The following is a 70,022-nucleotide window of genomic DNA, read 5'->3' as shown; positions in this document are numbered from 1 at the left end:
CCGTACTCCAGACTGCCAGAGGCCCGAGGCGAACGGCCGGCCGGCAATCTTATTCTCACACTTCTTATCAAACTGTCTGTACTGGGCTATCTTGATTATCACTTCAAAAGTTTTTTTTCTCTTACTTAATTGGCCTCTCAGAGTTGGTAAGACAACTCCCACCTGTTTATGCTCTCTGTATGTGTGTATATATATCTCCTCAATATATGTTCCATTCTATATGCATCCGAAGAAGTGGGCTGTAGTCCACGAAAGCTTATGCTCTAATAAATTTGTTAGTCTCTAAGGTGCCACAAGTACTCCTGTTCTTTTTATAGATAGCTGGGTTTGTGATGACCGAGAGAACTGTATGGTGACTTGCCTGCCTGGTGCGAAGGTTGCGGATCTCTCGAGGCATCTAGATAGACTTATGTGTAGTGCTGCGGAGGAGCGACGGTCGTGGTACATGTAGGTACCAATGACATAAGGAAGGGTAAGAGAGACATCTTAGAGGCCAAATTTAGGTTGCTAGGAAAGAGACTGAAATCCAGGACCTCTATGGAGGCATTCTCAGAAATGCTTCCAGTTCCATGTGCAGGGCCAGGTAGGCAGGCAGAGCTTCAGAGTCTCAATGCATGGATGAGACAATGGTGTAGGGAGGAGGGGTTTAGATTTATTAGGAACTGGGGAAACTTTTGGGAAAGGGGGAGGCTATAGAGGAAGGATGGGCTCCACCTAAACCAAAGTGGATCCAGAGTGCTGGCACTAACATTAAAAAGGTTGTAGAGCAGTTTTTAAACTAAGAGATGGGGGAAAGCCGATTTCTGCAGAGGAGCACGTGGATCAGACGGAGACTTCTCTTAGAGGAGAGTCTATTGATAGAGAATCTCTAGGTTTTAGTCAGTCTAGGAGAGGATGGAAGAGGATAAAGTATAGGCCAGATGAGACGAGAAACATTCACATAAAAAAAATCTGACACATCAGACAAATAAACAGTGACAAGTTTTTAAAGTGCTTGTACACAAATGCTAGAAGTCTAAATAATAAGATGGGTGAACTAGAGTGTCTCATGTTAAAGGAGGATATTGACATCACAGAAACCTGGTGGAGTGAGGACAATCATTCCAGGGTACAAAATATATCGGAAGGACAGAACAGGTCCTCCAGGGTGGGAGGGGAGGGAATGGCACTATATGTGAAAGAAAATGTAGAATCAAATGAAGTAAAAATTTTAAATTAATCCACCATGTTCCATAGAATCTCTATGGATAGTAATTTCATGCTCTAATAAGAATATAACATTAGGGATCTATTATCGACCACCTGACCAAGACAGTGATAGTGACTATGAAATGCTAAGGAAGATTAGAGAGGCTATCAAAATAAAGAACTCAATAGACTCATAGACTCATAGACACTAAGGTCAGAAGGGACCATTATGATCATCTGGTCCGACCCCCTGCATGCTGCAGGCCGCAAGACCCTTCCCTGTACTCTACCGTTGAAGTCCCCAGTCCTGTGTTTTAGTGACTTCAATCGGCTGAGACCCTCCTGCTAGTGATCCCTGCCCCATGCTGCGGAGGAAGGCGAAAAACCTCCAGAGGCTCGGCCAATCTACCCTGGAGGAAAATTCCTTCCCGACCCCAAATATGGCGATCAGTAATACCCCGAGCATATAGGCAAGAGTCTCTAGCCTGACCCTTGTTGGCCATTATGTTGTTCATGTACCATTGCTTGGTTTTCCTTGACTACTATGTTTTATCATTAAACCATTCCCTCCATAAACTTATCCAACTTAATCTTAAAACCAGACAGGTCCGTCGCCCCCACCGTTTCCCTCGGAAGGCCGTTCCAATATTTCACCCCTCTGATGGTCAGAAACCTTCGTCTAATTTCTAGCCTAAACTTCCCCCCGGCCAGTTTGTATCCATTCGTTCTCGTGTCCACATTAGTACTAAACTGGAATAATTCCTCTCCCTCCCTTGTATTAACCCCTCTGATATATTTAAAGATAGCAATCATATCCCCCCTCAGCCTTCGCTTTGTCAGACTAAACAACCCAAGCTCCTCTAATCTCTTTTCATACGACAGGTTTTCCATTCCTCTGATCATCTTAGTCGCCCTTCTCTGCACCCGTTCCAGTTTGAGTTCATCTTTTTTAAACATTGGAGACCAGAACTGCACACAGTACTCCAAATGAGGTCTCACCAGTGCCTTATACAACGGAAGCAGGACCTCCCTATCTCTACTAGATATACCTCGCCTAATACATCCCAAGACCACATTGGCTTTTTTCACCGCCACGTCACATTGCCGACTCATAGTCATCCTGCGGTCCACAAGGACCCCTAGGTCCTTCTCCTCTTCCGTTACTTCTAACCAATGCGTCCCCATCTTGTAACTAAAATTGTTATTATTCGTCCCCAAGTGCATAACCTTACACTTTTTACTATTAAATTTCATCCTATTTCTAATACTCCAATTCACAAGCTCATTCAAGTCTCCCTGCAGAGTATCCCTATCCTCCTCCGAGTTTGCAACTCCTCCCACCTTCGTATCATCCGCAAACTTTATCAGCCCACTCTTGCAATCTGTCCCGAGGTCAGTTATAAATAGATTAAATAAGATGGGTCCCAAAACCGAACCTTGAGGCACTCCACTAGTAACCTCCCTCCAACCCGACAATTCACCCTTTAATACGACCCGCTGCATTCTCCCCATTAACCAATTCCCTACCCACCTCTGGATTTTCATATCGATCCCCAAGTTTTTCATTTTAACCAATAGTTCCTCATGGGGTACTGTATCAAACGCTTTACTGAAATCCAGGTAAATTAGGTCCACCGCATTTCCCTTATCTAATAAGTCCGTTACTTTCTCAAAGAAGGAGATCAGATTCGTTTGGCACGATCTGCCCTTCGTAAAACCATGCTGTAATTTATCGCATTTGCCATTAACCTCAAGGTCCTCAACTAGTTTCTCTTTCAGAATCTTCTCCAGCACCTTGCACACTACTGATGTTAAACTAACAGGCCTATAGTTACCCGGGTCACTTTTTTTCCCTTTCTTGAAAATAGGAACCACATTGGCTATTCTCCAGTCTAACGGGACTACCGTTATCCCATATTGACAGGGTACGTGTCACCTCAGGACGAAAGGAAGAGACAAAATCTCTCGATACTTTAAATGACTGCTTCTTGGAGCAGCTGGTACAGGCAGGGCCGGCTTTAGGAAGTGCGGGGCCCGATTCGAACAGTTTTGACGGGGCCCCGTCTAAACTAAAAAAAAAAAAACACGTAAAAAAAACACGTGGGGGTTGTACTCACAGGGTGGCGCTCCTAGTCTTCAGCAGTGGGTCCTTCACTTGCTCCGGGTCTTCGACGGCACTGAAGGACCTGCCGCCGAAAACCCAGAGTGAGTGAAAGACCCGCCGCCAAAGTGCTGCCGAAGACCCGGAGCGCCACCAGGTGAGTAAAAATTAAAAAGGAGCCTCTAGCCAGGAAAGGGATTCTCGGCCACTTTCCCCCACCCCGGCGGCCCTACCACTGGGCGTGGGGCCCTCTTAGGCGCGGGGCCCGATTTGGGGGAATTGGTGGAATTGGCCTAAAGCCGGCCCTGGGTACAGGAACCCACAAGGGGAGAGGCAATTCTCGATTTAGTCCTGAGTGGAGCGCAGGATCTGGTCCAAGAGGTAACTATAACAGGACCACTTGGAAATAGTGACCATAATATAATAACATTTAACACCTCAGCAGCCCAACACTGTGGCATTTAATTTCAGAAAGGGGAACTATGCAAAAATGAGGAGGTTAATTAAACAGAAATTAAAAGGTACAGTGACTAGAGTGAAATCCCTGCAAACTGCGTGGACACTTTTCAAAGATACCATAATAGAGGCCCAACTTAAATGTAGACCCCCAAATTAAAAAAACCCAGTAAAACAACTGAAAAAGAGCCACCATGGCTTAACAACCATGAGAGATAAAAAGGTATCTTTTAAAAAGTGGAAGTCAAATCCTAGTGAGGTAAATAGAAAGGAGCATAAACACTGCCAAATTAAGTGTAAAAGTGTAATAAGAAAAGCCAAAAAGGAGTTTGAAGAACAGCTAGCCAAAATCTCAAAAGGTAATAACAAAATGTTTTTAAGTACATCAGAAGCAGGAAGCTTGCTAAACAACCAGTGGGGCCCCTGGATGATCGAGATAAAAAAGGAGCACTTAAAGACGATAAAATCATTGCAGAGAAACTAAATGAATTCTTTGCTTCAGTCTTCACAGCTGAGGATGTTAGGGAGATTCCCAAACCTGAGCCGTCCTTTGTAGGTGACAAATCTAAGGAATTGTCACAGATTGAAGTGTCATTAGAGTAGGTTTGGGAATTAATTGATAAATTTAACAGTAACAAGTCACCGGGACCAGATGGCATTCACCCAAGAGGTCTGAAAGAACTCAAATTTGAAATTGTGGAACTATAAACTATGGTTTGTAACCTGTCCTTTAAATCAGCTTCTGTACCCAATGACTGGAAGATAGCTAATGTAAAACCAATATTTAAAAAGGGCTCTAGAGGTGATCCCGGCAATTATAGACCAGTAAGTCTAACATCAGTACTGGGCAAATTAGTAAAGAATAAACAATAGTAAAGAATAAAATTGTCAGACACATAGAAGAACATAAATTGTTGGGCAAAAGTCAAAAAAGCAAACAGGATGTTTGGAATCATTAAAAAAGGGATAGAGAATAAGATGGAGAATATTTTATTGCCCTTATATAAATCCTTGGTACGCCCACATCTTGAATACTGCATACAGATGTGGTCTCCTCATCTCAAAAAAGATATACTGGCATTAGAAAAGGTTCAGAGAAGGGCAACTAAAATGATTAGGGGTTTGGAACAGGCCCCGTCTGAGGAGAGATTGAAGAAGCTAGGATTTTTCAGCTTGGAAAAGAGAAGACTAAGGGGGGATATGATAGAGGTATATAAAATCTTGAGTGGTATGGAGAAAGTGAATAAGGAAAAATTATTTATTACTCCCATAATATAAGAACTAGGGGCCACCAAATGAAATTAATGGGCAGCAGGTTTAAAACAAATAAAAGGAAGTTCTTTTTCACACAGTGCACAGTCAACCTGTGGAACGCCTTGCCTGACGAGGTTGTGAAGGCTAGGACTATAATAGGGTTTAAAAGAGAACTGGATAAATTCATGGAGTTAAGTCCATTAATGGCTATTAGCCAGGATGGGTAAGGAATGGTGTCCCTAGCCTCTGTTTGTCAGAGGGTGGAGATGGATGGCAGGAGAGAGATCACGTGATCATTACCTGTTAGGTTCACTCCCTCTGGGGCACATGGCATTGGCCACTATCAGCAGACAGTATACTGGGCTGGATGGACCTTTGGTCTGACCCAGTATGGCCGTTCTTATGTTCTTATGTTGGCTAGGTGCTGCAATTACACCTTTCGCCTACCAGGGGCTGCTGTGGCACGAGAAGAGAGGACAGCCGGCTCATGAGCCAGAGCAGCCAGCTAGGAGAGGGAGAGAGCAGCAGCTGCTTTTCTCGCAGCAACATGCCTGTGGGGCCAGGTGAAGGGAGTCGGGATATCGGGGGGAGGAGTGGAGGATGGACAGAGAGGGGCACACAGGGCTGCTAGGGAGGTGCCACATAGACTGGGGTTTGGAAGGGCTGGTGTGGGGGGGACAGACTGGGGTAGGGGCACATGAGTTAGTGGGGTTACCCCATTGAGCCAGGGGCTGAATGACAGTGGGGATGCAGGGACACAGGAGGATGGGGGGAAAGGGGTCAGAGACACATTGGGACAGAAGGAAAAGGTGGTTTAGGGAAAGACAGGGATGGGGCAGATGTGCCTGAATGAATGGGAGAGCTAGTGGGGTGACACCACTGAGCCAGGGTCTGCATGAGGGAGGCTTCCTAACTCTCTGACAATCTCTCCCCATCCCACAATAAAACCTTATATTTCTCCATCCTCACACTCAACAACCCTCCAGGTTCAGTCCCAGGCTCCCAGAAATTACTTCCCTCACCCTCAGCTCCTCCATTATCCCTGACGCCTCCAAGCCTTTGCACTGCTTCTGAGGGATGCGGGAAATACTTTTCTGAGTTGTAGTTTAAATGAATTATTACTCAGAGTTCTGTATTAATATGCCTAGTAAGGAATCTGTTTGTCAAAAAACATTTCCTGAATCTTTTTGTTGTCTTTATTGTTACAGACATACTTGCTGACAGGTATTTTTAAATAAATCACCAACATTAATTGAAACTGGCGTGATTATTTTGTGTTATTTTGACAAATAAAATATGCAGAATTTTGTAGCATTTTTATTTTTTTGGCGCAGAATTCCCCCAGGAATATTAATTGTATAAAATTGTTATATAATTAAGAATATGAATGCCAACATCAGCACAAAGGGATATATATGGAACTGTGGCACCAATCAATGATCATGCTAATCTATATATGCTGCTTTGCATCACTGGCAGCTATGATATTTTTTCATTTAATAAGCAATCCAAGCATAATTCACTGTGCCCGTAGGAGTATTGCAATGCCAGAGGGCAAGAGGCTCACTGGTATCAGGTAGTGACTTTCAGCTGGCCTGACCAATTCAGTGTACTCAAATTCACTTACGTCATCATCTGTATTCAATGGGTGTTGTGCAGGGTACCACTGGAAAACCAGTAACACACTGATCTTTGATGTTCTTGCACAGTGCGGGTACAGTACATGTTCAAAGGACTGCACAAATATGAAGGAAACATGGGACTAAAATGTGTTTGAACCAGGTAAGTCTGGGGAGTGGGTAAACAGGCTTTTTCCAGACAAAGGAGAGGCCAACGCCTCCAACCAGGTGGAAACACAGTCAAGTGGCTATTCACTGGCACATCGGAGGCTGCGGGAACAGATCAGTTTGCATTGTAGAAAGCACCAGTGGAGAAGAAATCTTCTTCATCAAACTCCAGGGCACCTTGCCTCACAGCAGAGGCACTGAATGCTGAGAAGGATATATTCCAAAAGTTCACTGGACTATAACAGAAAGGAGCAAAGAACCCCAAGTAATCTTTCACCTACGAAGACAAAGGAACTGAGCTCTTTGGACTTTGTGGGAGATCCTGACCAAGGGAGAGGTCAGCCATCTTGCTGGAAGGAGGTGTGGTAAGAATCTTACCTTGAACCAAGACCATAGCATTGTTAAGTCTTAGTCATTAGACAGCATTTTGGTTTTTTAACTATTTCTAATGTTATTCCTTATATTTGGCCTCACTTAAAACCGTCCTCTTATTGATTAAATAAACGTGTGTTATTTTTATTCTAAATCAATCAACCCAGTACTGTGTTGACTTCAGATGATTATTAACTCCAGTTAAAGCAACAAGCTGCTGTGCTTTTGCCTCTTTGAAGGAACAAAGGACCTTATTACTCTGCTGAATGTTCCAGAAGAGGCCCCAGGCCATTTCAGGGCAGATGGTTTTGGGGGAATTTGGGACTGGAGGGTGTGCTGGGCTCTTTTGGCTATTAGTAACCAAGGTTGACAGAGGCTACAATGTGGCTGTGGTGTAACAATCAGGCTGCTGGATCTGGAGTTACTGGATCTGAGCTGCTCAACACAGAGACACTCAGTGCATGCTTATAAGCTGGCTGGGAGCCTCCATACAGGGATCTACTGCAGCAGCGTGCATATTAAGGCACTCAGGTTACTGGACAAGCTGCGACACAAACTCTCACTTGTCAGAACTGCATCCCAAATTGTGACAGTCCCTAATACGTTGCCATGGCACTGAAAGATTATTAGACGTGTGTGTGTGTTCTTTTCTTAGGAGGGCAAATGAGAGGACAGAGCCATAACATTAATGAATCATTGTAATTCACCAATGATTATTCACAAATATATTATGGACACAGTGGTGGTGACTGAAATCCATACATTTCAGGATTGTGCAGAGTTTAAAAGTCAAAGATATCATTTCTCCTTGGACAAGTCAAAATGTCTCCTTCCAGCACAACCCAGATATGTCTCTGTCCAGCTCACCTTGGTCATCCCCCCCCCCCACACACACACACCATGGTAACCTTCGGTTCACAACCTTCGGTTCACAACCCAAAGACTTTTACTAAATATGAGGTGAAAGCTGCTGAGTGTCCTCAACCCGCATTAACCAGGGCTCAAGCCCATGATTGTTACCAATATTAGCCACAAAGCATATTCAATATAGAGAAGTTTTACAGTTACAGAGCCCAGGTTCCCTCACGAGGATGTAAATCATGAGTAAGGACTCTGAACTCCATGCAGTAACACTGCTGTAAAACCAGTTTGTGAGAGGTTTCACAGGGTTAAAGAGCCTATTTTCTCTTACTGCTTATTGGAAAATGAATAGGATATAATGCACATTTAAAAACTGGGCAGTGCATGACACTATGTAAAGACCTACATACTGGGCCTAATTCTGATCTCACAGTGGTTTAACTCCTTTGACTTGACTAGAGTTATTCCTGATTTATGCTGCCTGAAGTAGGATCAGATCCAGGCTCAGTGGAGTTAGACCCATAGAAAACTAGTTTCAATAAATGTAGAAACAGACGCAACAGCTTGTATGGTGGCAGACAGTGATATCATGACAAAGATGAGAGAGAGCCACAAATATATAATGCAAATAGACATCCTTTTAATATGCTAAATCATTACAAAACAGGTTTACATGTTATTTCATTAAATAAGACAGAAATATGATAGTACTCAGACATTAGCAGCTATGCAAAAAATATATCTAATGCATATGGAAGGTATGTACGAGAATTTGCTGTTAAGTAGAGTAGTGGTTAATGTTTACAATAATCCACTCTTACAGTATAAAATAGCAACATGGTTTTCTAGTATGAATAGTAAGACTATTCTTTCATACGTGCATTATTGTTTAAAATTGCAGATAGATGCTTATATAATCCTTTTACTTTTTAACACTGTGTATGTGTGAGTTTGTATGTAAGTCGTGTTATACTTATTTTAATCTATTATTTCATATGGCATTCTTTTTCATGTTTGGTAATGTGGTAAAAGAACAGAATAGCTTCCTGACTCAATCTGTTTGCATCTAGATTTGCACTGTGCAAGTCTGCATATTTTAAGCATTAGCAGCTGTTTTTATGAAATAGAAGCATTATAAAGCAAAGGAATTAAAGTCCAGTGCTTAGTTCAGTTTTATCAGACTATATCATCTTACTACTCTGTGCTAAACAGTCATAAAAAAATACTGTAATACACTGACTACTTCTGGCCCTTTTGAGTAAACAGACCATAAAGCTGTGCCTGGCTGAAGTTTCCCACAGTGCAGGGTTGTTACAGGGCATGGGTGGGAAGACGGGGTTCATTACTGGAGTGCTGTTGTGCTCCAGCCGTCCCTGGCTAATGTAATAGCCTCTCAGGGGCTGTGACTAGCCAGTGCAAGTTAGAGCAGCCATGCAGCTTGGAGTCACAGTTTCTATCCCTGTGGTTCTGTGCTAAGCATGACTCACCCAGACCAAAAGGTTCTAGCCCATTTACTTCCATGGAATTATCTTGATTTGTATTGGAAGAAAAGCGGAATCAGGACCATCAGGTCAAATTAAACATAAATGTCTAGAATCTGGCATCACTGGAGTGGAACAATAACCGCTTTTCTTTTTCTTTAATTTAATCTGAGAAAAAGATAAAAGGCAGATTTTTGTTTAGTCCTTCCCATGGTATTTAATATTTAAAAAGTAAAAGCCTGAAGAGGTTACTTATTATTGCACTAATCAGACCATCATTCCCGAAAGGGGAATTTAAAGCAGCTAGAGGATATGATACCTCACAAAGGGGCAAACCTTTAGCCTAGAGCACAGCAAAGCAGCTTTTCTCTCTTCAGGCCATATTCCTTGGCTGTCATGCAATCATGAGGCTGTAGCAGCTTCTGCAACTCCCATGTGCACCTGGTCCCCAATGGGTAATGGCCAGGTCAGTGGAACTACATTGTGGATCAACCATCCCTTGGTGACAGAATATAAGGAACCCCATGGAGCTGTGGAGTAAGAAGAGGGGGCGGGGCAAGGTTTCCCCTTAGTGGAGAAAGCTGAGCACTCCTCTGACATTGTTACTGGGCAATTTACAAGAAAATGGATCTTACAGTGGTACCAGCTTTGCAAAGTAGTCAGGAAAATTTGCCAGCCCAGGCACAAAATCTATTGACTCACTCTTACCCACAATGACTGGTGATAATGAAAAAATAAGGATATGTCAGGTACCCAGGACAAAACGAATGCCCTGGGAAATACTCAAAGGCCACACTAATGTATGCATGAGAAGGCAGAGAAAAAAGGTGTCACGCATGTCACCTATGCACCTCAAGGGAGCTATGCCTATTTATACCAGCTGAGGATCTGGCCCCACATTTTAATGTACAATCAATGCTGATCAACATAAACATAGCTGAGAATCACCCCTTTAATATCTTGCCATGTGTTTTGCTTAATGCTGTATTTGTACTACTCTGTTTTTTCATGTATTTTTCTGTTTAGATTGTTAAAAAATAGGACAGTGACTTGGTTGCGCTGAAATGCTGCATCTTTTGTAGTTGTGTTTTAATTGGCCCTAGGGACCAGATCCCCAGGTACCTTTTTATCTCCTAGGCATGGAGCAATAAGCCACACCCTCAGCGGGTGCAAATCAGCATTGATCCTTGGAAGTTAACAGAGCTAAGCCAATTTACACTAGCTGCAGATTTGGCCCATTGTTTTGTCCAATAAAAACTGTTGATGCAGTAGTAATGAAGACAGAAAATACAGCAAACTGGCATCTGGGCCTGAGTTGCTAAATTTGGCTCTGGGTCTGAACTTTCCCAGTGTCCAGGGGAGGTTGTTGGGGTCCCATCCCTACATAAAACCACTATGAGACTGTTTACATTTGTTGGCCCTGGTTCCCTCCGGCCTTCTGCTTCCACCTTCTATCCTCTTACACACACAAGCTGCAGGCTTAGCTGATCTATTTGCAGCCTTTGAGCACCAAGACATCTATTTTTACTCATTATTGTACACAGTCTCACATGCCGTGCATCAGCACAGCCCTTGCTGTGGTAGGATGGGTGCTGCTATCTTGGGAGTGTATCAGCACTCATTAGCAGGAGATGCTGTGTGAGCACTCTTTCCCCTGGGAGTTGAGTGCTTGGTGGGGAATGAGTTACCAGTCTCAGATCCTGAATCCCAAACTAATACAAGCTGATTCTGATCTCACTTATTCTGTTTTTTAACACCTGGTATAGTGCCACTAACTTCAGCCAAGTTACTCCGGATTCATTCACCCCAGTTTAAGTGAGATCAGAATCTACTTAACCTATCTAGACTTTGCAGCCATGTTTCATGATAGGGATTTTATGATCATTAACAAAATCTGTAGCTGTGTAAACTGAGATGGCGATAGGAGCGTTAACGAATCTGAAGCACTCGCCGATGCTTGGATAGAGGGCAGTAGAGAAATGCAATTTAATAGTTTGTTATTGTTATAGGTTAATTACCACCCATGATTAAGGTCTTAAACCGATTGAACTAAATTTGTTTTCAGTTACACTGGATTTACTCCACATTGGCACTGATGTAATTGAGAATGGAATTTGGTCCACTGTCCTTGGAGGCCAAGAAAAATCCATCCCCATTGATTACAGCATTGCAAAATGGGGATAGGTACATTATCACTGAATTTATTATTCACTGAATCAACCAGCAAGAGGCAGGAGACCCAAACAAGAAGGACCAATAGTCTGCTCTGTTACAGCAAATCCTATGTTCCTATGGTTTTTGAGGTTTACTGATTTTTGCAAAAGCTGGACATTGTGACATATGCTTCGTCTTTATTTGATGACCTAATTCCATTATTGGGCTGTATTAGGGACACTGTGTTGGTATTTAGGGGTCCTGATCTGGGCTGAACAGTGGGGTCCTCTGAAGAGCTGGAATGGGTCATAGGACCACAATTATATAGTTGTGTACCATTGCTACTGCACACTTTATAGGGGATGCCATTGCTGGATTCATTTAACATGGAAAGGTGAGTCTCACATAAGTGCCCATTCAACGTGTCAGATGGCCAAATTCCTCCATAAGTCACAGGAAGCTTTAGGATGCTTTTGTCTACAGCAGAGAGGCTCGTCTTCATATCTGATCCATTGCAAACTTTTTCTGAAACATCTGCATCTAGAGGAGCTGATGGCTGTAGAAAACATTCCACTTCTGCTTTGGCTTGAATGCCATCCACTTTATGAATATGAACATACCCAAAACTTTCCGGGTTAAAGCTTATATCAAAATTCTGTGTGAGAAAGAGGATAATATGTTCAGTTAACTACAGGTACTAAGTTACGGGAAGACACTCCCATAAGTCATCAGATTTTAGAAGAATTTTTATTTCTGTACTTTAAAATTTTCATAAAGAAAAAAGAGAACTAACATCTTTCCTCCTAATAAACAACCAACCAACGCAACAAATGATCTTGAATCAAAATCAGTCCCAGGTGCAATTCTGGGAACTAACACATAACAGACTGACTAGCCTTTATGAGAGATTCATCTAGGTCAGTGACTCTGAACCTTTCACACACCCAGCCCCTTCTCAACTAGCCAGAATCGTCAAGGCCCCCTTCCACTTTAGCAACAAGGAAATAGCAGGCTAGTCATGACCCCCTGACATCTGTTTGTGACCCCAGGTTGAGCAGTTATGACCTAGGGTAAATATGAGATGTGAGGCCAAAGGCTAAATGCCTCAGACTTTTGAGTACTTTCAAACAATGCACTATCTGGAGCATGTTATTTCACTTACAAAACAGCACTACTAACTTTCTCAGTGAGGAAAAATAGTATAGATAATTGTAAATCAATGAGCTAATTCCATACCTTACAGCTGGAACTGTAGCCTGTTAGGCCTCAGTCTGCCAAAGGATAATGTACATGCTTAACTTTACACACTTTGAGTAACCGTATTGACTACATAAAAGTGGAAGGATATCATGGTACAATTTTTCAAAGGGATCCCAACTCATTGCCATCAAGGGCCATCATTGTTTTGCGCAAGCAAAATCTCAATTTGCCAGTCGAATAGTTAGATGGCTGACTACTTCATTTGCATATGCAAATACCATTTACACATGCAAATGGTAGTTTTTGTGAATCAAATTTAGAAGGCCCTTTGAAAACATGGCCCAGTACATACAGCAAATATACTATAATTAGGGCCCTACCAAATTCGCAGCTATGAAAAACACATCACGGATCATGAAATCTGGTCTCCCCCCGTGAAATCTGTGTGCTTTTACCCTTTACTATACAGATTTCACAGGGGAGACTAGTGTTTCCCAAACTGGGGGTCCTGACCCAAAAGGGCATTGCAGGGGGGCTGCAAGGTTATTTTGGGGGGGGTCGTGGTATTGCCACTCTTACTTCTGCGCTGCCTTCAGAACCGGACGGCCGGAGAGCAGCGGCTGCTGATGGAGGGCCCAACTCTGCAGGCAGCAGCGCAAAAAGTAAGGGTGGCAATACCATACTATGCCATCCTTACTTCTGTTCTGCTGCTGGCAGAAGCTCTACCTTCAGAGCGGGGCTCCTGGCCTGCAGCCGCCTCTCTCCAGCTGCCCAGCTCTGAAGACAGCGCCTCTGCCAGCAGCAGCGCAGAAGTAAGGGTAGCAGTACCGCAACCCCGCCTACAATACCCTTGTGACCACTTCACAACTCCTCTTTGTGTCAGGATCCCTACAATTACAACACTGTGAAATTTCAGATTTAAATAGCTGAAATCATGAAATTTACAATTTTTAAAATCTTATATCTGCAAAATTGACCAAAATGGACCATGAATTTGGTAGGGTCCCAACTCTAATGTATGAGTATTATTTATGTTTTCTGAACACAGACTCAGGAAATCACAGCAGAGGCAGCACATACCTTTTTTGGCTTCTTGCACAGTTGCTCCAAAGTTTTTTTATGATCCGGAAGTTTTGGCCACAAAACTGGCTTGATTCTGAAATGAGATACGTAGCAACAATAAAAGTATTCAAGAAGGGATTATAGCAACAGCCATAATCGAAGGCACTATATTAGTAGTGTTAGAGTAGCAATAATAGATTTTATATCATCATACTAGTTCTTGTCAACCATCTGGGTGTTTTGCATTATCCCGCATGAGATATTTGTTCTAAGACGGCCATTTCTGAACTCTTATTCCAACGGTGAAGGTAGAGGTAGGACATGAGTGGTGTGGAATATATGTCTTATCCCACTGCCTCCGAATGATAATAATATTCTACTGTTATGTGGATAGAACTTTTCATCCACAATGTACTTCACAAACCATTGGCTAATTAACCCACAAAACACCATAGTAAGAGATAATTAGGTACATATTATTCGTATTTTCCAATAGGGATTTGAGGCAGAGAGCCTAAACTCCCTCTTTGTCAATGTGACCATGAATTTTGGATGCCTCTTTTATGAGGTGTTTAACTTGTGACATCTAAGACCTGTTTTTCCAAAGATGCTCAGTTGCTGGAATTTCAGCTGAAGTTAATGAGAGACACAGGTGTGCAGCACCACAGAAAATCAGGCGCTCAAGTTGGGCAACCAAAAGTTTGAGGCAACCAAAATTAGTGCCACTTTTGAACAGTTTGATCTACAAGCTCCAGCTTGACCACTTCTGTTGATTTCAACTGTGGCAATATATCATGAGAAGAGAGGTAATCTCACTGGTAACCTGCTCCCAAACCTGACTTTATAGGTTAAAACCTACACCATGATTTCCTCTCAGAAGCTTATTGGAAGCCAGGCCAGACCACAGAGTACTGGTCTAATGCACTCCCATTACTCAATAAACAGCCTGCAGCATTTTGCACCAGCTTCAGCTTCTGAATGATCCCAGGATGTAGACCATGTGACAGCAATCTAATCTTGAGGTGACAAAGGCACTAGGCAGTCTCCTTTTGCCTACCTCCTCTCTTGCCTTTCTCCCGTTCTCAATTCTTCTATGATTTGTACATGTTCATGTTGCGGGAGAGGCCAGGGAATGGGGTGAGAATTGTTGGATAGTATAAAAGGATGAGATGGGCTTGCCACAGTATGATTGGCTTAATATTCTTTTGATGAAAAGAGATTAAAATTACCTGGTTTTCCAAAACATTAGGATCAGAACAAGCGTGACAAAGAGCAAAATGAAGCCCACAGTAGTTATAACCACAACCATGTCAGTGCCTAACAAAAAAGTAAAGAATAAATACCATATTAGGTTTGTTTCTATATGCATTATTATTGTCCGCGATCATGACATACTCTTTTAAGAAAAAAACAACCTATTATTACTGGGGAATATTGACAAATTTTATACAGTTTGGAGTGATGTATTGATTCAACTGCCTTGTTTCTTCCATCTGTCTGAAGGTGGGAAAAGGTGGCTTTGCAGTCCCTTCATCCTTGACTAAACACCAGATTAGTCTCCTAGTCCAGATTAGAATAGCCTGAGGGCTGTTCTAAACTGCATTGGCTGCCGATGGCCTCAGGGAAGCATCGTCAGCTCATTGAGTTACGGGTCCATTGATTTATGCCCTGGCTGCCCTGGGGAATTTGAAGGTGGGGGTATAGCAATTTTTGCTTATCTGCCTTAGGGGTTGCAGTGAGTATATCTCAGCTAAAACTGAGGATCAGACCCTTTGCCTGAGGACATATTTTCAACCTTCCGTATGTAGGTCACCGGTCTGTATCTGTCCCAGGTCCATAGTGATCAAAAACTTTGCTGTTGTACACAACTGAAATGTAGTTTGTGATTAAAATAAGGTAAATGCATGTTACAATTGGCAATATTAAAATGAATCCTTTTGTACTGCTTTAACTCTTCTATGGCTAAGATGTTTAATGCAAACTGCTCTTTATCTCTGGAGGCTCAGAGTCATCCGCAGAACGGAATGAGCCAGATTCTCTGCCCCATTCTGTCCATATTGTGCCACCCTGTTAGTTATAAACAGGATGCACTCTGGCCCTATTGCCGCTGCTTGGAATTCAGCTGGCTTTGGGGCCTCCCCAACAGGCCCAGAACTGGGGCAGCCAGCTCCTATGTCACCCTCTCTCCAGCCGCTGGTGCAGGGAATAGGCGGGGCATGTGAAGGGTGAAGAGGTGGCTGCAGTGTGCAGCACTCTGGCTATACTCAGCACGTGGATAATCCCTGGAGGACCATTGGCAGCTGGCACAGGCAGCAGAGCTGAGGCCAAGTAGAGAATCAGGAAGTCAGTAGCCCTTGATACTCTGCCTAGCCCCACACCTGATCTGCTGTACCAAGTGACTTGGTCAGGTTTTAGGCTTTTTGCAAATGTAAGAAAGTGGTTTCCCTTTGCTTACTTTTCTTTATGGGGTGTTCCGCTGCACTTTGGAAGTATTCGGAGGAGCTCCATTCACTCCAGATACCCTTGAAATACTTTCCATTGGGCTTTGATCGCACTTTCACTTCATAACTTGCACCCATCTGAAGGCTTTTCCCCAGTAATTTTACCCGAAGATATTGAGACTGAATTGTCTAAACAGAGAAAGAGCTGATTATTTTTTGTCAGAATGGAAAATTATATTTTTCAGATTCAGTAAGGGAAAGCTTATTTATATATAAATCATGTTTGTAAGAAGATTTCCAGACTCTGAAACCTTAGCTATCTCACAGAGACAATTGCCCTGCTTTATATGTGAGTGCATCCCAGTAACAGCCCAGGGAAATGCATATGCATAGGAGAGCCATACGCAATCAATTATTCACAGGGCAGAGCCTATTCCTGCAGATACTGCCCAGCCTGAGCATTTCCAAAGGGCAGGACAATAGGGCTGGAGGAACGGACTCTGGTCTTATATGACAAATGTTATTCAAAATGCTAGCTACTCAGAACATTCATACGCAAGGGATGTGAAGCTGCCTGGAATAATCGAGCTAGTAAACAGGAGCAGCAAACAGGGGAGTTTTGCGAGGGAGTTTAGAGAGGGAACGTGAAAGCCAGATATACCCAACATTCTCTAAACATAAACTAATAAACATCCTATTCCCCACCCACCCAAAACAAACAAACAAAAAAACTGGAGAAGTAAAACGAATGCAGGTAGAAGTCCAGCAGCAGAGTGGGGGCTATTCAGTTTAATGCACAGAATGCAGCATGTACAATTATCTGCCTTGTGGGCAGGTGGTGTATGTGTGCATTCTGTGCAAGGAGCTCATGGCTCTCAGAGACCGAATACAGGCTCTTGAAACCAGAGTGGCTGAACTGGAAGATTAGGGAGACAGAGAGGTACACAGATGAGACTTTTCGGGACACAGTAGAGTGGTCCCACCCCCAGTAGACAACCTCCGTGCTGTTGAGAAGGATGAAAGTCTCAGAGAAGGAGAACATCAAACTGAAGCAGAGGGAAATGATCCCATAGTTGGGACCCTCCTTTAAGATGATGCCATGGTATCCTTTTGCACTTAGGATACCTCTCTGGGGGAGGGAATCCCGGTTATTAGGAAGAGATGGGTAATAGTATGGCAGAGTTGGTCATTGGAAATATAGATAGATGGGTTTGCGATGACTGAGAGAACCACATGGTGAATTGCGGATCTCTCCGAGACAGACTTATGTGCAGTAATGGGGAGGAACGGATGGTCACAGTACACTTAGGTACTGTGGTGCAAGTAGAATTAATTTCTTATCAGTACGCTGCACTCATGGGAGGGAAACAAAGGGGGAACACCAGCTAAACGGGGGGCATGTGACCTCCCCACATGACCCCCCCACGTGACTCCACCCCACCCCGAGCCCGGGAGACCTGTGCTCTCCCGGTCCCCTCCCCATGACCCATCCCACACTACCTGGGGAAAGAGGCCTCTGTCTTCCTCCCGCTGCACCAGAGAATTCTGAACCGCAGGGCTCTGTGGAACCGCAGCGGTGAAAGGAGCAGAACGTGGGGCTCCTGGGCGGCTCCAGCCGGCAGCTCCTCCAGCGTAGCTGTACCGCCCCCAGCCCCACCCCCAGCCCTGCTCCCAACCTTTCCATGCAGCTGCATCTCCTGAGACCTATCTGGGGTCTGTATGGGAGGAGGACAGGGCTGTAGGCGTGGCTGTGGGCGGTACAGCCACGCTGGAGGAGCTGCTGGTGTGGGGCCGCCTAGCAGCCCCACATTCTGGTCCTTTTGCTGTTGCTGTTACTGGGAGAGCTAGCCCAGCGGCCCCACGTTCTGCTCTCCTGGGAACTGCAGTGGCAAAAGGAGCAGAATGTGGGGCCGCCAGGCAGTCCCACGCTGTCAGCTCCTCCAGCGCGGCTGTACCGCCCCCAGTCTTATCCTCCGGCGGGGCTGCTGTACAGATCCCAGACAGGACTCAGGAGACGCAGCTATGTGGAAGGGCTGGGGGCGGGGCTGGGGGCGGTACTCCTCCTGTGTCTTTCCTGTGCAGAGTACCGGCTATAAATATCTTACTGGTACGGTGTACTGGACCGGACCGTCATACTTGCACCACTGTGTAGGTATCAGTGACATAGAGACAGGTAAGAGAGGTTGTGGAGGCCAAATTTTTATTACAAATATTTGCACTGTAAAATGATAAACAAAAGAAATAATATTTTTCAATTCACCTCATACAAGTACTGTAGTGCAATCTCTTTGTTGTGAAAGTGCAACTTACAAATATAGATTTTGTTTGTTGAATAACTGCACTCAAAAACAAAACAATGTAAAACTTTAGAGCCTACAAGTCCACTCAGTCCTACTTCTTGTTCAGCCAATCGCTAAGATGAACAAGTTTGTTTACATTTATGGGAGATAATGCTGCCCGCTTCTTATTTACAATATCACCTGAAAGTGAGAACAGGCGTTAGCATGGCACTTTGGTAGCTGGCATTGCAAGGTATTTACATGCCAGATATGCTAAACATTCGTATGCCCCTTCATGCTTCAGCCATCATTCCAGAGGACATGCTTCCATGCTGATGACGCTCGTTAAAAAAAAATGTATTAATTCAATTTGTGACTGAACTCCTTGGGGGACAATTGTATGTCTCCTGCTCTGTGTTTTACACACATTCTGCCATATATTTCATGTTTAAGAATCTGAAGTGCCTTCCAAAATCTTGTGACACTGGCTACAACAGTGCCATGCAAGTGCCTGTTCTCACTTCTTCACACAACGCACAGTCAACCTGTGGAACTTGTCGCCGGGGATGCTGTGAAGGCCAAAAATATAACTGGGTTTAAGAAAGAAATAGATAAGTTCATGGAGGACAGGTTCATCAGTGGTTATTAGCCAAGATGGTCAGGGATGCAATCCCATACTCTGGGTGATAATTGTCCTGTTCTGTTCACTCCCTTTGAAGCGTCTGGCATTGGCCACTGTTGGAAGACAGGATACTGGGCTAGATGGACCATTTGTCTGACCCAGTATGGCCATTCTTGTGTTCGTTTGTTCTCAATGTATGAATACTACATGCTCTACGTTTGTCTGAGTATTGTAAAGATGTTTACTGTACGCATATATTAAGTTAATTCAATAGCTCGGTGGTCAGGAAACTACCCAGGATGCTAGATAATAGCCCAGCTATCTACTCCTCAGCACACACCCAGGACTATTAGCTACGATACGATACCTTCGCCCCCTGGTGTGACCGGTTCAGAGACAGACGGCAGACAAAGAACTTTGGGGATGTTGACATCACTAGGCAACACCATCACCCTAGGTAACTCGGGAGGGTGGAAAATCACAAGTGTCAATGAAGCCTTCCTGCACTAGGCCTAAATGAACCAAACTCCTTCCTTGTTTAAACTCTAATTGACCTCAAAAGCCAGGTGCAATTGGAATATTTAAGCAACCAGTTATCTGTGTGCAACCCCCTGCTCACACTGGTATCAAGCGGTAATAATGAGGCCTGCATATTTCTGGCTGAAGGGAAAAAGGACAAGATAACAGTTTAAAGAAGTTCCTAACAAGCTAGGCTTATAGCTGCCAAGAATGACTTAACTGCTTAAATGTAATTGTTATTTGCTTAGTAACTATTATCAGGGACGGGAGGGGTAGAGGGAAGAATGGGGCGGGGGGAGAAAGGGAGGGCTTGAGGGGGAAGGGGGGGTGAGGCTTAACTGCAAAATGTATAAAAGAAGAAAAACTGTTTCTGTTAGTGTGCTTGATTTGAGACGTGCCAGTCTCCTTGCACCGCTTTGAGATCTCAAATAAACTTTGTTTGCTTCTCCACCTGGTGTGTTTATTGACGCGAAACACACCGGGCAACGAACCCTCTGTTGCTGTCCTCGGGCACTCTGTGCTGGCAACAGGGGGATGAATGGACAAGCCCTGAAGAACCAGGGTGAGAGGGGCAGAGCCTGCTGGGAAGAAGGCTGAATCCTAACCCTAAAAATGGGGGTATCTAGGATAAGCTAGGCCTACATAAGCTTTAGGTAAAGCAGATATGCATATAAGTCTTTTGTTGTTTTAATCCTTTTGTCTTGTTGTTCTGTGTTCCTATTGTCAAGAGTAAACAAAACTTTGTTTGAAGAAGGCTGTTTTGGGTCACTGTGTTATCCATTGGTCACAGCTCCCAAAGGAAAGACTTGCAGGCCAGGAAACCCAGCCAAGCCTGGTGAGCTATCACAGTTGGCCCACAGGGGACTGTAGCCCAGGACCTAGTCTGAGAGTCAGAGAATCACAGAATTCTGCCCCAGAATTAATTAATAGTTAATAATAATAATAAATTAATAACCATATAATATAATAGTATCTCCCTAATTCATGTATGCCTTTCATCACAAAATATCTCAAAGAGAGTTGTAATTTAGCAAGCCAATATTTAGCTATATTATCTACTGGTTTCAATGTATCAGTCTTGCTCCAAAGCTCTGGTTGCACTATATGCTTTATACAAGTGCATACAAAAGAACCAGTGGATCAATAACTGTTTTTGGTTTCTCCCTGCAGCCCACTCTGTCAATTATTACCGATTCCTGCACTGGCTCAGCTGTGCTGCCCAACAGACTCAGAAGCTGTGCTGGACAGTAATGGGTTCCTGTATTCCCTTGGTTAGTCCAAATCACAATCTAGCCCACAGTAACTGTACATATTAAATATGGTAATGAACAGCATACATCTAATGTTACCTATCTATTGATCTGTGTATAAAATAAAAATAAAAACATAATGATCACAATTACTTAAATTTAGCACTAATGTCACACTTTCTATTTTAATTGCAATAAGCATTAATTAATTAATTAATTAATCCAAGATGCCCCTGTGAAGGAGGTATTGTAAGTGATCTAATGGATTCAGACCATTTTCAATCATTATCAGCCTGGAATGGATTTGAAATGGCAGCCTAGAAGTGAAATGATCTAATAGCAATTACTGCAGTTTCTCAAGTTTTCAGCTAAGGGACAATAGAAATGAAGTACATTTTTTGCATATATTATTAGTACTTCTACTAACATAGACTTAAGCAATTAGTAAGAAAATCACTATACATTTTCACTTACTTCCCAAGTCCCGTTTTCCTGCCGATAGGCTAGTTCGTGTATTAATTTGTCCTTTAGATATTTCTTCTTTGAATGCGGGGTCTTGTATCGTATAAAATACTCGTTTGCATCCTTTCGGAATGTGATATTTATGCCAAATGGAGTCTCAGGCTTAACTGTTAATGATGATAAGGGGAAAACAAGTCAACGTATCACACAGTGAACAGTAACCTTAATGTGTAACTATCTAATAAGTCAATATATTTATTTTAAAAAGACTTCAAAACAACTGCTAACAAATTCTCACTTCCTCCAGGGAATCATCCTGGCACCTGGCTGGCCCAGCATTGGGGCAATGCAATGGTGAGCTTCATGTCAGCTTTGTACTTCCTTCCAGAGCTGTGCTGGGTGCTTCTCAGTTGTAGCTGAGAATCTGGTGTTGTAACTTGTGTTATGGGTAGAGAGAATGCCCCATTGCACTGTAACATCGAATCATTGGAAAGTAACTCCAAAACATGTAACAGTCAAGTATGAGCGTTACCTGATCAATGTCATGAGATTGTGTCTCCTTGCCAGATTTTGAAATACCATATAATTTCAGTAAAGAATATGTCATAATTTGCTATGCCTGTCTCTTCTGTTGTAAGTATAACTGTACTTGTGGCTTCTCTGTCCATTAGTGACAGGCTTGCAGTTATGCAGGCAATGTGGAAGTGACAAAGTATTCTAAAGTATAAGGTGAAAAAAATCTGTATCTTTCCAGATCTAACCAGGGCTACTCAATCACAATGGGAAAGTTTTGACTCTTCGATCAAAATTTCTTTTGCTGATCTCAGAGCTTCAGTACTCTTTCTGGCCAATTTCCTTGTTATTGTTGGAATTAAAAAGTATATGTTTTTTAATATGACTTTGATGGGAGCAGGATTGGAGCCAGTCCTGATCATAGCCTGAGAAGCAGCAGTTTCTGTCCCAGCCTGGCCTTGCTCAGACAGAATATTCAGTTCTTGCAATGATATCACTTGGGGCTTGTACTCACTAGAAAATGAGGTCATGTTAGTTAATATGACACCTCCAGTTGTGTAATAACATGACCTCATTCTCTAGTGAAGCCAAGAGGGGACAGACCTTAATTAGACTTAGCAGAAGCCCACTACTAAGCATGATAAGAACTGCCTAATAAATTCTTAATTTTTAACTCTTTCCCCCCATAATTATTTGGGAGACTCTGTCAGTGTGGACTGGTCATATACCAAATTTGGAGATGTTCTCATGTAGCTGTTTTCATGGTATGGATGAGCATTAATATTTTTACAAGGTTTTAGCAGAAAAAGTTATTCTCCACCCCACCCACACACACCATCCATAAAAGAAAAATTAGGAAAGGGAACTCTCTCAAAATATTCATAAACAATTTACCCCTGGACTAAGGCCAAGCATGAAAAGTTACAGACTCAAAGGAGAATATTTCAGAAAGATATGCAGGCACATGAATAATAGGGATATCTGACCACAATTTTACTTTAAACCCCTTAGCCTTCAGAAGAAAGTCTGACCTTCCCATTATTTGCACAGTATCTTGAGGATTAAACACACTTAAGTGCTTTCTCATACACCACCGTGCAGAATGTGGCTTATAAAGCTGAACAGAGTAGAATAGAAGTGAATTCAAGAATCAAGGGTCCTCACCTGAGAACACTCTGATAAGGTGCCCCAGATATTTAAGGGACTGTTAGCTTGAGTGAATCAACTAATCTTAATTGTACCAATGGCGCCTGGGGAAAGAGGCCTGTTTCTCAGGAAGCTAGGCTCCAAATCATTAGAGCTCAATACTATAACCTTGAATTGCATCTGGAACCGAACAGGAAGCCAATACAGAATATGGAATACTATTGTAATGTGCTTCTGACTGCCAACTCCACTACAGTAGTAGGACTACTGCACTTTGCACTAGTTGGAGTCTCTAGGTGATCTCCAAGCACATCTGTACGTACAGTGCATTACGGAATTCCATGTGGAGATGATAACGCAAGGATAACTGCAGGAAGGCAAGCATCCCAACTGGTTACTGTCATTGCACCAAACTCAGATGGAAGAAAGGCACTCGGTCACTGGAGCCACCCTGGACTGTAGGAGAAATTGATCATCCAACAGCAGCCCTAAACTGCATAACTTCTTGGCAAAGGAGGACAAACCTTTTCAGAGCAGCCTGTGCTATCCACAAGTCTCTCCAGTTATGGGGTAGATTAAAAGCAAAGTAGAATAGGCCAGCACCTAAGCCCCCTATTCTGAAACCAGCTCAATCATGTTTGGTTTTGGGGGGAGGGATTGGTAAGGACTAGCCACATATTTTCTGGGCTTAGGGCCACAAATTACCTTAGCTCACCATGTCTTGATCCCTCAACCAGCCATCATTTCCTCCATTTTATCTGGAGTGAATGTTGGTTTTTGCACCAATTTTTTCCCAATCATTTACACTTCTTAATACTGTGTAAAGCACTTGGCATCTTACCAATATGGGTTACTTCCACACTCCTGCAGTAGGGTCTGTTTGACTCAAGGACCACACAAACATCCTTAGGTGAGAGGATTCCATAGAAATATAAAAAATATGTGCCTTCCTGTTTCTCCATAGTCGAACATATACGATTTTCAATGATGGTGCTGCTGTTGATTCAACATGACAGAGTTAGTTTCTTCTCAATCGTAATGAAAAAAATTCTTAAATATTTTCCCACTGATATTTGGGGTCAGATTTTCAGGTTCCAAGCACATCTAGGTCTATAGAGCAGAACACAAGCTCAATCCTGCAGGCCCCTACTAAGCCCTTAGTGAAGTGGTTGCAATCAAGCATCATTTCTTTGAAACCAAAGGGATAATACACAATAGTAAGTAATTTTGTAATATTGGTTTGAACAATCAGGCGCTACAATGGGGCTTTTAAAATTCATTCTTTGTTGTTTATTTTAATACAGCTAATAAAGATAACAAAGAAAAGAAAGGTCTCTAACCTCAAGTAGAGAACCATTATCAGATTATACAACAAGGTAGGTAAGAACCAAACTTCTTCATTATTAAGGGCAAAGAATAGTGTAACAAAGACAACTGTTAACTGGTTAAGGAGATTTGCCCGTGTAGTTATGTAATAATAATGCTATTTTTGTTATTCACCCCCAGTGTAGGGTTCATTATCAAGTAAAATCGTAAACTAATCTCCAGAATTATTCCCTTTTGGGATGAGGAAAGGGAGAAGCAGGAAAGAAAGAGGAGTGTTGAAAGAGGACCAAATTAAAACCTGAAAGGTAAGTGAAAGAGGAGAGGAGAGGAATGATAGGTTGGAGAGGGCGAAAGAGGGAAAAGAAAACAGAGGGAGAGAATGGGTGGAGGAGAATGGGAGGGGCTTAGGGCCGCAAGGGGATGGCAAAAACAAAAAGGTTGCATTAATGAGAAAGTTAATAGATTATTCCCATTTTTCCAAATTATATATCCATAAACTTATCTTGGTTGTTTCTATTGGAAAACTTGTTTTGTTCCACTGTCACCAGGCTGAACAAGTGAGAGTACTATTCTTTGATCATTGGCACACTTGGGACTTACTTCTGTCAGTGTAGAATTAGACATTAGGCTATGATCAGAATTCTACCCAACCAAAGTTTGTCAAAGGATTTCAATTTCCAAGATAGATTGGCCTGCCTTAAGATGGCATGGCCAGCCAGAAGTTCCATGTTGTTGGACAGAAAGAAATTGGCCTAAATATTTATCTCTGTCCAAAAAAGATGGATGACAGAGCAATCTCATAGTATGTGGAATAAGTTACAGCCTGCTGCATTGCAGCACCAGCATTTGTCAGATTTGGCTGCACAGGACCTGAAACATCTACATGGAGTCTAGTGCATCCTCCAAAAGATTTTCTGATGGATCAATCTTAATCTCAAATCCAGTGAGCAATGCTTTATGGTGGGTCTGATTTCATTGGATGTTGGTAAGGGAAACTGATAGCTAATGTTCCCATTGCTTTCTAATATTGCCACTGCTGATTGCCAATTTGCTTCATAGGTGGAAATACAGACTGGCCAGTGGCATAGGTAGGTAGTTTTACTTTTTCAGAAAGCCCTGTGGGTTGGGGATCTGGTGTTGCAAAAGCAGGGAGGTCAAACTGGTGTCGTAGAGCATGTTTAAGTTGAAGCTGTTGCCATTCCTTCTTTGGGTCCAGTTGGAATTTCTCCCTAAGGTGAGGAAAGTGCATGAAGGAATCATTTTTAGTTACATGGTTTATGTTCAAAATCCCTTTGTTAATCCAATCAGGCAATAGAATGCACCTACAGGCAATTAAAATGTTGGAGTTACCCCAAATTGAAGACTCTGAATGTCAGAAGGAATGACATTTAAACTTAGAAGCAACCAGATATCACACTTTCTTAGAGGCCAAAATTGTGACAGATTCCTCCCTAAGGTCTTCCTCTAAATACACCCATTGGAAGAATTTGGATAACTGTACATTAATATTTTTTTGATTGGTGAGTATCCAGCCTGACTTGAGTGAACTGAGGGGATTTTAGCTTTTAGTGAGTTCACTCCAAGTCTATGCACTAATAATTTCCCAGCTTTATTGCCTGATTTCCAGTATCTCTGTTTTAATCTAAACAAAGCAAATTCAGCCTGAGCTGCAGTTATTTTATTGGTTTCGTACCTGAGATTAGTCCTCTCTCGGAGTTTACCCAAAGAGGAGGAAATCAGCATAGCTGATGGTCTGCCTCCTTGAGATTTCCTCTGAAATTCATCAGCATGGCATGTCTAGTTCTTTTTTTGTGGGAGGAGTAGGATATTATTCTGCTTCTTAAGTATTCCTTGAAACTATCCCACAAGATCACTTAGGAGACCAGGGTGTTCTCATTGGTTTCAAAGAAAAATTGTATTTCTTCCTTCACAAAGTTTTTAAATTGTGTGTCTACTTGTAAAGAGGAGTTTAACCACCATCTTCTGACAGCCTGCAGCTTTTCAGGAGATGAGAGCTGCAATGGCAAAGGTGCATGATCAGAGATCATAATCACTTTTATTTCATTGTTAATAACAGAGCTCATCAAGCCACATGTTACCGAAAAATAGTCAATCTGTGAGTATGTGGAATGCAGAGGTGAGAAAAAGGTGTAGTCTCTACCTGTAGAATGCTGCAGTCTTCATATATTCTGTACACCCAGTTCTTCTCTCTGGGCATTAATGGTCTACCTAGCAGATAATTGGGATGGTTGGGGTCTGCTCAATCTGTCCCAAAGCAAGTCTAATGCTTTATTGAAGTCCCCTTCTATAATCAATTTTTTTTAGGGAGGAGTCAATTAATCTTGAAAATAATTGATTGAGAAAGGAGGGATCATCTTTGTTGGAGGCATATAGGATTGTATGTAACATCAGAAATACAAACTTCAACAAGTAAGGGTGTTCCTTCAGTGTCTTTTATGAGTTGGTAGTGTTTGTGTGTTCAGTTTTTCATTGAACAAGATTGACACCCCCAAGATCTGGTTGAGTAATTTCGAAAAACACCTTCACCAGTCCACACTTTCTAAAATCTTTTCAGCCTCAGACTCAGTGAGGTGGGTTTCCTGGAGGTTATATCAGCTTTCAACTTTCTTAAGCAAGACAAATATTTTTCTTTTTATAGGATTACCAAATCCTTTTATGTTTCAAGAAATACTTTTAACTATCTGAAGAAGTGAGGTTTTTACCCACGAAAGCTTATGCCCAAATATATCTGTTAGTCTTTAAGGTGCCACCAGACTCCTTGTTGTTAAATTAGCCATAAGTACTCACAAAGGTAATTATCCCAACAAACATCTTATGCCATACTCACTGAGACTGAAGGGTATAGGTAGGGTGAGGAGTCCAGCGTGAAGGGTATTTGGGGAGTTCATAAGGAGTTTAGAGGGGAAAGAGAAGTTAGAGTGGCAAGAGGTTAAGTGAATAAGAAAGAATTGAGAGGAGGTAGGACAAGCAGGCAGGGGGTGTAAGAAAAGGCAAAGGTATGAGAAAGCAGTGCTCTTGAGCCAGGGTAGGACAAAAGATCAGGAAGTTAGAGAAGGGGAAGCCCAAACAACCACGTCTCCTCTGCCCCAAGTTGAATGCAAAATACATCAATATTCCCAATTACCCTCCCCTGCAAAAGGCAGGGATGGGGGAGAGGTGATGAATATTTCAGAGTACATTTTAATAGGGTTTCTGGGCTAAAATATACATATAACTATGCATCGGATGTTAGAATCTAACGAGACAGATATCTGCTTGGAAAAATATGAGAGGTAGGAAAAAAGAAGAAACTACTGCACCATCTCTTCTAGACAAATGGGTCCCAAATCTCAGTATATGACCTTCCAATTGCCGGCTCTTTAAAGAGCCATAAGAATTGAAATATTTCCCTCATCCTTGGGTATGTCACCAAATATCAACACCCGTAATTTAAACTGAATACATTACTGGTATGCTGTTCTTAAAAACACTATGAGTAAGACGAAGAGACAGCAACCCTCCCCCACCCCTCCAAAAAAAACCCCAAAACCTAACTATTATTCAAAATGGAGACAGGAGATTTGGATTGATACATGACCAATCCCAATTTGAACAGTTTGTTAGGCAAATCAATCACCTAATTTGTCTGTTTAATTATATGGAGGCAATATAGTTTTCTGCTTCTGCCGGTTTGGAGTAGCCAAGGAGTTAGCCAGCCTGCTTGATTTTAAAAATAGCTGGGAAGGCTATAAAATAAGTCAGTCCTTTCTCCTTGACCATCTTCCTTGACATATTGAAGAGGGCTCCTTGTTAACTATGTTTAACTAAAGCTCAGCTGTAGTTTGGAAATATTATTTTATGTCTATTCTAACTCAGGTTTCCTTTTTCTCTGGCTTTTTAAAGGCTGGATTATTGCACATTGTATATTAAGAATTTGAATATAAATCCCATGGGTTTGGCATTAGCTGAAGGTTTGGGAGCTAGGGAGTGGAGAGGTCTTTCTATGTTCTGCTCTGTATCAAGGTATAAGGAAAGAATCTGAAGTAGGGTCTTAGACAATAATTCTATTGGCCTGCACTTTTCCACTTCCAGAGGGAGCCTGACCACCCTCAAATTATTTTTGCTGGACCAGTCCTCCAGATCACTGACTCTATATTGTAGCCTTTGGATCAGATATTGTTGCTCTAGTGATCGTAAGAGTCCATATTGTCTTCTAAGATACATATTCTAGTTCTGCCCCCTTGTTCCTGGAGGTTAGCCTCTGCAAACTGACTTAGTGTGCTGCAGTCATGACTTTAATTTCAGGATTAATTTAATGCTCTCGTATTTTCCTAAGTAGGTTCTGCTCTTTAGATGTCTGCATTAACCTTTTATAGACTTAATCTAGGCCTATTGGGGACAGGGCCGGTGCTACCATTAAGGCAAACTAGGCGGTTGCCTAGGATGCCAAGATTTGGGGGTGCCAAAAAGCGGTGCCCCCAAATTTTTTTTACAGCGTTCCTGGGCTGGGCTGCCGGCGGCACACTGACACATGCGGCTCAGACTCCCTCTCCGAGCGCAGTGGCCGCTCCACTTCTCCCGCCTACCAGCAACAAGATTAACCATCCAGAAACAAAATCAGTGGCCTTAGTTTAGTGGATCCTCCATGAATTTATCTAGTTCTTTTTTGAACCCTGTATTAGTCTTGGTCTTCACAACATCCTCTGGCAACGAGTTCCACAGGTTCACTGTGCGTTGTGTGAAAAAATCCCTCCTTTTGTTTGTTTTAAACCTGCTGTTTATCTTTATTTATATGAACTTCAGTGAGACTCCTTGTGGAATAAGGTACTATGTCATGTAAATAATGGGATCACAATATGGCCATTGCTTTTTAATTCTGGTTCCATGGGTTCCATCATTTAATTTGAGATGTTTGTGTTAAAATAACTTTGTTTTTTAAAAATAAATTTTATCACAATTTAAATATACACTTCAAATGAGCCTTGTGGGGGCTGATCCCATTTAAGTCAATGGCAAAACTTCCCAGCAGAAGTAGAATCACCACGTTAATTAAATGATAATAAATGAGGGGAAAAGTTACATGGCACTGTTTCACTTCAACATGCTCCTCTATCCATGACAACCACAGCTGACATGACCACAATTTAAAACCAACAATTTAAGACCAATACATTTATAACAACAGGGCAGAAGAAAGTAAACAGAGAATCACTAATTTCTGTCAGAAGCTGACTGTGATCACACTTTTTAGGACCACATCTGATTATCTGTGCAGTTCACAGCTCAACAAAAATCACAGAATGTAGGGATGTATTACAAGTGGAAAATGAGCACAGACTGGAAATTTTAAAGGATGAACATAGATGAAAGAATTTGTGGAAGACAGAAGAACAGTAGAGGAAGGGAGGGTTGATATGATATATCACAATGAAAATGCACTGCATAAAATAGGAAGTTTAGTCCAGGATATTGGAACTTGGAAAAAATGATGTGTCACAGGGTGGCTGGCCCCTTTAAGAGGGAGTGGAGTCCCGTGCACCAGTGGGGCTGCCTCTGATTGGGTTTTAAAAGAGGGCACCTGGGTCACTGGGGGAGGAGATTGGCAGGTGAGTGCTGTCTGAGACCAGAGACAGAAAGGAAGAGCTACAGAAGATCTGAACTCTCATAGAATATCTGGGTTAGAAGGGACCTTAGGAGGTCATCTAGTCCAACCCCCTGCTCAAAGCAGGACCAATCCCCAGACAGATTTTTGCCCCAGCTCCCTAAATGGCCCCCTGAAGGATCAAGCTCACAACACTGGATTTAGGAGGCCAGTGCTCAAACCACTGAGTTATCCCTCCCCCCTGAGGACAGCTAGAGCAGAACTAGGGATGAGAACTGAGCTGAGAAGCAAGGCTGGAGACACCTGACAAGGAGAAGGCCTGGACAGTGGCCCTAGGCAAAAGGGGAAGATCCCGCTTGGTCAGTGGAAGCAAGAGGGTGGACCCTGGAGGGCTGTGCCCTGAGCAAGGCTCGGACTCAGGCAGGGAGGCCTCAGGAGAGGAACAAGAGTTGCCATTTTTGAGATACAAAAACTTGAGACATCCAAGATGATCCTGAGCCCATAAAACTGGACTGCTGGGGGTGTGTACTGAGCACCCTGACAGATTGCCTGGGACAGCTACCTCAAAAAAGGGACTATGCTGGGAAAACCTGAGTTGGTGGCAACCCTAAGTGGAACTCTGGGGAGATCTCTTGTAGGGGGCTGTGGTAACGGTCAGGAGATTGGTCATTCTTTGGCAGTGAGGCCCTGGCTCAGGGCAAAAGAAACAGGGAACACAGTGCTGCCATTGAGTCTTAGGTGAGGGACCTGGAGGTGCTGTCCCTGAAGAGGGGACTGGAAAAACTGTTGTACGTTTATATGTTTACTGTGGGTTTATTGAGAATGGTTTTACTACAAGGGTTTTGGGGGGAATTACTGCACTGGTGTCTGTCAATATGTTATGCCCAGAGGTGGGCTTTCTATTGGACATTGAGACACTCTGTTCATGGGCAGAAGAAAGGGGAAACTGAGGCAGGGTATATGTCTGTCATACAACTGATGATAAAGATGGTTATGAGAAAAAGCTTCCCTAATTTAACAAATTACATCCTGACAATGAGCAATTAGTGTGAAATACCCTTGATCCATGGATAAAAATGCTATTTTTCAAAAGGTGAGTCAGGAGTGTGACGTTGCACTCCATATGCTTTATGAAAATATGCTTGGAATGTGAATATAATGTAACTGGAATATGCTTTATGCAAAAGGTCTCTTCTAAGGTATCATTACAAAGCTTATAATCTACTGAATGCGGTCATCCTATTTGTATGAATGTATCATTCTTGTATCTGAAGCTATAAATATGTAGTATTATTCTAAAGTCCTAGTGTAATTATGCAAAGTGTGGGCCATTAATGGTGATTTAGAATCTTGATGGCTCCCATTGACCAGAACAACTGGTTGTAAATGGCTCTGTTTACTTGTAAACCTTCCTGTGTTCATCTGAGTTAGGCCGGAAAGAATGGAGGCTTGGGGTCTCACAGGACATGTGACCATGTCACCTGGTACTGGAATCCATCCTAAACCTGGTGCTTTTCCATTTAGAAGGAAGGGTGGGAACCCAAAGTGAGACAAAGGAGTCCCGCCTTGTGCCAAATATATAAAAGGGGGTGGAACAGAACAAAGGGGTTGCCAGTCATGAGAATCCCCTAGTTACCACCTAAGCAGGAGCTAACAAGAACTGTACCAGGGGAAAGGATTAGTCCCAGACTAAGAAGGAATCTAGTCTGTGAAAGAAACTTATTGGAACATCTCTGAGGGTGAGATTTACCTGTATTCAGTTTCTTAATGTATTAGGCTTAGACTTGCGCGTTTTGTTTTATTTTGCTTGGTAACTTACTTTGGTCTGTCTGTTATTACTTGAAACCACTTAAATTCTACTTTTATATTTAATAAAATCACTTTTGTTTATTAATTAACCCAGAGTTAATGATTAATACCTGGGGGAGCAAACAACTGTGCATCTCTCTCTTTATACTCTCTTTATACAGAGTAAAAAGGATTTATTTGGGGTTTGGATCCCATTGGGAATTGGGTGCTAGAAATAGGGGATTTGCTGAGCGGTTTTTGGTTAAAGTCTGCAGCTTTGCGGGGCATGGACCAGACCTGGGTCTGTGTTGCAGCAGGCTAGCGTGTCTGACTCAACAAGGCAGGGTTCTGGAATCCCAGGCTGGCAGGGAAAACAGGCTCAGAGGTAATTCCAGCATGTCAGGTGACAACCTCAAGGGGGTCTCTGTGACCAAACCCATCACAAGGAGAAAGAACTTGATCAAGCTACAGTATGAGATACAGTTCTGAAGCTACAAAATAATTTGGCAAACCAACAGTCTGATAATCATGTCAGACGTCATTGGAAAATTATTTCCAGCAGACTCTTTGAAGTCATGCAGCATTAGTGATTATGTATGTAGGAAACAAGAAAATATAATGTACATTACTAGACTTTTCTTATTAATCAAATAAGTTAATGAACCTCCATTTTCTAAAATGATACTTTTTAATCTGATTATTTCCATGGATAGGAAACACCATGTCTCAATTTTTATTTCATTTCTCAGGAAAATAGAAAAATTCTAACAGATAAGAAAAAACAAGTAAAGCAACTATTAGAAGAATTGGATGCTGAAAAATCCCCTTCTTTTGCTGATTGTTACCATACTTTCAGTTTCAGGAAAAACAAGCCAAAGGATAAAGCAAAAGTAAACCACAGAACGAAAAGTCTGACAAAGTGTGCCTCAGTGACAAAAACAGGGTTGAAAATATTGCTATGGCCCCATCTCGACGCAAAGTTCTCTGATTTCATTGATAACTGTGCACATTTTGTACAGAATATTTATTCTAGTGCATGTTTTCTGTGCATGGAGATGATTGGTTAATTTCTGTCTTGATTTAAATAATGGACACTTCCTCTTTACCCTCTTCAGTCTGTATAGCTGAATTTTACTAAGATACTTACAGTGACTCCCAATGAAGTCAGTTGCAATACTCTCATTCTGCATAATGACCAGGTAGACTCTGGCCCAGTGGGAGCAGGATCAGACCCATTATGTACATTACAAAGTTACTGGAGTGTTTTGTACAAATTCCTTTCAGCTGATTAATTTTCCTATTTGGAGTTTGGATTCTGGCTCACCAAACTCTTGACTTTTTCCAGAATATTGTATTCAAAACTGGTACAAAACTCAGAATCAGAACTTTTCCCAGTTCTTCCATCCATGCTTTCCAACCTGTGGCATATTGATTATTAGTATTCAGGAATTATAGTACTGTGATAGCTGACATAGTATGTAGCTTCTTACCATATTGTAAGGTTAATGTTAGTATTGTTAAGGTCCAACTCCGTAAAGTTGCATGTTAGGGAGTGACAGTCTTCCTTAATTTCCAGCTGGCTGAAACACTCAACATCAATGTTCTCTAATTCATCATCTAAGGAGAAATATACGGAATGTTAATGAAGCAAATGACTGTGTTTGTTTGAAATACAATTTAAGTGTCTCATTATGAAACAGGCTCTTTTATTAGAAGTTGCTATAAAGGAGAAGCATCCAGTAGTCTAAGCCCAACATTTCAGTTTTATAAAATCATAGAAAGGGTTTTTCTTTTTCTTTTTTCTGGGTTTATTAAATGTCCTCTCTCTGCACAAAGGGTGAATTCCATCCATTTTGACACTCATACTGAAGAACACACAGGGTAGCCAGTGTATCAATTATAAAATGACATCATTCAGGAGCTAATATATTGGTTTAGCTAGGCCAGTCTTGGCTTTTATCATTAATCATAGTATAAAAGATGGAGTATTGATTTGATCTTGGAAGCCCTCCGTACATAGAACTCCCTTTGATGCATGCAATACATATGCAATGTGATGTTATAGTATATAGTGTTAATTTGCATGAATTTGAGATGGCCATATTAGTCACAGGTAGCCAAATATTAATTGTAAGAACCACGTACAAACCTCATACCAAGAGAAAAATGGGAACTAATCCATTTTCAAAAACTGTCAGCATTTTCTAGAAATCATGATATTGTGGTTTTTGAAGGTGTTATATCTCATGACATGCTAGGCATAGTAAGAAATGTGTACGGAGCACCAGTAACAAACCAGGATTCCCAGAATATAGCATCAATCTCTAGACATAAATCTTATATGGTAAGTCAGCTTGACGCATCCTAGACTCCATTTTTCACACAATAGCACCATCACTCAGTTTGGCAAGAATAAAAGTTACTGTTTGAGAAGTTTAGGACTGAAATAGAAGGGGAGTTTCTGGCCAAGACTTAAAGCTTGTATGTACCGGGGCTATTTGTATCGGTGTTTCAAATAAGCTAAGCACCTTATTACTCTGGTGCAGCACATCTACACTGGAGGATACACCAGCGTCATTACATTATTGTCGCTAAACAGGTCCAAATAGCAGTTGTCTAGACAGGGCCCAAATTGTCTGAGAACATTAATAGATTACAAGGGACCATTGTAATCACTAGTCTGACCTCCTGTATAGCCCAGGCCACAGGACTTCCTCAAAATAATGCCTACATCAAATCTTTTAGAAAAACATCCAATTTTGATTTTAAAATGGCCAGTGATGAAGAATACACAATGACCCTTGGTAAGTTGTTCCAATGGTTAATTACCCCCATGCCTTATTTCCAGTCTGAATTTGTCTAGCTTCAACTTCCAGCCCCCGGATCGTGTTATACCTTTCTCTGCTAGACTGAAGAGCCAAATATTAAATATTTATTCTCCATGTAGGTACTTATAGACTGTGATTAAATGACCTTCTAACTTGTTCTTTGTTAAACTAAACAGCTTGAGCTCCTTGAGTCTATCACTGTCAGGCATGTTTTCTATGTCTTTAATCCTTTCTAATCCTTCAATCGTTCCTGTGGCTCTTCGCTGAATCCTCTGTAATTTATCAACAGCCTATCTTTGCACAATAGCTCATGCCCCCAAAACTTATGTGTAATGGAACTGATACTTGTGCTTTGCTGTCAGATTATTGACACGAACTAGAAAATTAAGGTAGAATTTTAGAGGTCTCATTTCAAATCCCCTTACGCTGACACAGGCGCTTGAGCACTGCGGCACATTTTGACTGTCAAATGTCATGCCATCGGGCTTTCAGGGAAATCTCAAACTTTCTGTCACATAACACTGTTTCTTCAAAGTTTGCCTTGATGAGTCATAAAACAATTGCTGTTTGACTGGATGATGCGTGTTTCATATCCAAAGCTCTTGCATGTCAGATCAGGGATAGCAAAATAAACAAACTTCTGAGAGAAATATTTCCACCCCAACTTCCACTCCAAGTTCAGCAGAACTGATAATGAAGGGTTAGATTGTGAATGGCACCAGGGCAGGTCCACCAGGGAAGAATGGAAGGAGCTTCCTCCCCTCAGCACCTCTGCACAGAAGCTAGCTGAAAAGTGGGTAAGAAGCAGTGGTACTGTTCTCTGTAATGGGCCCTGTGAGCATTAGCTGTCTGAAAGCCAGGCTGTATTAACTTCTGTTCCCTACTGCTTTCTGGGGATGAGAATGATGATATATGACTCACCATCCTCCAAGTCCCACCCTGGGCCCACCATCTTCTTTTAATATTTAAGGGAATTGGATGCTGGAGAAAGATGTAGGATTGATGCCCTTGGAGAAGGAAGTTCTCTTTTTATCCACCAAACAGGTACAGCCGGGGCGCAGCTGTGCAAGCATCACTCCACTGCCCTGCCAATGTGCCTCAACTCTGAACTGGAGGGAGATGAGGTATTATTCATGGTTATTTATATTACACTAGTGCCCTAGAGGCCTCAATTTAAAGCCAGGGCCCCATTCTGCTAGACATGGTACACACGTATCGTAAAAGACAGCTCCTGCTCCAAAGAGCTTACAGACTAAATGCCAAGACCTCACAGGTGAATGAAAGAAACATGCAGACAGGAAGGAGATGGGCCAGGACAAGGTAACAATACTAATAGGATATTTTCTCAGAGTCTAGCACTGCACCCAATTTGTAGGTGCAATTGGCCAATCAGTAGCAGTAATCATAATAATCATTCTCTATGTCCATTCCATTTTTGGCTCCTTTGCAGCTAAAAGGAGGGATAGCTCAGTGGTTTGAAAATTGGCCTCCTAAACCCAGGGTTGTTAGTTTAATCCTTGAGGGGGGCATTTAGGAATCTGGGGCAAAAAAAAATAGTTGGGGATTGGTCCTGCTTTGAGCAGGGGGTTGGACTAGATAACCTCCTGAGGTCCCTTCCAACCCTGAGATTCTATTCTGTTGAAACTCCAAGGTTGTCATTTAGTGCCAATTGTAGTAGAAATATCTTTTGTTACATGGACACCGAGTCCAAGATGATGACATTTATTTCACCTTGACTATTAAAGAGACACAGCTTCCAATCAGTACTAGTCGAGAACTGGCTTTGGACTGATTTAATAGAGGTGAAAGTCTATCACAATTCCTCTGAGCCATCTAGTCACATATAGAGACTCATGTCCTATATGACCAGAGACTATGCAGCACTCTTAAGACTTCTGATACAATTCCTTGCCTCGAGTTATTCATAATTCTGGGTACATATGGGTAACATTAAAATTGTTGTGGATTATTATTACTGTTTATTACTTATATAGTGACATTGTTTTGCATGGTTGTTTATATATGTAAATAAAGGCCATGTCATAATATGTATAAATCCATGGATTGTATCACATCAACAAGTAAGACTCTCAAATAAGAATCCTCTTGACAGCTGCTACAATTATCTGAAAAGTTGTATTTATTCAGGACCCATAAGAATGGGACTCAAGTGGCAGAAGTTGTAAATCAGAATCCATCCTGCTGTCCTAAAAATTGAATAATCTAAAGAAGATTAACTTCTTTCTCTAGCATTTGAACTGTTGAATGTTTAAATAGTAAAGGGGTTCTTCAGATGTTAGATTAGCATTAAAGCAGGAGGGCAGCTGACTTGCAATGTCTGGCACTAGGGTGACCAGACAGCAAGTGTGAAAAATCGGGACGGGAGCAGAGGGTAATAGGAGCCTATACAAGAAAAAGACCCCAAACTCTGGACTGTCTCTCTAAAATTGGGACATCTGGTCACCCTATCTGGCACTGAACTCCTGCACTGTGAATGCAACTTTTTTGAGTCATGAAAAGTATTTGTAACAGTAAAAAATGATCAGTTAAAGTATTAGATTAGCAATTAGCATGATATGTGCTATTTAAAAGGAATTTTCATGTACCATATTCTAACAGCTTAAAATTAAATTTTGCTATCTGACAATCAACAATATACTTCTCTCCCTGTTGACTCCTGAACTTGACAATCCTAACTCACACAAATAGCTCTTAATCATGGCCCCAGTGACTTCTACATGACTAATGATGTGAGTAAGGTCTGTTTACATCAGTAAAAATTTGCAGGATCATGATTGTTTCCCCCAGATCATAGGTAACTCAAACTTAACACCTAATCCTGATTTCATTTAAATCAGTGCGGAACTTTGACACTAATTTCAATAGGAGAAGAACTGGGCTCATAATCACTTAGGCCTTGGCTACACTTACCCGCTAGTTCGACAGCTGGAAATCGAACTTCTGGGTTCGACTTATCGCGTCTAGTCTGGACGCGATAAGTCGAACCCGGAAGTGCTCGCCGTCGACTGCGGTACTCCAGCTCGCCGAGAGGAGTACCGCGGAGTCGACGGGGGAGCCTGCCTGCCGCGTGTGGACCAAGGTAAGTTCGAACTAATTCGAACTAAGGTACTTCGAACTTCAGCTACGTTATTCACGTAGCTGAAGTTGCGTACCTTAGTTCGAATTAGGGGTGTAGTGTAGACCTGGCCTTACACTATAAACCCTTTAAGGCAGTTGTCTCTTTTCCGTGTTTGTACAGGACACAACACAATGTGGCCCCAATACTGATAGAGGACTTTGGCACCACCACAATATAAATATTTGCAGAGACTTATTTACATTCTTAACTTTGTGCACTGATGTCCATAGGACTACTCACAGTACATACCCCTGATAATTGTATAGTCAGTTGCTTGGCTACACTTCAGTCCATTAAGAAATACATTCAAGAGACGAAATGACCAATATCAGTCAGGTTTTTTTGCTAAAAGCTAATATTAGAATGTACAGGAAGAAAGGCTCAGTAAGATACCAGTTTCTGGGAAGCCGTCTTGTGCAGCATTGTTAAATTCACCTTACACAGAAAGTGTGTTTCAGCTAAGAGTGTTTTTAGGATGATTTTACAAGTTACAAAACTCTTTACACATCACTAAAATCCAACCCACCAGTTTGTGCCAGCCCCTTAACTGTTTTTCTGTGCCTTTCCTTTGTTTTGGATACTAGCATTCCAGGGACTGGTCCATGAAGGTACCTCCTCAGCTTATACTGTAGTAGAACATTGAAGTATTTTGCCTTTCACAAGTTCCTTATTTCCGCATGCCAAAGCTGACTTCAGCTTTGCAAAGTGTTACGGGATGCTTAGCATAGAACAAAATTATAAAAAGATATAGGTCAATTCAGGCCATGTAACTGCTAGAAATATAGATACGATATAATGTCATATTGATATTGTGGGCTTAATGCATATTAATATGTGTCATATCAATAATATTTATTGGTTAACAATAAAGTTAAGCACAGATGTAAATGGCTGCAGGATCAGGACCTTAAATTGCCATGGTGTTGTTGGCATCTGATTGAATGCTGCATCATCTGATTGAATATCTGCTGTATTTAGAAGTGATCTTAAATTAAAATAGTTCTCATGTGAGCTGACCCCATCCTACAAACATCCTACAAACACTTACCCTGTGAGCAGGGCCATTGAAGTCAATGGGACACATGAGTAAGGGTTTTCAGGATCTGTTTCTGTTTCTAACCAGGGCCCAATCCTGTTCCCTTTGAAGTTGACGGCAAAGCGATTTTGACTGAAAGGGAGCAGGGTTAATAATATATGTCAGAGTTGAGTGGTCCCAGTGATTTCAGAGACATTGATTTCAATATATTTTTATTAATGTTGATGTCAATGGGACCACTCACCTGAATAAGGGATTGCAGGATCAGGTGCGGATCAGCTGCAAATTATGTAAATACAAGAAAATAGGGGGAAAACACATCATAAGTAGGTTTAAGATCTTCTAACCAGTAAAACTGCCATGCACTTTGTTCTGGTGTAATAAATATATAATTCACTGCAGATGGGAAAAACAGAGGGAACTAATGGAGTTACATCTAAAACTTAGCATAGATACACAGAATCTCACCTCACCATTAAAAACTGCTACTCATCTAATAACAAAATGTTAGGAACCTAAATGACGGTAATTGAGAGAGACTAGTCTTATGTCAGTAGTCCTTATCTGCACAGTCCCACTGACTTTAATAGAATGACTCATATGAGTGAAGATTATTCATGTGAGTAAAGGTTTTCAGGACCGGGTCCTAGGCAATTTAAAGGATCTGAGTCTCAAGGTGTGTGTCAGAAAAATATTCTCATTGATGGCAATGGGAAATTTTCCTGAATGTAGTGCAGAACTATGTACAAAATGTCTACATTGAGTGGAGTATTTACAAATTTGATGATTTCTGCTGCAAAATACTTTTAACTGTCCAAGCAAAATAATAGAGTTTGTTGAACTAAGGTCATTATTACTGTAATGCCCCTGATGTAATTCGAGTGCCTTTATGATAAACACACATCAGTGATGTGCTGCAGATAGCTCCTAGAAGCTCCTTGTTTAAATGCTGCCCCTTGACCCCACCTCGCCGAAAAGGGGGACTAGAGAGCATCCTTTGCATCATAGGGCCACTCCCTGCTTGAGATAACTTATCTCTGGGGCTCAAAAATAATCTTCTGAATAGGAAACTTTTTGCCTCTGGGGTGGAGCAGATTGGACTGTTTCTGGCACTTTAAAACATTTTTCCCTAAGAGGATTGTGAGAGCAGAATCAGTGCCTTATCCTTTTCATATGGCACTTTAATGTATTTGCAAAACATAATGGAATGAACTAATTCTTTACTTACCAGCCTTAAACAATCATAATTCTTATACAAAGCTAACCATAATGAAAGAGGCTAAGTAGGCTCTATCCTGCATTCCTTGTGCACTCCACTCTTTCACTGGTTTTAATAGGAGTTTGAGGTGCACAAGGATGCACGACTGGGCATAAGTATAGATAGATATCTGTGTAAATAATCCACCAGAATCACACAAATCCCATGCATAAAGAATATGAGAGAGGCAAAGCTAACCGCTAAAATGTTAACCCATTCTGTTTAACGGCTGCAGTTGCATGTAGTAGAAGTTTGAGGATCTCATTAAAATCACATTTTCAATTATTCTTGATCCTGAAGGCAAACGTGAAATGACTCACCAGACTCTTCTTCTGAGGTAGAACCACTTTCTCCAGAAGTGGTGTGAAGAAGAAAAAAGAGTAAAATGCCAAACGCTGTGCTGGTCCGTGTCATTCTGAGCATATTTGGTGTGTGCGTGCCTGTGTGTGAGAGAGGAGCTCACTCAGTTGCTTTATACCCAGGGTGAAGTGTGAACCCACTGCTCTGATAAAGCAACCGCAGGCAGGGGGAAGTGTAAACACACTGAAAAGGATGACAAGCAGAGCCAGCCAGGAAGCCAGAGTGAAAATACTTGTGGAACTTTTATTTTGAAAATGCCTCCCACTTCCAAACTAAGGGCTTAATCCAAAACTCACTGAAGTCAGTAAACAGACTCCCACTGACTTCAGTGAGATTTGGATCAGGCCCTAAAGGCCCAACCCGGTTCCTACTGAATCAACGGGATTTTTACTAGTGATTTTGGTGAGACCAAGATAAGGCCCTTTTGTGAGATGGCTTATGGTCCAGGAAGACCAGACACACCACAGAGCTAGGGGCTAAATTCTGCCCTCAGTTACAGTGTGAATACATGGTTGTCCAGGAGGGAGAATTTGTAAAGTGGTGTGAGATCTCCCAGATTCAAAGTGGTAGTTAAGAGCTATATATTATTATTAATAAATATAAATGCAATTATGTAGTATTTGCTAAACACCAACAGCTTGCTTGCTGCTGTACAAAACAAAGATAAAGACAATCGCTGCTCCAAGGAGATTGCAATCTGAAGGGTCAGTCCTGCAAACCCTTAATCATGTGATTGGTCTGTAAGCAATCTGGAACTACTCGCAGTTTTCAGGATCAGGACTTAAAAGACAGATGCAAAGCGAGCAAGCCGCAGAGACACACAGAAGAGGTGTTAAATATTTCCTCCCCCTCTTTCTGTGTCTCCAACTCCTCCACACCAACACACACCAAAATAATTCAGGGGCAGACTAGTCATTGACTAATATGGGCTAGTGTTTGTGAGCCTCTGTGACACTCTGCTTCCCTTCCGTGAACCACCACCACATAAACACAAATCTATTAAGTGACTGTTTATCTGGTACTGTTGCTGCCACCATCCAGTATATATTAACTCCTTGTCTCCTAGACTTTTAGAGTTAAATAGTTTTAGCCTTTTATCCCCAAGAACTGGAAAATCCAGAGCTACATTGTTGCATGGTGTAATTATTATGTAGCATCACTTTAAGAAGTGGCAGTCAAGAGTCTAAATAACTTAGTAGCCTGTATCAGACCTAGGCATAGAGCTCATGACAATGAAAGGTCTTACTTATTATGCTAAGAATAAATATAATCTAACATAGAAGCATTAAAGAAATAGTTTTATACACTGAAATCTCTCATCTTACTCTGTTAGTTTAACTTGAGCTTCTTAACTATTACAAATATACACGCACAACGTGCCATGACCCGTCTATATCTGATGTCACCTCTCAGTGCCAGCCCTTGATGCTGGGTTACTGGGATGGCTGTGGGAGTCCCTCACTTTTCCTGAGGACTCTCTCCCCTCCAGAGCCCATCATCTAAGAGGAGAGGAGTTGCTGGGGTTGAGGACACCATGCTGAGCTCTCTTCAGGTTTTCCATCCTCAGGGCTCTACTAACCCTTCTTCAGTCAGCCCCCCTGTAACGATGCTGGTTCTGGCGGGACCCAACTGAGACTGCCAGTTCAGGACAAATTGCTTAAAGCAGGGCAGTCACAGCCCCAGGCTGGAGTTTTTCCACCTCAAACCAAACCAGCCAGACAGAGAGGACTTTGGTCTCACCCACTGGCTAACCACAAGTCACACAAGCAATTCCTTCAGACACTCCAGTTTCTGAGTATCACCACCAGTGCCACTCGTTATGGGGATGAATGGTTATGAAAACCAACACCCCAGTAAAAGAAAAAAAGCTTCTCCTGATCCCAAAGGACCAAGCCCGAGACCCAGGTCAATCTACAAATCAGATCTTACCCACAAATCACGCTGTTGCCAATCTTTTAGAATCTAAAATCTAAAGGTTTATTCATAAAAGGAAAAAGATGTAGATGAGAGCTAGAATTGGTTAAATGGAGTCAATTACATACAGTAATGGCAAAGTTCTTGGTTCAGGCTTGTAGTAGTGATAGAATAAACTGCAGGTTCAAATCAAGTCTCTGAAGTACATCCCCCGCAGGGATGGGTCATCAGTCCTTTGTGTAAAGCTTCCATTTGTAGCAAAGTCCCTCCAGAGGTAAGAAGCAGGACTGAAGACAGGATGGAGATGTGGCATCAGCCTTTTATAGTATTTTCCAGGTGTAAGAACACCTCTTTGTTCTTACTGTGGAAAATTACAGCAAAATGGAGTCTAGAGTCACATGGGCAAGTTCCTGCATACTTTGCTGAGTTACAAGGCGTATCTGTCTTCTCTCAATGGGTCAGTTGTATAGCTGATGATCCTTAATGGGCCATCAAGCAGGCTAGGCACAGCTGACACCAACTTGTCTGAGGTGTCACCCAGAAGCATAGCATAAGTTTGAAATACAGACAGTATAGAGCCAATAGTCATAACTTCAACTACAAAAATGATACACACATATAGACAGCATAATCATAACCAGCAAACCATAACCTTGTCTTAGACACCTCATTTGACCCCCTTTATAAAAGATTTGGTGCAACTAGAGGACGTTTGCAACAATGATCTATACGGTCCCAGTTCATGTCAATAACGTCACACCCCCTCTCCAGGCAAGTCTAGCCAGCCATTCTATCTGACCCTCCAACTCCCATTCCCAGATCTCCCTCCTCGAGATCCTCCCTCCAATTGTCACTTTGGCAAACCCCCAAGAGTCTCCACCCCGTTTGGTGATGTCACCAGCCTCAGCAGTTCATTCACGGTGGGATTTTGACAACAAAGCCATTATTCCAGGTCCTCCTTTGGGTTTCCATGGGGCTGATCCAAAGCCCACTGAAGTCAGATGGTCTTTGAATCAAGCAACCTTGAATTATGCAATCTCCCCTCCTCAGGTCCTTTGAATGAGATAACCTCTTATATCTCTAACCCCAATCTACATGCAGCCCAGGTCCAGGGTGTTTTGTTTTAGGAAACATTGCGTAAAGATTCCAGAATCTGGCCCAACAGTAGGCACAAAATTAGAAGAACATGAACCCCTTCACTAGTACCAATTTTTGCTGCATTTTCAGATGCAACTGTTAAAGCCTCAGACCTCACAAATGAATTGTATTCTGATCATGAATCACACAAAAACGACACCATCTCTCTTTAAATTCTTCTTGTTTATCATTTAAGTGGACTATCACTTTGATCATCTCTCTCTCTCTTCGGCAAAGCAAACTGAAAGAAAAAGGCTTTTTAGGCATAATATTTTGGTTGAGCTTGTGCAATCTTATTATCAGAACAATGTTGTTCAGGGGATTTCCAGTCTGTCACAGTTGTATTTTCTCTGGGTGGGAAAGCCGGGGACCACAAAGAAAAGAAAAAAAAAACGTATAAAGAAATAAACCAAACATCTATTTTGTTTCACTTTCTGAACTTTGCTTCAAAAGCCATCTGCTCTGGGACTTTGTCTCCCTTCACTAAGGCCCTGATCTACCAAAACATTTAGGCAACTACTTAAGTCCATCCCTATTCAATATGTACTTAAGCATCTGCCTAAGTCCCATTGAAGTGAAGCTTCAAGATAAAAGTTAAAAACTCTTTGAGAAAAAGGAAAATTTGTCTTTTTGAGACAAACTTAAATCCTGGGTCTTTGAGTGCTAAAAGGTGGAAGAAAAATGTGGGGGAATTCAGGCAGTTCTGAGCTGGTTCGGGAAAACATCGTGGAGTAGACTTTCCTGGGCAGGAAGCTTGTGGCATTGGGAACTGTACCTTTAAGTGATTTAAGATCCCAGACAGGAAGTCTGGGAGAGGAGCGCTACAGAAGCCCATGCTCTGTTATGTAGGGACAGCTGGCAACTGTGTCCCTGAATAAAGCGTATTGCTTTCAAGAACATTTGTTCCAAAGTGATTCTGAACACCTTAGAGCTAATCTTCACATGTGTTTGTACAGTCCCTAGCACAATCCTGATTGGGGCTAGGATCATTATCAGTAATGGTAATTAATAATGGTCTTTGGTAAGCAGGTGTAACCTATACAAAAAGGATTCAGTCAGACCATAGAATTACATATTTGCAGAATTTCTTTTTCTTGAACTCTCCTGACTGGCTAAAGAAAAAATAGAGGGTGGTGAAGGAAATAATTTAAAAAAGCTTTGCAGAATATATACTTTTCTCATTTCTTGAAAATTTCTTGTTGACCAACTGTGTGCGCTCAGCATTATGAGAAAATTTAGGGGGACCTTAAGAAAATCAGCCCCTCCCAAATTGTCTCAGATTGGTCAAGAACAGAGGTGGCACCCAGAATAACTAGTTACTTTTGACAATATGTGCCACATTGTATGTTCACAGACCCACACATGTGGTGGGGATAGCCCTCTGATAAATTGCAGATCTATGTGATTAGACACAATTTAACAGGTACCTTTGACTGCACTTTTCTCACTAATCCATCTCTGATGGGATTACTTCTTACATTCCAAACCTCAAAACATCTACCATTATTTTTTTTAAAGAAATCAACTTGACAGATAATTCTTTCCTTCTTCCAGCTCCAAAATAAAATGGTTACTCACATTCTCGTAACTGTTGTTCTTCGAGATGTGTTGTTCATGTCCATTCCAATCAGGTGTGTGTGCGCTGCGTGCACAGTCATTGGAAAGTTTTCCCTTAGCAGCTCCCATCGGGTCAGCTGTGGAGCCTCCTGGAGTGGTGCCTTCCTGGCGCTGAATATATTCCCCTGCCAACCCGGCCCCTCCTCAGTTCCTTCTTGCTGGCTACTCCAACAAAGGGGTAGGAGGGTGGGTATTGGAATGGACATGAACAACACATCTTGAAGAACAACGGTTACAAGAAGGTGAGTAACCATTTTTTCTTCTTCAAATGCTTGTTCATGTCAATTCCAATCAGGTGACTCCCAAGCTCCACCCCAGAGGTGGGGTCGGAGTTAAGGAATCACTGATGGGAGCACCGCTCTGCGGAATGCTGCATCATCTCCGGCATGCTGGGTGATGGCATAATGAGAGATGAACGTATGTACTGAGTTGCTGCCCTGCAAATTTCTTGTATCAGGACCTGGGCCAGGAACACCGCTGACGAGGCCTGTTCCCTCATGGAATGTGCCATAAGTGCTGGGGCTGGTACCTTGGTCAGCTCGTAGCACATGCGGATGCAGGACGTGATCCAGGAATATATTCTTTGATATGAGACCAGGAGTCCTTTCATCCAGTCTGCTACTGCTACAAACGGTTGGTTCAACTTCCTGAACAGCTTAGTGCGCTCGATGTAGAATGTTAGCGCCCGCCGAAAATCCAGTGAGTGTAGCATCTGCTCTTGACTACTGGCTTGAGGCTTAGGATAGAAGACAGGTAGAAAAATGTTTTGGATAGCAGGGAAGTGTGACACTACCTTGGGGAGAAAGGCTGGATGAGGCCTGAGTTGCACCTTATCCTTGTGGAAGACGGTGTAGAATGGGTGAGGGGTAAGGGCCTTTAACTCCAACACCCTCCTAGCTGATGTGACGGTGACCTGGAAGGTTACCTTCCATGCTGGGTAGAGAAGGGAGCAAGTTGCCAGCAGGTCGAATGGGGGCCACATTAGTCTGAAGATTAAGGTTCCATGAAGGAACAGGCTGTCTAATCTGAGAATGTAGCCATTCCAGACTCTTGAGGAAACATCCTACCATGGGGTTAGTGAATATGGAACATCTGGACGCTCCCGGGTGGAAGGCTGAGATAGCAGCAAGATGTACCTTGATGGATGACGCTGCCAGGCCTTGTTGTTTCAGGTACAGAAGATACTCTAGAATGAGTGTATAGGTGCCTGGAGTGGAGGTGTGTGCTGCTGGGCACACCAGCAAGTGAACCTTTTCCACCTTTTCCATAAGTGGCCCTGGTGGATGATTTCCTGCTGCCAAGTAGGACCTCCCTTACTGGTTCGGAGCACAGAAGTTCCATGGGTTTAATCATGAAGCTTCCAGGCCGTGAGATGGAGGGACTGGAGGTCTGGGTACTGAAGGTGACCGTGGTCCTGAATGATCAGATCAGCGTGGAGTGGTAATGCAATTGGGGTGTCCACTGACTGTTCCAGGAGCGTGGTGTACCAGTGTTGTCGAGGCCATGCTGGGACCACCCGAACTACCTCTGCTCTGTCCCTGCAGACCTTGAGAAGTACCTTGTGCATGAGAGGGATTGGGGGAAAGGCATACAACAGGTGGCCTCCCCAGGATAGCAGAAATGCATCCGTGATCAAGCCCGGGCTGTGATTCTGGAAGGAGCAGAACGTTGGACACTTTCTGTTGCTCCAGGTGGTGAACAGGTTGACCTGCGGAAACCCCCACCTTTGGAAGATGGAGTGTATGACCTGCGGCCGGATGGATCACTCGTGATTGCGGTACGATCTGCTGAGGTGGTCTGCCAGTACGATGCTTCCAGGTGAATGGAGAAGGCTAGGTAGAACTCCAATAGCCGGAGGGCTTCTTGACTTAAGGGCAGGAATGGGCTCCACCTTGCTTGTTGATGTAAAACATGGCAGTGGTGTTGTCCGTCATCACTGCCACGCACTGCCCTTGCAGCTGGGCCTGAAAGGTTTGGCATGCTAATCGTACTACCCTGAGCTCCTTGATATTGATATGAAGGAGGAGCTCATCCCGTGACCATAGGCCTTGTGTTTGGAGGTCTCCCAAATGCGCACCCCATCCCAGAGCTGACATGTCCATTGCCAGGGACAAGAAGGGCTGGGGGCTGTTGAAGGGGACTCCCTTGCACACTGTCCGAGGCTCGAACCACCATTGGAGGAACTCAAGTACTTGCTTTGGCACCATGACCACTGAGACCAGGCTGTTGCGCCCGGGGTGGTAGGCTGAAGAGAGCCACGCCTGGAGTGGCCTGAGCCTCCGTCTGACATGCCAGCCCACGTAAGCGCAGGCTGCCATATGGTCGAGGAGCCTCAGGCATCCCCTTGCTGTAGTGATCGGGTACTGCCTGAGGCCTTGAATAATGACTGTCATGGCCTGGAATTGGGTCTCCATCAAAAACGCTCTCGCCTGTACCGAGTCCAGTACCACTCTATTCTTTGGGTCGGTGACAAGATTGACTTGTTCACATTGAGGAGGAGACCCAGTCTCTCAAAAGTGGATCTGACTAATCGGACTTGAGACTCCACCTGCTCCCTGGTGAGGCCCCTGAGCAGCCAGTCGTCGAGGTAGGGGTATACTTGCACCTGCCTCCTTTGGAGGAAGGCTGCTACGACCAACATGCACTTGGTGAACACTCTGGGGGCTGTTAACAGGCCAAAGGGGAGGACTGTGAACTGATAATGTTTTTGGTTGGCCACAAACCGTAGAAATCGTCTGTGTGCAGGCCGAATAGCTATGTGAAAGTATGCATCTTTCATGTCGAGGGTGGCGTATCAGTCTCCGGGATCCAGAGAAGGGATAATTGTACTGAAGGAGACCATGCAGAACTTCAACTTTACCATGAACTTGTTGAGTCCTTGCAGGTCTAGAATGAGTCTGAGACCCACCTGGGCTTTGGGGATTAGGAAGTAGCGGGAATAGAATCCCTTGCCCCTGAGCTCCTGAGGAACCTCCTCCACTGCTTCTATAGCGAGGAGCACCCACACCTCCTGGATAAGGAGTTGCTCATGAGAGGGGTCCCTGAAGAGGGACAGGGAAGGAGGTTGGTAGGTAGGGGAGGAGCAGAATTGGAGAGAATATCCCACTTCTACCATGCAAAGAACCCAGCGGTCCGATGTTATTTGGGACCAAGCCATGGTAAAAGTGGGATAGACAATACATAAAACGGGGAAGGATTCAGTGTCATGGCAGGTGCTTCGTCCTTGGGCATATCTTCAAAAGGCCTGCTTAGAGCCCAAGAAAGGTTTGGTTGGGCCTTGATTCTACCCAGAAGGGGGATTGGAAGGTTTGCGCCTGCCATTCCTGCCCCTACGCCTATAAAAATCCTACCTCGGCGGAGGAAGATATGGGTACTGCTGTTGCAACTGGGGCTTGAAATGTTTTCATTGGGTTTCTGGAGTGTGCATGCCCAATGATTTCATAGTCACTCGGGAGTCTTTCAAACTGTGCAGCTTGGAGTCTGTCTGCTCCGAAAATAACCCTGCCCCTTCGAATGGTAGGTCCTGCAAGGTTTGCTACAGCTCCAGGGGCAACTCGGACGCCTGTAGCCACGTGATCCTCCTCATGGCTACTCCTGACGAAAGGGTGCGGGTTGCCGAGTCCACCGAGTCCAATGAAGTCTGAAAAGAGGTCCGTGCCACTGCCTTCCCTTCATCAATAATAGCTGAGAACTTGGCTCTGGAATCTGGTGGAATCAGCTCCTTAAACTTCAACATGGAGCACCACGAGTTGAAGTTATGTATATTGAGGATAGCTTGCTGGTTAGCGATCCTCAGCTGCAGGCACCAGTTGCGTAAACCTTCCTGTCAAAAAGGTCCATCCTTTTCGACTCCTTGGATTTAGGGGCCGGCCCCTGCTGCCCCCATCTCTCTTTCTTATTAACCGCCGACACTAGCAGCGAGCATGGTTGCGGGTGAGAGAACAGATACTTGTACCCCTTAGAGGGGATGAATTACTTGCACTTCACACCCCTGGCGGTAGGTGGAATTGAAGCAGGGGTCTGCCACAGAGTCTTAATATTGCTCTGGATTGTTTTTATTGGTGGCAGAACTACCCGGGGCGGTCCCTGTGGTGCGAGAATGTCGAGCATCGGGTCCTCGGGTTTGACCACTTCCTCTGCCTACAACCCCATGTTGTGGGCAATCCTCTGGAGGAGGTCCTGGTGGGCCCTGTGGTCAATTGGGGAGGGTCCAAGGTTGAAGCTCCTGCCACCACCTCATCTGGGGATGAAAATGAGAAGGCTAGAGGTGGTACGGGGTCCTCCTGGCCCTCTAGTTCCCTGACCTCCACCTGGTCAGCATCTGGGACCCCTGTGGCGACCGTTGCCATGGTGACGGTAGCCTGGCCTTGCAATGGGTCTTGCCTCGGAGTTGCCTCAGTGGCAACCTAGGCTGGCGGTGGGGCTTGTGTCAAAGTTGCCTCGGATCCGTGGGGCGTAGGTCTGTCCTTAGCTGGCTGGGGTGGTCGATGCTCAGAGGTCACCAAGCGGGAGCCCCTGGAAAAGGATCCCTGGGCCTGATGGTAAGCCCAGGGGGTCCAAAAGGGCCATTGTGCCAGAGGCTACCACTGGGGGTGCCATGCCATTGGTGCCTCCCTCCGTCGCCTGTCAGATCTGTGTCAGCTGGGACAGGAATACAAAGAGTCACCGTCTGAATCCAATGAGACGGATCTCGACCGTGATGACCACGGTGGAGCCTCAGGGAACTGTACCGAGGACCAGTGCTGAGCTGATGATGCGAGGGACTGGTGTTGAGGCGCCCGTGCCAGGAACTGAAGTCGAGAATCCGGTGTCGGGGACCAGTGACAAGGATCCGGTGCCAGGGGTCCAGTGCTGGGGACCAGTGCCAAGGGTTTGGTGCCGTGGATCAGTACCAGTCCTCTCTTGGAGCCGGGAATCAGTGCCACTCCTTCCTCAGTGCTGGGGAAGGGGAGCGATGTCCTGCTGGAGTCAGGGAACCCCTCATGGAATCCAGTGCCGGAGAGTGGTGCCTCGGCGATGGCGATCAAGAGCGGTGTAGAGGTGAATGGTGCCAGGCACAAGACGGTGACCGCTGCGCTGCATCCTGGCTGGCTTGCCTCTAGACGGCGCTGGTCGCGGTGGCGCCAGGGGCTTATCTCTGACCGTCATGGCAATTAAGTCTCTGGCAGCTTCAAAAGTGTCTGGGATGGAGGGTAGCTCCAACTCTTCCGCCTGGCACTGCCCATCCGGGGAATCACTGGGCACCGGACTCGACAGTCCCCCCATGGAAACCGAAGTCGACAGCTCTGACTCTTGCTGCTTGGGCGCCAAGTGCTCCTTCATGGGACGCACTGGTGCAGTGCCTGCCAGTCCCACTGCTTTCAGCATCGGGGAGCGCCCCCTGTCAGCTTTTCTATACCGCTTGTATGGCACTGGTGAATGCGAGTGGTGCCAGGTTGTCTATTCAGCGTGCAGTGCTGGAGAGCGCCGGTGCCTAGAGCCCATCCTCGGCACCATGTCATGTACTGATGCTGGGCACTCCGTACGGATGTGGTTGGTGCCAGGTCCTGACAGTCTGTAGCAGACGGGACGAAGAGCAGATTGCATGAGCAACTGCTTAAGTCAGAAATCTCGCTCCTTTTTTGTCCTGGGGCGGAAACCCTGCAAATCTTGCACCTTTTTGTCTGGTGCGCCTCCCCCAGGCACTTCACACACGAGTTGTGGAGGTTGCTCATTGGCATCGGCTTACTGCAGGTTCCACGGGGTTTAAAGCCTTGGGCTTGCGGCATGCCCCAAGGGATTGGGGAAACCCCGCTCCCAAACCTATATACACTATCTACTAACAGTAGCTACAACTAAACTAGCTACGCTATGGAAAGCACTTGCTAGGCAAGCCGCCGCAGTTCAAACGACCGTCACTGGTGGTAAGAAGGAACTGAGTCGGCAGGGGCATATATTCAGTGCCATGAAGGCGCCACTCCAGAGGGCTCCACAGCTGACCTGACGGGAGCTGCTAAGGGAAAACTTTCTGACAACTGTGCACATGCACCTGATTGGAATAGACATGACTCATAGAATACCAGGATTAGAAGGGACCTCAGGAGGTCATCTAGTCCAATCCCCTGCTCAAAGCAGGACTAATCCCCAACTAAATCCCCAAATCCCCCTCCTCAAGGATTGAGCTCACAACCCTAGGTTTAGGAGGCCAATGCTCAAACCACTGAGCTATCCCTCCCCCGCAACAGTTGAAGAAGAATACATTATTCTGACGAGCAGGATGAGCAATATTCAGTGACAGGTTTAAGGTTCAAATACCACATGACACTGCAGAGCTAGAAATAGGAGCTTCATAGTTTTGAAAAGGGAAATTTCCCAACTTTCCATGTAACACCTACTACGAGCCCTGGAATATCCTTTAGTCTGTAAAGTTTTAATTGTCCCTTCCCTCTAAGGCCTGTATGGTTGGCATCATATAGATGAAGGGATAAAAAGAAAAATGTACCAGTAAAAATATGAAAAATTCTCTAAAATATTTCTAGGGGAAATTTCTGTAAAAGATGGGGGTGAGGTGGTGGATGCTGTGCCATGTGCAGTATTGACAACCCAAAGCATATAAAAATCAGAAGTCCAGTGCCAAAAAATCATGTGGTTGGCTTTAAAATAATCAGTTTTTTTTTAAATAATACATTTTGGGTTCTTTTTATTTGCATTTTGGTTTCTGCATCTTCAGGGTGCCTGCAGACTCACGTTTTTAACCTTTTTTCCACAGCTAAGCAGGATAGAACTGTACTCTTGAAAAAAAAATTGAAGCCTGAGATTCTCATGAGCTCACCCGAACTGGGGCTTTAAGAAAAATATTAAATATAGCAAAACGCTCTATAAAAATCACAAGAGCTGGCAACACTGAGTCAGTAAAGCAATCATTTTAAACCTCTAAGTCTTTGCATAATTTTCTTGTTTGAGAGAAGTGTGTGAAGCTTTCTCTTATTCAGAGCTGTGTCAGAGAAAAAGTCACAAGAGTCTTTTGGTCATTGTGAGAACTCTCCCTTACAGAGTATGTATCTATCTTTCACCTGTGCTTTCTGTGGTCCAAAATGAAAATGCAATAGGCTGACGCACATGGAAAAGCCCTTTTGTTTCTGTGGCTGGCCATCTTCCCAGCCAGTCCTCCAACTTCCTCATTTTCACTAGGACTTACAATAGTGAGTGACGATTGTACGTACTGTGGCTGTCAGTCTACTTGCCAATGTTTCAGATAACTTCTGCAATGCTGTCACCAGAAGTCTGCATTTGTGTCAAAAGTGAAAGTCGAAGGTCTAGGCCTTAGCCAACAGAACCAAAGCTGGTGGTAAATATTAGGACACAATTAATAATCACAGTCATTATGTTTAGCTGGGCTCCAGTTCAAATTCCAAATGAAAAGAAATAAACATCCCTAAGAGAGAAGAATATTAAAGCCTCTCTACCCTACAGAACAAAAATCTGATAGAACAGGGCCAGCAGAAAAAGAAATATTGATGTGGAAATACAAAGATGTAATGCTAATTGAATGCCGGCAGAGTGCCAGGTGCCTGGAACAGATAGTTTCAGAAACTGGTTCATATTGTTGATGTTTAGTAATAATTGTGAATGTTGTTTGACTAGTTTATTGTTTGTTTATTGTTATCATTTTTGGTAACTTCTACAGAAATTACGCAAGGAGAGAAGTGAGAGCTGTCCCTTTAAAAGGAGGATGGAGGCGCTTGGAGTGGGCCCTGGCTGCTGTATTGGGCCAGCAGCATGTAGCTGGGTGTGGGAGAGGACTGAGTGTGCAGGAAGCCACCAAAGCAGGTCAGCACTCAAAAAATGAATATAATTATCCTTCAAAAATTAACCCTTGTCACTGAACAAGTGTGACAGTGACAAGTGACAAGAGGCAGATGGATGAGGAAAGCTCCATCCAGCTATGTTAGTTTTCACATCATAAAACACAAAGGGAATTTTGCCTGTCTCACCCATCCCCCTGACTGACTCTGTCTCTTTCTATGCCTGGTTTCATTAAAAAACATGGCTCATAAGTACCTTACTCTTACTGTTGGCTGATAGAGAGAAAGATAACCCATACCAAGGGGGACAACTAATCCATCATAGGCAATTACTCCATGGGTGCTCCGGGGCTGGAGCACCCATGGGAAAAAATAGCTCCTTCCTCTCCCCCCCCAGCCCTCCCGCCCACTGGCGGTCCCCACCGATCAGCTCCTCCCCCTCTCCCCCATCGCCTCCCACATGCTGGTGACCAGCTGTTCAGGAGCACGCAAGAGGTGCTGGGGAAGTGGGAGCAGGGTCTCGGGAGGAGCCGAGGTTGAGCACCACCCGGAACTCAGGAAGTCAGTGCCTCTGTAATGCATAGCCACACTGCTATTTTTTGATGACACAGCTTACTGTTTAAGGTAATGTGGTTTGAATATAGTTTAGTCAGCCAAGCTAAACTCTTAAAATTTCCAAAAAATGTTTCTGAAAATATTTTAAATATTGAAGCAAATGAGAGCTACATAAAAATTACAGCAAAGGTCACAATTAAAGGAGACTCAGGCCAGGTCTACACTACACCCCTAATTCGAACTAAGGTACGCAACTTCAGCTACGTGAATAACGTAGCTGAAGTTCGAAGTACCTTAGTTCGAATTAGTTCGAACTTACCTTGGTCCACACGCGGCAGGCAGGCTCCCCCGTCGACTCCGCGGTACTCCTCTCGGCGAGCTGGAGTACCGCAGTCGACGGCGAGCACTTCCGGGTTCGACTTATCGCGTCCAGACTAGACGCGATAAGTCGAACCCAGAAGTTCGATTTCCAGCTGTCGAACTAGCGGGTAAGTGTAGCCAAGGCCTAAATTAAGAAAAATCATTCAGTATTTAAATAACTCTTCTCTGGTGAAAATTCTAAGAATTGGAAGAAAAGGAAAATAATTGTTAAAAATAGAGAGAGAGAAATAAAGTTAAAAAGTCATAAAATACCAAATTGTAAGCAGACAATATCATGTATATGTGTAAAAATGTATATAATTTAGATAACACATATGTGATTTGAGCTGATGAGAATTTCATGATCTTAGATATTGAGCTCTTCAAATCACATCACATCTGAGTCATATAAATTATATAAATAGTACTAAAATTTGAGGTGTCACTAAATGTAAATATCTTACGCGAGAAAACCACAGGAAAATAAATGTGATCAACTAAGAAATCATCCCTAACAATAAACAAAAGAGTGGGTGTAAAGACAGCTCTAAACCATATTTACAGTGAAAACAAATCACATTTCTTCACCCCATTCATTTTGCTTTCTAAAGCAGAAAGGAAAAATAGATACGTGAAAATGAGGTTAATTACAGAGGAACACATAATTGCCATTGGTCAATCCAGTAGTCCACCTCGTCTAAATGCTTCCAAGGAAGGAGCAAAAAGCCCCAAAGTGGACCACTACAGTATTGCCTGCCCATAGGAGAAGTTTCTTCTTCATTCCCTATTTTCTTCTGTATTTTTTTTTAGCAGATTAATATCCATTTTGGCTGAAACAGATGATAAATCAAGCTGCATAAGATTAGCTCCCCATTTTAGAAAAAGACTACGATTTATCTGTGTCAAAAAATCTAAAAGTATTTCCTCGATAATTAATTCATCATTTAAAAAGGGGGGAGAAAAATGTCACAGCAGCTAAATCTAGAACAAATGGACTGATCACCAAAAATCTCCATCTTCAGCCTGGAGTAGGACTACTGGAAATGGTACTATTTTCTCTCCAAGGAAAAAAGCTCACTCAGGGGCTGCTGGAAAAGTGTAAAAACTGGTTTCTATTGTACAACATTAGGAAAGTCACTAGAAGGCTTGGTTCACTAGAGGGCCTTTATTAGGCCTTGTCTACACTATGAGAGTAAGTCGACCTTGTCGCGGAGTATCGGGGGACTCTGGGCCCTGCATCCCCGGCTTCCTGCGATTCACCATGACTCTCAGCCAGCCAGTAAAGCAGAAGGTTTATTTGGATGACAGGAATACAGTCCAAGATAGGTCTTGCAGGCACAGACAACAGGGCCCCCCTCAGTTAGGTCCATCTGGGGGTCCCAGGCATCCCAGCCCCCCTTGGGAGGTCAGAGCAATCTCTGCCTCCCAGCTCCCAAGACTCTGCCTTCAGCGACCCCTCTCTCAGCCTTTGTTCAGTTTCCCGGGCCAAGGTATCACCTGGCCTTCAACCCCTTCCTGGGTTCTCATGTTACACGCTCAGGTATGCGCCCTCGGGCAGACTCCCATTCTGCAATGCAGACTATCCCAGCCACACTCCCCTGTCAGCATTCACAGACCACAGTAAGAACAGTCCCAGTTCGTCACAGACCTAAGTTATGCAATTCCAGCTATGTGAATAACATAGCTGGAGTCAACGTAGCTTAGGTCGACTTACTGCGGTGTTTACACAGCACTGGGTTGATGGGAGAAACTCTCCCGGCAACTTACCTTACACTTCTCGTTCCAGTGGAGTACTGGAGTCGATGGGAGAGTGAGCTGCTATCGATTTAGCGGGTCTTCACTAGACCCACTAAATTGATCCCTGGTGCATTGATTGCCACAGCGTCGATCGCTGGTAAGTGTAGACACTGGTATAAATCAAACCTGGGATCACAATTAAGTATCTGACACCTGGATCTGCCCACTTTGTATAGTGAATGGTCCTGCACACTAGAGAGTGGGAGCAGACCATAGCAACACTGGCTGTGGTTAGTCACATAACCTGCTGAACCACTGATAGGGCTAATAATAGAAACAGGAAGGAATTGCTTGTCTAACAAACAGAGAGCATTGTGGGAATCCTAAAATCTCATTGAGGTTGGGGGTGTGTGTATAATTCACCAATGGAATACAAAAGCAAGTTATCAGTGTGTGGGAATCTATGCATAGGATGATTGGGGGACTCCCAGTAGCTTGAAGTCTTTTTTCCTGAAATTCAACGTTTTCTGTTTTGTGGTTCTTTTTTTTCCTCTTCACTCCCTATTTTCTGTGTCTGTCACTTTTCTGTGGATTGGAATTACAGAAGTAGCATTCAATTTATCATAGCAGCATTTAACAATATTCTTAAAGGGATAATGGTGACCATTTCAGGCCCCACAATTCACCTACCTAATGGAGGAATCCGGGTCCTTATGTATAACCTGATTAAATGGACTGACTCAGGGGTTCTTCCATAGGGATCAGGGGATAGCTCCCACCCTATGAATTAGTTCATGGAGTGGCAATGTTGTTCAAAGACTGTAGTAGTTCTTGAAGTTCACATATCCCGCTATGCAAGAGGGTTAAGCTGGTGTCTTTGTGTTCCCCCTGCATGGGCTTTTTGCATGCTGCCCTTGAAGCAGGGGACTCCACATTACTTCTGCTATTTCCTGGATCTTCTGTGTCTATGGTGGTGGGCAGGGTTTGTCCCTAATAAATTACAGAATCTGATTCCCAATGACCTATCCCAACCACCTAGTATTAGCACTTGTATTCCTCAAAATGCTTTAGATAATTCATTAAACCTTGCAACACCTCTGTTGGTTTTCCTTTCTATTTCCCTCCCTTTACAGATGGGAAAACTGAGGAAAAGAGGTTACGTCTAAAGGCAAAAGAGGGAGTCAGTGCCAGAATTTGCTTCTATCTCTGTTGTGCTCCAATCCCACATAGCCACCATCTGCCACTAATCCCAGATCGAATCTCCCAGTATATCCTGTATTATCACCCCTGAGATCCCACCACAGACTGGACCCCTTCCACAGGCGGATGCTAACTGGGTCAGCAGGACATTTTGGTTCCAAGCTGCAGGGAGTTTGCCTTAAACTTGCCACTTTCATAAACACCTTAGTTTTCTAAACTTATTGAGCTAGTTCCTCAGCTGTACCAATTCCTTTAGCCCCCCAGTAATGGACCCATACAGTGGGGGCAGTTTGGCCCTGGCACAATTTGAAGACATCTTAAGGCTGCTCAAAACTGTGCTGGCTGCAACAGCTACCAATAGACCATACTGTCAGAAGGGGAGCATTGAAACTCAGCAGTATCCAAGTTCAAGTTTCCTCTCAACAACATGAGCAGGGTTAACATTCAGTATAGGCTTAAATGCTTTGCTAAACTGGGGTGTCAATGAGTAGAGGATCATAGCTTGGTGGGCCAGAATAAGGAAAGCAATCCAAGTGTGGACGGGGGGCATGAAAAAAAACAAATGGCATTTCTTAATGGAAAAACAAAGAGGGTGTTGAAAGGGTTGAGTTGCTGTTCAGTTTGTTTGTTTGCTTGCATGTTTCTCATAATCATGCTGTAATCGGTTTACACACTACTTCTCAGTATGTGCGTCAGCATAACCCGCAATAATATTGTTATGGGTGTAGTGGCACTATCATTATTATTTCATGTTTCTGAAGAATCATCATTTGGCTAAAGTTCCTTGTGCTTTCTTGTAGGGTAAGGCTGATTCTTTTGGGACAGTTTTGTAGATTCTGTGCAGAGTGAGAATCAAATGCGAAAGAACAAATTACCCATGGAAAAGGAAGGACAAATGAACTCAGTGGGGTGGTGTATGGATTTGGGCCTGTGTGCATAGGTGCTGGAACTAGGGGTGCTGGGCGGGAGGCTGCCGCACCCCCCGCTTTGAAGTGGTTTCCATCATATACAGGGTTTACACCTTGGTTCAGTGGCTCTCAGCACCCCCACTATACACATTTTTTCCAGCACCCCTGCCTGAGTGTGCAGCAGAACTTATTGCTCTGAGGTTATTCAGAAAGAGTGTGTGCCTAAGGATGCCTAGACCCTGTCTGAGCTCCTTAATGTGGACGGGGATTTATGATAGTGTAAACTGCTTCTCTTGTTCTCCAGTGGCCCCAGCCCCTCCCTATCCTGTCCGGGACAAAGTGTATCCAAGGGACATGTGACGGGAGCAGTTCTTGTTCTCCCCTAAGCATGGAGACTGCAGTTGTTCCTTGTCTTTACACAGGAAAGGTACTTTTGCTTCCCTCTAGCCTAGGTACCTGCAGGAGGATCAGGCACAGAATCTTTAATACTGCACATGCTGTTCAATGATTTACTACTTGGAGCTGTAAACATTAGTGAATTTCTTGTGAAAAGAATATTTATTAGCTTTACTTTCGATCCATGGTGGTTCGAGTGCCCCGAGTTTTGCTTTACATTTCAAATTCAAATGAAGGGGGAAATCTCAAAGCATACCCATAAACTGATCCAGGTCATTCAAATCTGGGACACAGTTCATTTGAAACAGGAGCAATGTTTATGCAAAACAATAAGCACAAGGTGGCTCAGGCTGTTTGTGACGCCTGGCCAACCCTTTTAGTGACCTTGGTTTGAGCTGGAGACAGTTTGTAACAAAACATGAGAACAGGCAAATTTCACCTGGTTTCACTTTTCACTGCAAAGACTGCATGCACACAGCTCTGTCAGGGTGGCCAAGTTACAGTTTCTGCAATAGTTATGGCTCTGCATTTCTATTGGTAACCGTAATGTTCCAGTAAACTGCACTGTGTTACCTTAGCCTGAGAAAGGAGAAACATATAAAAAGTGAGCAGCCAACAAGAAAAAAGCCAAACAAACTGCAGCAGATGCTGGGTTGTTGAAATGAGCATGTTCATCGCTGTGTGAGAGTCAGCTGGGAAAACAGGCAAGTAGAATTCAAAGATGCATGTACGAAAAGAAAGACAAAAGGCAATGTTTTTTTCTTGCCCTAATGCCCGTGCAAGGGAGCGAGGAGGCATACGGTGCTCCCTGACTTCCTACATGGCTACCAACACATTGGGGTGGAGAGCAGACTCCAGGGAGCTGCTACTCCCCTTCCCAAACAGGGAGGCATGGAGTGAGCAAGTGTAACCCACACACCTCCTGGGTGTGGTGTTCTCTCCCATCTAGTCAGGGCCGGCTCTAGGCACCAGCAAAACAAGCTGGTGCTTGGGGCGGCACATTTTTAGGGGCGGCATGGCCAGCACCAGAATGCCGCCCCTAAAAATGTGCCCCGGCCGCCCTAGCTCACCTCCACTGCTGCTGCCACGGCGCACGAAACAGCTGATTTGCGTGCCACTACTCGCCCTCCCTCCCAGGCTCTCAAACCTGGGAGGGAGGGGGAGCAGGGGGCGCGCGAATCAGCTGTTTTGCGCGCCGTGGCGGCTAGGGGTCTCCCCCTCCCTCCCAGGCTCTCAAACCTGGGAGGGAGGTGGAGATCCCGAGCGGCCGCGGCTCGGCGCCGCTTCTCCCCCTTCCTCCTTCCCTCCTTCCCTCCTAGGCTTGAGAGCCTGGGGGGAGGAGGCAAGGCTGGGGATTTGGGGAAGGGGCGGAGTTGAGGCGGGACCGGGGGTGGGGTAATTAAATAAGGGGGGGGGCAAAATTGTTTTTGCTTTGGGCGGCAAAAATCCTAGAGCCGGCCCTGCATCTAGTGGCATCGAGACCATTTAGAGAGAGAGAGAGATCAAATGAGTCTGCTCTACAGCCTTAACTAACAGCCAGCTGGCTTTTAGCTCATGCGGTAGAGGCTCATGCACTAAACTCCAAGTCCAAAGGTCCCTGGTGCGATCCCACCCACTGGCGCCCTGGGTCTGTCGCCATTACAGAAGCAGAGATGAGGGCTGGGCTAGGCAGAGCCTTAGCTCTGTCCCCACAGCACACTGGCCAGTGATGATGAGCCAGCACTGAGAGGGAAGTAATCTGCACCTGCTGTAGACCAGCAACAGATTACTTCTCTCTTGGAGAATGGGAGCAGCTAGGGAATGAATTGTGACTCAGCACCACCAGTGCAGGCTGCTCCTCCCTCAGGGCAGATTGTTGTGATACAAGCTAGCCCATAGAGAAGTGCAGGGTGTGTGTGTAGTTGGGTCATTACAGGTTTGTGTCATGGCTTTGTAATGTTGCTATAACCTATATGGTCCCATTCACACAAGCAACATCTAACATATTCTAGTAGAGCTCAGGCATTCCCCGTGTTAAATAATAGTTTCCCTGTTCCTGCCTCTGCCCCAGTAAATTCTGTTGTGTTGCAAGATCCAAATATGTCCACACCAGCAACTTGGCATTTACATATCTTTGGCATTTGCATATCTTCTCCTTTTTACATTTTTCCAGTTGTCTCACATTGCACAGAATTTACCAAACTTTCCCCAACTCTCACCTCTGTGCTAAGAAGCATGAGAAATTTTAGCTCAAAGGATGATTCTACAGAATGTGCTAAACACTAGAAGACACGGGTGTCTGATAAAAGAGCCACTGCTGTAATGCTGCACACGCTGGTCTGTATTCTGTAGAATTGTGATACTGTGATCCACGAGATGTGTCTGTCTACAAACAAAATCAAATGTAACAGATTAATAGTCATCCATGTTCCTCAGTGTCTTGCCTTCTTTCTCCCACAAGCATCATCCTTTGCCATGCAACACCACTCACCTCGCTGTGCCCTAAATGACACAGGGGGCTAGGGGAACTATAACTTTGCATTTTCTAATGTATAAACTTTCAATGTCTCACCTATATTTTAGGTTATTGTAGGCCTGGATTTTCATAACTGGGCATTTAAAGTTAGGCTCTGAAGTCTGAGGGTGGGCATTTCAACGGTGTTCAAGTGATTGAGGAGCAGTGAAAGTCACTTAGGTCATTTGGGTGCATTGAGGACCCCACCTAACTCCATAGTTAGACATCCACACTTTTCAAAACTGCTGAGCATCCTACGGCTCCGGGTGAGGAGCTGCTGGGTACTCAGTAGTTTTTAAAATTAAACCACTTATTTAGATGCTTAAATATGGATTTAGAAGCCTGACTTTAGGAACCCATTTTTGAAAATATTGTCCATTGTTTCTTGCAAAACTATCATTTCAATAACACTTTCCATATTTTTACCGTACTTTTGCCTAACGACTTGTAGCAGAACTAATGGTCACTGCAGTTTGTCATTGTAACTTTCAACAATATGTTTTCATTTTGCAGTTACAAGAAATAGTTCTACACACAGCAGTTGTTATGAGCAATGTCCAGGATTGGTAGTGGTTTCATCTGGAACTACTGTGTACTGAAATCATGAGTAATAATGTCTTCCTTATGTAACCCTTCTGCCCGTCAGCATTGACGGCAACGAGGGCCGGGTTCAGTATCTAGGGGTTCCGTTTCAATAACACAATGCAAACTGGCTCGAGCCCCCACCCAGTGACCTGGGACAATTACATACCTCCCCCCGGGCGCCTCTATGAGGCAATACTTCCCCTCTTGCAAGCACAGAGTCTGAATGTAGCAAAAGCCTTTTAATAAATGAGGGAAACAATGCGGCATTATGTTGGGGAAACACCACAAACAGGATTCATAACACAAACCATGAGCTAAAGACCCACCCCCCAAGTAAGTTTGGCAGTGTCCTTTTCCTCTCAGGGTCTTAAGTCCAGCAACCCAACAGTCACCCCACCCACAGTTTCTGTTCTTGGTCAGTGCAGTCCCCGGAGTTCAGAAGTTCATCTGCAGAGTTTACCTTCCAGCCTGGGTGAAAGTGGAGGGGAGTATGGGGGGCATCTTACATGCTCTGCTGCTCAGTTCAATGGCCGAGTGCCAGGCCTCTCCATGGGGTTCTGCTGCAGTCTTCACCACCAGCTGCCCTGCTAGCCACTCCTCTCCGCTAGCCGTCCTACTACCCCCCCCTTACTTAGCACACACCTCAGTGATTTCAGCTCTTAGTAACTTCAGCTCTTTAGTGATTTCAGCTGTTAGTAGGGGGACCCCAGTGCTAGCACACTCAGAACCACTCACTCAAAGTAGGTCTAATGCTTAGGTCTAGGAATCAGCAGGTAACAAGACAACTAATGGAGTCAAAATTAGCTTTGTTATTACACAGTAGAAAGAGGAGGGATCAAAGGGTGTTTAGGGCACTCAGAAGAGGGAGGACTGCACACTACCAGACACTCATACCTGTCCCCAGCTTCTCTCAATTCACTGGGTTTTGGAACCCCTCTCCCTTGCCTAGCGAGTGCTACTTAGTTGAGGGTGAATCCCTCCATCATAAAATGCCAAGTACAATTCTATTGTCCTTGATTCACATAAGCAGGATAACAACACTTTATTACTCTTGCCCCAATAACAGAGAGATTGGGGATCCTACAGCAGCCAAAGTGACCATCTGGGCAAGCAGTCCATCATGCTAGGCGGGTGGGTGTGCCCATGCAAACGAGATCAGCCCCTGAAGTCCTTTTCCACAGCTCACCACCCAGATGTCAAGGTACAGCCCATTCTGACTCTGCTTACATCTATAGAAAGGAGAAGTCAGAAGTATAAGGCAGCAGATAGAAGGGGGCTTAATCTTATTCTTTTATGCCTTAGGCCTGGTCTACACTATAAACTTAGGTCGACATAAGCCGCGTTAAGTTGATCTAATAATGTATGTGTCTACACTACCAAGTCCCTTCCACTGACCTAAGTGGCCTGTAAAGCCGGCTTTTGTACTCCACCTCTACAAGAGGAGTAGCACTTGATTTGCCATCCACGGGTCGACATGCGGATAGAGTAGACACTGTGTTGTGTAATTCAAAAGAATTGGCCTTCAGGAGGTGTTCTACAGGGCCATCCACTGTGACCACTCTGGAGAGCACTTTGAACTCCACTGCATGTCAGCCAGGTACACAGGAAACAGCCGCTCCCTGTTAAAGAAGAGGAGGGTACAAGGACCAGAAGCACCCATTCCCACACCTTTGACTGTTATTGCAGTGCATCTGTAAGCAAGCTTTCTTTGCTTCTCCCCCCCACAGTGTTATCAGCCCTTTTGTCCCAGGTTATCTTACTTTTCTTTGCTGTCTCTGTGTGTTTGTGTGCATAATAAAACTTAATGGATTGAGGAGAAAAGGCTCTTTACTCATTCAACACATAGTGGTTGGTGGGTCTGGAGTTTACAGGGGATAAAATGCAATGGAGGAGACAGTTTGGTAAGGAACAACACAGATAAGTGTCACATTACTCTGGCTCATTGCTGAAGCTGGTTTTCAAAGCCTCACAGAGATGCAGAGCCCCTTATTGTCCTGGTCTGGCTGCTCAAAATTGTCTGCCAGGCAATCTGCCTCAACCCCTCACCTGCGTGGAAACTTTTCTCCCTTTGTTTCACAGATACTATGGAGCATATAGCAGGCAGCAACAACAATGGGAATATTGATTTCACTGAGGTCTAATCTAGTAAGCAAACAACACCAACAACCTTTTAAACGTCCAAAGGCACATTCCACCTCCATTCTGCACTTTCTCAGTCTATGGTTGAACCGGTCCTTACTGCTGTTCAGGCTCCCTATGTACGGCTTCATGAGCCATGGGAGCACGGGGTAGGTTGGGTCTCCCAGGATCACAATTGGCATTTCAACATCACCAATGGTTATTTTTCAGTCTGGAAAGAAAGTCCCTGCTGCAGGTTTCTGAACAGACCTGTGTTCCTAAAGATGCGTGCTTCATGCACCTTTCCCAACCATCCCACGTTGATGTTGGTGAAACGGCCCCTGTGATCCACCAGTGCTTGTAACACCATTGAGAAGTACCCCTTTCAGTTTATGTACTCTTTAGGAGGTGGCCTGGTGCCAAGATAGGGATGTATATTCTGTCTATTGCCCCAACACAGTTAGGGAACCCCATCAAGGCAAAACCATCCACTATGTCCTGCATGTTGCCCAGAGTCACTATCCTTCTTAACAGAAATCTGTTGATGGCCCTGAAAACTTGGATCACAACAGATCCCACTATAAATTTACCCACTCCAAATTGATGCCCCACTGACTGGTAGCAGTCTGGCATTGCAAGCTTCCACAGAGCTATCGCCACTCGCTTCTCCACTGTCAAAGCAGCTCTCATTTTAGTATTGCTTCGCTTCAGGGATGGGGAAAGCTCTTCACACAGTTCCTGGAAAGTGGCCTTATGCATTCAAAAGTTCTGTAGCCACTGCGCATCATCCCATAGCTGCATAACGATGTAGTCCCACCCGTCAGTGCTTGTTTCCCAGACCCAGAAACGGCACTCAATCATGTCAAAGTGATGCATGACTGTCACCAGTAAATGTGAATTGCTCCGCTCAATGTCTTCCAGCAGGGCTGCTTGCAGGGCATCGCATTGTTCTGTGCGGTGGCTCCTGTATTGACTTGTAAATACTGCAGGATAAGGCACGACGTGTTTGTAATGCTCACAACAATAGTGTACAGCTGAGTGGGGTCCATGCTTTTCATGCTATGGCATCTGCGTGGGTAACCTAGGCTTACGAAGAAAGGTGCGAAAAAGGCTTAGTTTGTTTGCCATTGATTTCAGAGAGGGAAGGAGGAAGGTAAGTGCATCCCGGGAGGCTAACACCATGTTCCCATAACCACCTGCACCAATGTTTTGGTCCCATAAGGCATTGCAAGTCTAACCCAAAATTCCACTTGGCTACATGCATTGTGGGATAGCTACCCACAGTGCAGTGCTCCATGCATTGATGCAAGCCCTGCTAGTGAGGATGCACTCTGCTGACAACAATGAGCATAATGTGGATATGCAAGATCAACTTAAATCGGAGGCTCAATGTCGACTTACATGAAGTCGACTTAACTTTGCAGTGTAGACATTGCCTTAGTGTAGCAAAGCAGAAATAGATGTAATAATATAAATACCTTATACATATACAATAAGTGGAGTTTGCACTAGCTTACAACAGCTCTAAATATAGCTCACTGAGTAAATAAATACAGAACCCCTTGTGAGATAGGTAAGTATCATTAGCCCCATTTTCACAGATGGAGAACTGAGTCACAGAGGAGTTAACTCTGAGTATGGAGCAGGACCAAACACACTGTCTATCAGTCTTCTCTTCTAACACTACTAGCTTGTACTTCAGAATTAGAGTTAACCAGATCTGAAAAGACCTGAAGGTTCAGTTCAGATAGTCATCTAACAATTTGGATGAGGATCTGAATGATCCTGAATATCTTTGGTTTAGAAATCAGGATAGAAATGTTAGACAGATTTTATGTGAAATTTCTGGTATCTGGTACTTTGTACTTCTGTCCAGGCTGGAAATTCCATGAAAACAGCCTTTTTAGCAGTAATCCCATTGCTGCAGAGAGCCTGGGTGAAATGCTGACCCTACTGAAGTCAATAGGATTTTTGCCAATAACTTCAGTAGGGCCAGGATTTTACCTCATGTTCTCTTCCATATTTTGTACAGTCCTGGGCACACTTTTTGTGCTTAATAAAAATATGTAATAATAATAACTTTCATTTCCATCTCCTCATATGGCTTCCTTATGAAGAGAGATTAATAAAACTGGGACTTTTCAGCTTGGAAAAGAGACAACTAAGAAGGGATATGATAGAGGTCTATAAAATCATCACTGGTGTGGAGAAAGTAAATAAGGAAGTGTTATTTACTCCTTCTCATAACACAAGAACTAGAGGTTACCAAATGAAATTAATAGGCAGCAGGTTTAAAACAAACAAAAGGAAGTACTTTTTCACACAATGCACAGTCAAACTGTGGAACTCCTTGCCAGAGGACGTTGTGAAGCCAAGACAATAACAGGGTTCAAAAAAGAACTAGAGAAATTCATGGAGGATAGTTCCATCAATGGCTATTAGCTAGGATGGGCAGAGATGGTGTCCCTAGTCTCTGTTTGCCAGAAGCTGGGAATGGGTGACAGAGGATGGCTCACTTGATGATTACCTGTTCTGTTCATTCCCTCTGGGGCACCTGGTATTGGCCACTGTTGGAAGACAGGATACTGGGTTTGATGGACCTTTGGTCTGAGCCAGTATGGTCATTCTTATGCTCTTATGGTTAAAACCGGAAAGTGCAGCAGTTCACATAACTTCTACACAAATTAACTAGACCCTTTTTTTTTTTGAATCTCAAAGTTTGGTTTGCGTTTTTAACTAAAGTTTGCATTTCTGTTTTCTCTAAACCAGTTCATCCATCTCAAACTACGACACAGCATTTGAATTTAATTTGAATATGTAACAGTAAACAGCACTAAACAATGTGAAGTGGAAAAACCATTCTGAATCAAAACACGACATAGTCTCATTCTGCTTTTGCCACTAACATAAAGCTTTTTCGCATATAGGTCTGCTGAAACTATCCCAGTCATCTTTGTTATCTTGCAGTGGTTTACACCGTCACAGAAGTGGTATTTAACCAACAGATGCAGCATCTTGAAGTTTCCTGATGATTTATTCACATGCATATACAAATGAAAAAAATGGTGTTCAGGTAGGGAACTTTACAAAAACTGTGTTTTCCTGTTTACACAGTTGAGTCAACAGTTAAGTCTTGAAAAGTTTATTCTAGCTTTGAACAACCCACAGCTACTTTTGCTAATATCTACTTAGCCATTTTTGTGTGTTGCACACCCAAGACTTTTTGCTGCAGGGAACTAGTACTCAGCTGACCATGCCGGGCATCAGAACCCTAGCTGGTACATCAGCATATGGCACTATTTTGATTCACAGCAGCTGAAGATCCGGTCTGAAGGTATCTGGAATAGAGGAAATGTAATAATATGAACTGATTTTTAGTAACTGGGGAAAATAAAATTTGGTTGCTTCGTTTATATGTAGAGCTGGCTGAATACCACTAATACAGTGTGTGAAATCCTGGCCCCATTGCAACCAATGAGAATTTTGCCATTGACTTCAGTGCGGCCAAGATTTCACTCAGTATCTATAAAGTTCAATTCAAGCCCTGAGTAGCTGTTCATGTTATGTTCCTGCCTCTTTGTGTATGCTGTTCACAAACATTTGCAGAGATAGGGTTTCATTTGCATGAGTATTTGAAGAATGGCTTATTTTGTTGTTTGTACAAAGACCTGTATTTGTATGTGAAGAAGGGTTTTCATGCATGAATTGGAGTATTTGTTATTCACTATTCTCCTATTTGAAAAACTTCTGTCATCTAATTAGAAATAATCTCATGTGATTTATGTGACCAATGCAAATAATTGCAAACTTATGTGATCAATGCACACAATTTGTGAACCACACATAAACTGAAAATTGTTAGTCTACATTATTTGGCGAATTGTTGTGAATTGCAAATATAGTTTGTGAATGATTTGCAAACAGGAAAACAAGGGAAATTAGGGTTATTACATTTATTTGTGAGTAATATAAGGAATAACTGTAACTATACTGATGGATTTCAGAAGCATGGTAATAATGCTTAGCACATAATTTATTTTGCCCTTCAACTGGTGTAAATCTACAAAGCCTCATGAACTTCAAAGAAGCTACGGCTACAGCAGCTGAGAATGGCCCATACTATTTAGTTTGGATTTTTCTGTGTCTGTCAGAAGCACTTGTTTCATTACATCTATAATTTTGTATAGTGCTTTCCCATCTTAGAAAAGCAATACTAACATTAGGAAATGTTTGCATGTTTTCTTCTACTCCTCTTTCAACCCGCCACATTGTAGACAATTTGGTTGTATAAAACATAGAAAAGTATAGTGTTGAAGAAACACTGACCAATGCCGATTTTAACTACCCTAGGGATGTGAGAGTGGTTCCATTTTGGTGTGGTTTGATGTGACACTTTTGCCTGTGGTTTATGTGTGTTAAAATTGCTTTGTCTAGCTAGCCATTGGTACACAGTCAGTGTGCTGTTGGTTATATAGCTTGAGAATGAATTATTGTGGTCTGAATGTTTCTCACGTAGATCAGGACTCTGAAATTGCTTAATTGCATAAGAAGAGGAATGGTCTATGTCTCCGGGAGATATTTCAAATGTCACAAGTGAAAACAGAGATGTTACACTGTCAGATTATGAAACCTCCCCCTCTCTTTTATTTTTCTTCAGAATAAAATGACTGGGGATTTTTAGATTATATGTGGGCTTTTTGTTTTAATTTTTATGTTCTATGTCACTGAAGAAAATAATATGAATATGAAACATTTGAAAGTTTTTTTCTATACTAGACACATGATTAAGCTCTAATGTCAGTCTGTGAATAGAAACTTTAACTGTTCTAAAAAGTTAAATAGAAAGTGATGAGAACATCAAGGTTAAGGACACAAGCAGAAAAGCATATAAATAGCTAGAAGCCCAGAATGGAATGGGAATAGAGAGAGCTGTTGTTGATTGGTGAGGACGACAAGGCTAGAGTATGGAATCAACTGCCATTGGATACTGAAGAAAGGAGTAGTGGTGATCCTGAACAATTAGAGGACCTTGATTTTCTAAATTCTAGAAACTTCTGGAAGGTAAGCAGGGGTTCTGATAACTTTCATAAAGCTGGCTATAGCTCATCTTATTTTTTAGTATTCATGCTTTTGAATTCACCATGTAGTAGTATCTCATTCTAACTGTGGAAAATGTGAAATCTGCTGGACAATACTGCTAATGGGCTATTAGTGTTTAGTGATTATCCAGCATCAGTGTATTAATTTGTCCAAATCAACAAGCCTAAAAATGAAAGAAGTAATAGGAAACAAACTGTTGAATAGACTGATATAATGAAAACACATTTCTTCTAAGGTAAAAGGTGATTATTGTCAAGAGTGCCAAGTAGTAAGATAAAAAGAATTTGTGCTCATCTCAAAAAGTGCAGAAAACCATTTTCAATGGATTCTTCAAGATCAAATATGCCATAGAATTAAACTTTGGCCAGGATTTCCATAAAAAGGGAGCCTAAAGATACTATTCTACATCCTTATTTAGGCACGACAAAGACCTGATTTTCAAAAGTGCTGAGTCCTCACAGCTCCCGTTAGCCTCAATAAGAACTTTTGGATGTTCAGCACTTTTGAAAATCAGGGCATTTATTTTAGTGCCCAACTATGGATGTAGGTTCCTAATTTTAGGATCTTCTTTTTGAAAATCTTGGCTTTAATGGACTGAATTAGAAGAGCAGATGACTGATGAGTTTGATGAATGATCCTCCAAATGAGACATTCTTGTGCTATCGTCATCAGTGAAACGTAGCTAAGAGGGCAATTTGGGTGTGATCCAAAGCACAATGAAGTCAATAAGAATCTTTCCACCGATTTCAGTAGGCTTTAGACAAGATACTTATTTCTTGTTCAGGGTACATCTACACAGCAGTTAAACAACCACTGCTGGGCCCGGTCAGCTGACCCAGGCTCAGGCTGGGGAGCTGTAAAATTGCTGTGTAGATGTTCTGGCTCAGACTGGAGCCCAAGCTGTGGGACCCCATGAGTCCCGAGTGCCTTAGTCAGCTGATCTGGGTCAGCTGCAGACATTCCATGGGTCTTTTATTCCAGTGTAAAGTACCCTTAATGTCTCTTTAACATCAGCCTCCTACAGTTGTCGGCTCTTTCATCTTCGGCATCCAAAAAATGTTGAAGATCAATTGGTGGTTAAGCCATAAAACAGTGAACAGCAAACACTGGAACTGAGAAAGCTGCAGCTTCCTTTTAGGTTGACAACATCGTTTTCAAAGAAGCAACAACAACAACAAAATCGTTTAAAAAAAGATTGAATCATTTCACCGTAGGCATAGTCCTGCAGCCAAATTTAGAGTTACAAACGCACGCTTTGGTTATGCCATTGACGAAACAGAGGAACAATTAAAAGATTTTTGATCAAACATGAGAAATCACCCAATATTTTTTGTGCTTCAAGCATCCATGCACGAAAAAATATGTTCCTAATTAATACTGTTGATTTTACATCCAAAAAGAAAACATAGACTATTATGCCAAATTGCTGAAGGTGAGGTCCAACAATGCAGAGAAAGGTTAGACAGACGAGGCCTTTGCTATTTGCTCAAAGTAATAAAAGTGGAAAAGATGAAAGACTTCTGGTATTTAAATCTTATTCAGAAAGAAGTAGCTCCTAAAGCAAATTCAAAAGATTATATCTGTCACTGATTAATATGTTCTGTTTGAGTCATTGCTGTTACTTTGTTTTTA

The 70,022-nt window shown here is 43.3% G+C and overlaps 1 protein-coding gene across 1 annotated transcript; it reads right to left on the bottom strand.

Annotated features, from left to right (window-relative positions):
• Positions 1-10,299: 10,299 nt before the first annotated feature.
• Positions 10,300-40,649, bottom strand: IL7R (interleukin 7 receptor). The gene is made up of 8 exons (XM_034774278.1): positions 40,446-40,649; positions 33,355-33,481; positions 23,990-24,144; positions 21,502-21,656; positions 16,372-16,546; positions 15,146-15,233; positions 13,935-14,010; positions 10,300-12,309 (listed from the first exon to the last, which is right to left on the bottom strand). The coding sequence occupies exons 1-8, from the start codon at positions 40,546-40,548 to the stop codon at positions 11,806-11,808; spliced, it is 1,383 nt and encodes a 460-aa protein (XP_034630169.1). The 5' UTR covers positions 40,549-40,649; the 3' UTR covers positions 10,300-11,805.
• Between the last annotated feature and the right edge of the window lie 29,373 nt (positions 40,650-70,022).

This window comes from Trachemys scripta, chromosome 6 (genome assembly GCF_013100865.1).
Source record: "Trachemys scripta elegans isolate TJP31775 chromosome 6, CAS_Tse_1.0, whole genome shotgun sequence".
NCBI lineage: Eukaryota > Metazoa > Chordata > Testudines > Emydidae > Trachemys > Trachemys scripta.
This window is presented reverse-complemented; position numbering and strand designations above follow the sequence as displayed.

What these genes read in the sequence shown, in the direction of transcription:
- IL7R (XM_034774278.1), bottom strand. Translation starts at nt 40,548, where the DNA reads ATGCTCAGAATGACACGGACCAGCACAGCGTTTGGCATTTTACTCTTT. An exon ending in TACCTCAGAAGAAGAGTCTG is followed by an intron (nt 33,482 to 40,445) that starts GTGAGTCATTTC and finishes ATTTCTCCTTAG; the next exon opens with ATGATGAATTAGAGAACATT. An exon ending in TGTGCAAGAAGCCAAAAAAG is followed by an intron (nt 12,310 to 13,934) that starts GTATGTGCTGCC and finishes TTTCTCACACAG; the next exon opens with AATTTTGATATAAGCTTTAA.